At 48.6% G+C, this 72,089-nt stretch overlaps 1 protein-coding gene across 1 annotated transcript; it reads left to right on the top strand.

The window, feature by feature from the left end:
• Positions 1-37,563: 37,563 nt before the first annotated feature.
• TBX15 (T-box transcription factor 15) lies at positions 37,564-64,194 on the top strand. Its single transcript, XM_083170923.1, has 7 exons — positions 37,564-37,756; positions 43,432-43,533; positions 43,863-44,034; positions 44,253-44,420; positions 44,498-44,562; positions 57,056-57,153; positions 60,091-64,194. Exons 1-7 carry the CDS (start codon positions 37,665-37,667, stop codon positions 60,870-60,872), a joined length of 1,479 nt encoding a protein of 492 aa, XP_083027049.1. The 5' UTR covers positions 37,564-37,664; the 3' UTR covers positions 60,873-64,194.
• The last annotated feature ends 7,895 nt before the right edge of the window (positions 64,195-72,089 follow it).

The raw sequence follows: 72,089 nt of genomic DNA, 5'->3' as shown, positions 1-72,089 counted from the left end.
GGGAGCCCTCTGCGGTAGCGTCACACACTGCAGGGAGCCCTCTGCAGTAGCGTCACACACTGCACGGATTATTACTGTACAGAGCAGAAGGGATCCCAGGATGTGTAACACTCAGGGGCTCTGCCGTCCTGCCCACAGGCACATACTATAACACTGCAGGGAGCCCTCTGCGGTAGCGTCACACACTGCAGGGAGCCCTCTGCGGTAGCGTCACACACTGCAGGGAGCCCTCTGCGGTAGCGTCACACACTGCAGGGAGCCCTCTGCGGTAGCGTCACACACTGCAGGGAGCCCTCTGCGGTAGCGTCACACACTGCAGGGAGCCCTCTGCGGTAGCGTCACACACTGCAGGGAGCCCTCTGCAGTAGCGTCACACACTGCACGGATTATTACTGTACAGAGCAGAAGGGATCCCAGGATGTGTAACACTCAGGGGCTCTGCCGTCCTGCCCACATACTGTAACACTGCAGGGAGCCCTCTGCGGTAGCGTCACACACTGCAGGGAGCCCTCTGCAGTAGCGTCACACACTGCACGGATTATTACTGTACAGAGCAGAAGGGATCCCAGGATGTGTAACACTCAGGGGCTCTGCCGTCCTGCCCACATACTGTAACACTGCAGGGAGCCCTCTGCGGTAGCGTCACACACTGCAGGGAGCCCTCTGCAGTAGCGTCACACACTGCACGGATTATTACTGTACAGAGCAGAAGGGATCCCAGGATGTGTAACACTCAGGGGCTCTGCCGTCCTGCCCACATACTGTAACACTGCAGGGAGCCCTCTGCGGTAGCGTCACACACTGCAGGGAGCCCTCTGCAGTAGCGTCACACACTGCACGGATTATTACTGTACAGAGCAGAACGGATCCCAGGATGTGTAACACTCAGGGGCTCTGCCGTCCTGCCCACAGGCACATACTATAACACTGCAGGGAGCCCTCTGCGGTAGCGTCACACACTGCAGGGAGCCCTCTGCGGTAGCGTCACACACTGCAGGGAGCCCTCTGCGGTAGCGTCACACACTGCAGGGAGCCCTCTGCGGTAGCGTCACACACTGCAGGGAGCCCTCTGCGGTAGCGTCACACACTGCAGGGAGCCCTCTGCGGTAGAGTCACACACTGCAGGTAGCCCTCTGCGGTAGAGTCACACACTGCAGGGAGCCCTCTGCGGTAGAGTCACACACTGCAGGGAGCCCTCTGCGGTAGCGTCACACACTGCAGGGAGCCCTCTGCGGTAGCGTCACACACTGCACGGATTATTACTGTACAGAGCAGAACGGATCCCAGGATGTGTAACACTCAGGGGCTCTGCCGTCCTGCCCACAGGCACATACTATAACACTGCAGGGAGCCCTCTGCGGTAGCGTCACACACTGCAGGGAGCCCTCTGCGGTAGCGTCACACACAGCAGGGAGCCCTCTGCGGTAGCGTCACACACTGCAGGGAGCCCTCTGCGGTAGCGTCACACACTGCAGGGAGCCCTCTGCGGTAGCGTCACACACTGCAGGGAGCCCTCTGCGGTAGCGTCACACACTGCAGGGAGCCCTCTGCGGTAGCGTCACACACTGCAGGGAGCCCTCTGCGGTAGCGTCACACACTGCAGGGAGCCCTCTGCGGTAGCGTCACACACTGCAGGGAGCCCTCTGCGGTAGCGTCACACACTGCAGGGATTATTACTGTACGGATGTGTAACACTCGGGGGCTCTGCCGTCCCCGCTCAGACCTGCCCGCTGGGCTGCGTGTGTTCATGCCGCATCACCGAACGCACACCGCCCCTCCCCCGCTATCGGTGACCCTGTGCAGGGCTGCTAAGAGATGTGTATGGTCCCACCATTGGGGGCCGAACTTGAACGCGCAGGTTTGAATTAGGCCCCTATATCTGCGTATAAGGTCATCCACTGAAGGACGAGAGTGAAAAAAGCCGACATGGCGTTAGGTTGACAGGGTCGTTAAGATGACACAAGTATTAGGTTGACATTGGGAAGGTCGACAGTCAAAAGGTTGACATGGGCGTTTCAAGTTTGTATAACCGACATGTGCCGACAGGCGGTATGTCATCCACCTGGGCGCGGAGGGAGAATATAACAGTTTGCCGACTGCAGCGAGCGTGGGAGGGGACGCAATGCACTTTATCAGTGCCCATGTCGACTGTGTCAACACTTGGGACGAAAACGTGAAAAACCCAAGTCGACTGTTTGTTCAGCTTTCCAATGTCGACCTAATGCTTGAGTCGACCTAAATCCATGTCATCCTTTTTCATGTGTCCACTAAAGGTCTGTCGACCTTAGTATGGTGGACCTAATGATCCACACCCTGTTTCATACTGAGCAGACGGGCAGTACCGGCAGTGACCAGCAGAGGGCGAGGATCTCACATGGAAGCAGCAGCAGAGGCAGATTAACCCTCTCAGCTCTGGTTACAGACATTGGCGAGGTGGACAGTCCATGGGTCGACACCAAAAGATCGACATACAGTAATTCAACATGAACTAGGTCAACAGTGACCAAGGGTCGACACAGGCAAAAATTTAACATAGAAAAGTTCAAGAAATAAAAAGGTCAACATGCGTTTTTCTGGTTATTTTGGGTGTCAATGTTGACCTATATAATGTTATTGTCAGTGAGCCAACCAGACGCCATTATTACCACGGTAGGAATGCTGCACTCAGATTGGTGCATAGCTCCAGTCCTCCACCAATCAGCAAGCTGCCAGCCATTCACTGTCCGTCTGCAGGCTAGGAGGCAGGAGGGGAATGCTGCACTCAGATTGGTGCATAGCTCCAGTCATCCACCAATCAGCAAGCTGCCAGCCATTCACTGTCTGTCTGCAGGCTGGGAGGCAGGAGAGGAATGCTGCACTCAGATTGGTGCATAGCTCCAGTCATCCACCAATCAGCAAGCTGCCAGCCATTCACTGTCTGTCTGCAGGCTGGGAGGCAGGAGGGGAATACTGCACTCAGATTGGTGCATAGCTCTAGTCATCCACCAATCAGCAAGCTGCCAGCCATTCACTGTCTGTCTGCAGGCTGGGAGGCAGGAGGGGAATGCTGCACTCAGATTGGTGCATAGCTTCAGTCATCCACCAATCAGCATGCTGACTACCAGTCACTGTCCGTCTGCAGGCTGGGAGGCAGGAGGGGAATGCTGCACTCAGATTGGTGCATAGCTTCAGTCATCCACCAATCAGCATGCTGACTACCAGTCACTGTCCGTCTGCAGGCTGGGAGGCAGGAGGGGAATGCTGCACTCAGATTGGTGCATAGCTACAGTCATCTACCAATCAGCAAGCTGCCAGCCATTCACTGTCTGTCTGCAGGCTGGGAGGCAGGAGGGGAATGCTGCACTCAGATTGGTGCATAGCTCCAGTCATCCACCAATCAGCAAGCTGCCAGCCATTCACTGTCCGTCTGCAGGCTGGGAGGCAGGAGGGGAATGCTGCACTCAGATTGGTGCATAGCTCCAGTCATCCACCAATCAGCAAGCTGCCAGCCATTCACTGTCCGTCTGCAGGCTGGGAGGCAGGAGGGGAATGCTGCACTCAGATTGGTGCATAGCTCCAGTCATCCACCAATCAGCAATCTGCCAACCATTCACTGTCTGTCTGCAGGCTGGGAGGTAGGAGGCGAATGCTGCACTCAGATTGGTGCATAGCTCCAGTCATCCACCAATCAGCATGCTGCCAACCATTCACTGTCTGTCTGCAGGCTGTGAGGCAGGAGGGGAATGCTACACTCAGATTGGTGCATAGCTCAGGACATCCACCAATCAGCAAGCTGCCAGCCATTCACTGTCTGTCTGCAGGCTGGGAGGCAGGTGGTGAATGCTGCACTCAGATTGGTGCATAGCTACAGTCATCCACCAATCAGCAAGCTGCCAGCCATTCACTGTCTGTCTGCAGGCTGGGAGGCAGGTAGGGAATGCTGCACTCAGATTGGTGCATAGCTCCAGTCATCCACCAATCAGCAAGCTGCCAGCCATTCACTGTCCGTCTGCAGGCTGGGAGGCAGGAGGGGAATGCTGCACTCAGATTGGTGCATAGCTACAGTCATCTACCAATCAGCAAGCTGCCAGCCATTCACTGTCCGTCTGCAGGCTGGGAGGCAGGAGGGGAATGCTGCACTCAGATTGGTGCATAGCTACAGTCATCCACCAATCAGCAAGCTGCCAGCCATTCACTGTCCGTCTGCAGGCTGGGAGGCAGGAGGGGAATGCTGCACTCAGATTGGTGCATAGCTCCAGTCATCCACCAATGAGCAAGTTGCCAGCCATTCACTGTCTGTCTGCAGGCTGGGAGGCAGGAGGGGAATGCTGCACTCAGATTGGTGCATAGCTACAGTCATCTACCAATCAGCAAGCTGCCAGCCATTCACTGTCCGTCTGCAGGCTGGGAGGCAGGAGGGGAATGCTGCACTCAGATTGGTGCATAGCTCCAGTCATCCACCAATCAGCAATCTGCCAACCATTCACTGTCCGTCTGCAGGCTGGGAGGCAGGAGGGGAATGCTGCACTCAGATTGGTGCATAGCTCCAGTCCTCCACCAATCAGCAAGCTGCCAACCATTCACTGTCTGTCTGCAGGCTGTGAGGCAGGAGGGGAATGCTACACTCAGATTGGTGCATAGCTCAGGACATCCACCAATCAGCAAGCTGCCAGCCATTCACTGTCCGTCTGCAAGCTGGGAGGCAGGTAGGGAATGCTGCACTCAGATTGGTGCATAGCTACAGTCATCCACCAATCAGCAAGCTTCCAGCCATTCACTGTCCGTCTGCAGGCTGGGAGGCAGGAGGGGAATGCTGCACTCAGATTGGTGTATTGCTCAGGTCATCCACCAATCAGCAAGCTGCCAGCCATTCACTGTCCGTCTGCAAGCTGGGAGGCAGGTAGGGAATGCTGCACTCAGATTGGTGCATAGCTACAGTCATCCACCAATCAGCAAGCTTCCAGCCATTCACTGTCCGTCTGCAGGCTGGGAGGCAGGAGGGGAATGCTGCACTCAGATTGGTGTATTGCTCAGGTCATCCACCAATCAGCAAGTTGCCAGCCATTCACTGTCTGTCTGCAGGCTGGGAGGCAGGAGGGGAATGCTGCACTCAGATTGGTGCATAGCTACAGTCATCCACCAATCAGCAAGCTTCCAGCCATTCACTGTCTGTCTGCAGGCTGGGAGGCAGGTGGTGAATGCTGCACTCAGATTGGTGCATAGCTCCAGTCATCCACCAATCAGCAAGCTGCCAGCCATTCACTGTCTGTCTGCAGGCTGGGAGGCAGGAGGGGAATGCTGCACTCAGATTGGTGCATAGCTTCAGTCATCCACCAATCAGCATGCTGACTACCAGTCACTGTCCGTCTGCAGGCTGGGAGGCAGGAGGGGAATGCTGCACTCAGATTGGTGCATAGCTACAGTCATCTACCAATCAGCAAGCTGCCAGCCATTCACTGTCTGTCTGCAGGCTGGGAGGCAGGAGGGGAATGCTGCACTCAGATTGGTGCATAGCTCCAGTCATCCACCAATCAGCAAGCTGCCAGCCATTCACTGTCCGTCTGCAGGCTGGGAGGCAGGAGGGGAATGCTACACTCAGATTGGTGCATAGCTCCAGTCATTCACCAATCAGCAATCTACCAACCATTCACTGTCTGTCTGCAGGCTGGGAGGTAGGAGGCGAATGCTGCACTCAGATTGGTGCATAGCTCCAGTCCTCCACCAATCAGCAAGCTGCCAACCATTCACTGTCTGTCTGCAGGCTGGGAGGCAGGTGGTGAATGCTGCACTCAGATTGGTGCATATCTACAGTCATCCACCAATCAGCAATCTGCCAACCATTCACTGTCTGTCTGCAGGCTGGGAGGCAGGAGGGGAATGCTGCACTCAGATTGGTGCATAGCTACAGTCATCCACCAATCAGCAAGCTTCCAGCCATTCACTGTCTGTCTGCAGGCTGGGAGGCAGGTAGGGAATGCTGCACTCAGATTGGTGCATAGCTACAGTCATCTACCAATCAGCAAGCTGCCAGCCATTCACTGTCTGTCTGCAGGCTGGGAGGCAGGAGGGGAATGCTGCACTCAGATTGGTGCATAGCTCCAGTCCTCCACCAATCAGCAAGCTGCCAGCCATTCACTGTCTGTCTGCAGGCTGGGAGGCAGGAGGGGAATGCTGCACTCAGATTGGTGCATAGCTCCAGTCATCCACCAATCAGCATGCTGCCAACTATTCACTGTCTGTCTGCAGGCTGGGAGGCAGGTAGGGAATGCTGCACTCACATTGGTGCATTGCTCAGGTCATCCACCAATCAGCAAGCTGCCAGCCATTCACTGTCCATCTGCAACCTGGGAGGCAGGAGGGGAATGCTGCCTCACCACCCGCCCCTGCTCACTATAATTGTGGGTCTCTGGGCAGCTTCCCAGTATGCCTATACATTAAGTTGGCCCTGGTTCCATAAGAACAATGCTACTAGTGGAGGAGACCCCTTGGTTGAATGCCCTTAAATCCAGTCCTGACTCACATATACACAGTAGTAATGGGCAGTGTGCCCGTGTACTCCTCTCATTGGCTGTGCTATATGTCAGTCTCTTGCATTATATCTGTATATATCTGTCACTGATGTGATTGGTTGGAGCTGTATCTCTGATGAAAGTAACAGCTCCCACATACTGTAAGTAACTTCCATTCCCAGGATCTGTGCCTGCAGCCCATAATCTATGGCTCCCTGTCCTGGGACCAGACAGATATGTGGGCAGCGCTACATCCAGAAGCCCACAAAGTGTCCTCAGGGAGATCTCAGACCCGTCGCGGCTGGTAAAGGTTCTGCGAATGAGGCAGGGAATTCAGCGTATAGGAGTTAGGAGGCAGAGCACTGTAATATGGATCCTAAAGGGGTAGAACATACCTGCACACTCTACGGGAATCTCCAGGAGACTTCCAAGTATGGGGGAGAGTCTAATAGTTACAGGAAAATGTGAGAGTCTCCCACATCCAGCAATTTCCAAGTACAGGGGGCCGATAACGCCATTCGCTATGAACCATGATATAGTAACCAGCATCCAGCAGCTATTCCCCTGGATGTGCCGCTTTAATACGGCTATTGTCGGCCAACATCCCGATTCCCATGCAAACTACAGTAAGACCCTGTCACATATACCCCCAGGTCTCACTGTGCTGGGATTCAGTGTCACTCCTGATTGCTACAGCTGCAGTTAGAATCCTGCTTAGGTCTGGGACTGGTGCTGATTCAGCCCTTCTAGGGAGTCTCACAATGTTGCAGGTTGTGATCATTCTGAGTCTGTCCTGTCCTCATACATACATGGATTCACACTCTGAGCTGCTTAGTTCTGGGACTGGTGCTGATTCAGCCCTTCTAGGGAGTCTCACAATGTTGCAGGTTGTGATCATTCTGAGTCTGTCCTGTCCTCATACATACATGGATTCACACTCTGAGCTGCTTAGTTCTGGGACTGGTGCTGATTCAGCCCATCTAGGGAGTCTCACAATGTTGCAGGTTGTGATCATTCTGAGTCTGTCCTGTCCTCATACATACATGGATTCACACTCTGAGCTGCTTAGTTCTGGGACTGGTGCTGATTCAGCCCTTCTAGGGAGTCTCACAATGTTGCAGGTTGTGATCATTCTGAGTCTGTCCTGTCCTCATACATACATGGATTCACACTCTGAGCTGCTTAGTTCTGGGACTGGTGCTGATTCAGCCCTTCAAGGGAGTCTCACAATGTTGCAGGTTGTGATCATTCTGAGTCTGTCCTGTCCTCATACATACATGGATTCACACTCTGAGCTGCTTAGTTCTGGGACTGGTGCTGATTCAGCCCTTCTAGGGAGTCTCACAATGTTGCAGGTTGTGATCATTCTGAGTCTGTCCTGTCCTCATACATACATGGATTCACACTCTGAGCTGCTTAGTTCTGGGACTGGTGCTGATTCAGCCCATCTAGGGAGTCTCACAATGTTGCAGGTTGTGATCATTCTGAGTCTGTCCTGTCCTCATACATACATGGATTCACACTCTGAGCTGCTTAGTTCTGGGACTGGTGCTGATTCAGCCCTTCTAGGGAGTCTCACAATGTTGCAGGTTGTGATCATTCTGAGTCTGTCCTGTCCTCATACATACATGGATTCACACTCTGAGCTGCTTAGTTCTGGGACTGGTGCTGATTCAGCCCTTCTAGGGAGTCTCACAATGTTGCAGGTTGTGATCATTCTGAGTCTGTCCTGTCCTCATACATACATGGATTCACACTCTGAGCTGCTTAGTTCTGGGACTGGTGCTGATTCAGCCCTTCTAGGGAGTCTCACAATGTTGCAGGTTGTGATCATTCTGAGTCTGTCCTGTCCTCATACATACATGGATTCACACTCTGAGCTGCTTAGTTCTGGGACTGGTGCTGATTCAGCCCTTCTAGGGAGTCTCACAATGTTGCAGGTTGTGATCATTCTGAGTCTGTCCAGTCCTCATACATACATACATGGATTCACACTCTGAGCTGCTTAGCAAAGTGCCTCTGCATGTATCATTTGTAAAGTTTGTTACAGTGCTATGTGTGCATATGGAAAAGAACTGTGTGGCATTTTATTATAGTGCTATTAATCTGGAGTATTCTGAAAAACTCACTCGCTTTCTGTTGTGCCTATTACCTTGTATTATGGAAAGAAGCAGGAATGCTGAAAACCTGTTACCACTTATCATTTCATACCTACTGTGAAATCTATTGCAGTATTTATATACAAGGCCTGTACCTATAAATGCAAAAGATTGGTAACTTCTCATCATTCTCTATTGTGGAAAAGACTTGGGAATTGTCCGGCAAAACATTTATTAGTTATTAGTTATTATTACTTACAAAACTGGCAAGCAAACTTTTTAGTAACGATTGCTTGTATTATACTGAAGATCTGGCATGCTGTATTCTGTATAGATTATTAGTGCGGCACCTACATAGTAGCACTGAACAGTAGTAGTTCCTCGGAGGGAATTATATGTGAAGCACTTGGCAAGTGGGTTCTCTCAGCTCAACATCATAGTAGGCACTCGTAACACTGTGCCCTTTCCCCAGTCTGGCTCTGGTGACTCATACTGCCAACCCGGCAATTACCCGGCATTGTTGAGTGCCGGCTCATTTTCCTGGGTGCAGTCTGATCTGAATTCACACCAGAAGCAAATTAACAGTGTAAAGCTTTTCAACCCGGAAATTGGCTGAAAAACCCAGGTTATTCTTCGGTGTGAAAGGGTCAACCTGGGTCTTAAATCTCAGTTCACCGACCCTGGTCAAGAGCAGGGCAGGGTCAGCGACCTGGAATTAAGGCCCGGGTTGACCCTTTCACAACAAAGATAAACCCGGGTTTTCCAGCAAATTCCTGGATTGAAAAGCTTTAACCCGGGAATTCGCTTCTGGTGTGAAAGGGGTATTGGTGGTGATGACAGTACAGGTTAGAGAGGTGGAGTACATGTAGCCCCTGTCTCCTATAGAAACATAGAAACAGAATTTGACGGCAGATAAGAACCACTTGGCCCATCTAGTCTGCCCCTTTTTTAAACATGTTACCTCAAACCATATTTGATCCTTGTTTTTTATGTAAGGTTATCAATATGCCTATCCCAAGCATGTTTACATTGCTCTACTGTATTTGCCTCTACCACCTCTGATGGGAGGCTATTCCACTTATCTACTACTCTTTCTGTGAAGTAATTCTTCCTCAAATTTCCCCTGAATCTTCTTGGGAAAATTTGAGGAAGAATTACTTCACAGAAAGAGTAGTAGTAGATAAGTGGAATAGCCTCCCATCAGAGGTGGTAGAGGCAAATACAGTAGTACAATGCACCTGCTCTCCCCAACAGACACCTGCAGCACTCCCATAGCTTCCCCACAATTGGATATCCCCCAAAGGATGGCCAATGGATAAAGAGTGCACATGCCGGATTGTGTATACAGTGTCATCTTTGAGATGCTACCATCGTTTTGCTATGTGGCCTGGTCATGCACTGTTCTTCCCCTGTGCAAAAACCACGCAGTTTATGTGCAGTTTCAATGCCCCCCCCCCACTTATTTCTTCTATGCTCTCCCCCTCATACTCCATCTTTTCTCCCCCAATTATTTCTCCTCCGCTCTCCCCCTCATACTCCATATCTTCTCCCCCCACTTATTTCTACTCCGCTCTGCCCCTCTTACTCCAGCTCCTCTCCCATCTCGTTCTCTTCACCTAATGGCACTGTGTTCCCCTTGTACTCTCTCTTCCACTATTTACCACCGCTCTCCCCCTCATACTCCAGCTCTTCTCCCCCACTTATTTCTCCTCCGCTCTCCCCCTCATACTCAATCTCTTCTCCCCCACTTATTTCTCCTCCGCTCTCCCCCTCATACTCCATCTATTCTCCCATCTCATTCTCTCCACCTAATGGCACTGTGTTCCCCTTTTTCTCTCTCCTCCACTACTTACCACCGCTCTCCCCCTCATACTCCAGCTCTTCTCCCCACACTTATTTCTCCTCCGCTCTCCCCCTCATACTCCATCTATTCTCCCCCACTTATTTCTCCTCCGCTCTCCCCCTCATACTCCATCTATTCTCCCCCACTTATTTCTCCTCCGCTCTCCCCCTCATACTCCATCTATTCTCCCCACACTTATTTCTCCTCCGCTCTCCCCCTCATACTCCATCTATTCTCCCATCTCGTTCTCTTCACCTAATGGCACTGTGTTCCCCTTGTACTCTCTCCTCCACTACTTACCTCCGCTCTCCCCCTCATACTCCATCTATTCTCCCCACACTTATTTCTCCTCCGCTCTCCTCCTCATACTCCATCTATTCTCCCATCTCGTTCTCTTCACCTAATGGCACTGTGTTCCCCTTGTACTCTCTCCTCCACTACTTACCACCGCTCTCCCCCTCATACTCCAGCTCTTCTCCCCCACTTATTTCTCCTCCGCTCTCCCCCTCATACTCAATCTCTTCTCCCCCACTTATTTCTCCTCCACTCTCCCCCTCATACTCCATCTATTCTCCCATCTCGTTCTCTCCACCTAATGGCACTGTGTTCCCCTTTTTCTCTCTCCTCCACTACTTACCACTGCTCTCCCCCTCATACTCCAGCTCTTCTCCCCCACTTATTTCTCCTCCGCTCTCCCCCTCATACTCCATCTCTTTTCCCCCACTTATTTCTCCTCCGCTCTCCCCCTCATACTCCATCTCTTTTCCCCCACTTATTTCTCCTCCGCTCTCCCCCTCATACTCCATCTATTCTCCCATCTCGTTCTCTCCACCTAATAGAACTGTGTTCCCCTTTTTCTCTCTCCTCCACTACTTACCACCGCTCTCCCCCTCATACTCCAGCTCTTCTCCCCCACTTATTTCTCCTCCGCTCTCCCCCTCATACTCAATCTCTTCTCCCCCACTTATTTCTCCTCCACTCTCCCCCTCATACTCCATCTATTCTCCCATCTCGTTCTCTCCACCTAATGGCACTGTGTTCCCCTTTTTCTCTCTCCTCCACTACTTACCACTGCTCTCCCCCTCATACTCCAGCTCTTCTCCCCCACTTATTTCTCCTCCGCTCTCCCCCTCATACTCCATCTCTTTTCCCCCACTTATTTCTCCTCCACTCTCCCCCTCATACTCCATCTATTCTCCCATCTCGTTCTCTCCACCTAATGGCACTGTGTTCCCCTTTTTCTCTCTCCTTCACTACTTACCACTGCTCTCCCCCTCATACTCCAGCTCTTCTCCCCCACTTATTTCTCCTCCGCTCTCCCCCTCATACTCCATCTATTCTCCCATCTCGTTCTCTCCACCTAATGGCACTGTGTTCCCCTTTTTCTCTCTCCTCCACTACTTACCACTGCTCTCCCCCTCATACTCCAGCTCTTCTCCCCCACTTATTTCTCCTCCGCTCTCCCCCTCATACTCCATCTATTCTCCCATCTCGTTCTCTTCACTTAATGGCACTGTGTTCCCCTTGTACTCTCTCCTCCACTACTTACCTCCGCTCTCCCCCTCATACTCCATCTATTCTCCCATCTCGTTCTCTCCACCTAATAGAACTGTGTTCCCCTTTTTCTCTCTCCTCCACTACTTACCACCGCTCTCCCCCTCATACTCCAGCTCTTCTCCCCCACTTATTTCTCCTCCGCTCTCCCCCTCATACTCAATCTCTTCTCCCCCACTTATTTCTCCTCCACTCTCCCCCTCATACTCCATCTATTCTCCCATCTCGTTCTCTCCACCTAATGGCACTGTGTTCCCCTTTTTCTCTCTCCTCCACTACTTACCACTGCTCTCCCCCTCATACTCCAGCTCTTCTCCCCCACTTATTTCTCCTCCGCTCTCCCCCTCATACTCCATCTCTTTTCCCCCACTTATTTCTCCTCCACTCTCCCCCTCATACTCCATCTATTCTCCCATCTCGTTCTCTCCACCTAATGGCACTGTGTTCCCCTTTTTCTCTCTCCTCCACTACTTACCACTGCTCTCCCCCTCATACTCCAGCTCTTCTCCCCCACTTATTTCTCCTCCACTCTCCCCCTCATACTCAATCTCTGCTCCCCCCACTTATTTCTCCGCCGCTCTCCCCCTCGTACTCCAGCTCCTCTCCCATCTCGTTCTCTCCACCTAATGGCACTGTGTTCCCCCTGTTCTCTCTCTTCCACTACTGACCACCGCTGTCTATACTGTGTTATATATGGGTAATGTATATGCCAGATGTATTATCAGTGATCCCTCTATAGTGTAATATATAGATGACATACTGGGGGGTAGATAACATAATGAGACAGTGGGAGAGATAGACATGCCAATATATACGTATGTAGTATGGCTGCAAATCCGATAAGCTCTGTATAGCATCTGTCAGAATGTTCTAGAACTCTATACAAATAAGATGTATACAGTGCTGTGTAGATGATGGAGGGTACTCGCCCTGCTCTGTAACACTGGCCATGCTGGATGGTTGGTGCACTTCTGTGGTGGCTGTGATCTCAGGGTCATCGTCATGCTCCTCAGACCTAGACTGAGCCATCCTGGCTGTGTGTATGGGCAGTGTCTTCTGGCTCATACAAAGTGTGGACCATGGGAAGCACCTGCAGGAACTGTATCATCAGCAGACTACCTAGATATTGCTGCCCAACCAAGACCATGTTGCACAATTGGAACCGGCATTCTGGACTATGGTTTCCTCGCGGATGGATTGACCCCATGAAGGATTACCTATCAGACGATATGGCGATGTTGCAAGCATCAGATGTCCATTTGGGGTTTTTACTGCGTTTTGGAGTTATGGTCGGTAATCGGTAATTTGGGAATTGCAGCTTTACCATGGATGTTATAAAGCCCTGACTGGACTGTGGGATCTGGGTCTTCAGGTGAGATCTGCGTCACATCTACGTCTTTAGTCCTACGATGCTCACAGACAGTCCTCGTCCATGCTGACATTCGCTGGTTTGTGGCTGCCTTACCTCTCAGCTTATGGGGTCCTCACATGATGTCTTTGTGCCGTATACCATTGGAGCCAGTTACTCTGGATATACCGTGATTGTCACAGAAACGTGCACCTACAATCTCATTCATGGAGAACCTGACAGGTCTCTTATTGCTTCCACACAACCTGCAACTCACCGCAGCCTGTATTATGGTGACACCGGAACTATGCGGCATAAACCACGGAACATCAACATGGTGACGCAAACCACAGAATATCAACAGGGTGACGCAAACCATGGAATATCAACAGGTCGACGCAAACCATGGAATATCAACAAGTCGACGCAAACCACGGAATATCAACAAGTCGGTGACACAAGTGATCCTGACCTGGTACCACACAAACAGAGCATGCACTGTATTGTCCTGGTGCCACCTCAATATACAATATGTAACAAGGGTGATTCATATACAGGACGCAGTGACAGTGATTCCTATACAGTGTGATATATAGATGATGCATATACAGGACGCAGTGACAGTGATTCCTATACAGTGTGATATATAGATGATGTATATACAGGACGCAGTGACAGTAATTTCTATACAGTGTGATATATGGATGATGTATATACAGGACGCAGTGACAGTGATTCCTATACAGTGTGATATATGGATGATGTATACACAGGATGCAGTGACAGTGATTCCTATACAGTGTGATATATGGATGATGTATATACAGGACGCAGTGACAGTGATTCCTATACAGTGTGATATATAGATGATGTATATACAGGACGCAGTGACAGTGATTCCTATACAGCGTGATATATGGATGATGTATACACAGGATGCAGTGACAGTGATTACTATACAGTGTGATATATGGATGATGTATACAATGCAGTGACAGTGATTCCTATACAGTGTGATATATAGATGATGTATATACAGGATGCAGTGACAGTGATTACTATACAGTGTGACATATGGATGATGTATATACAATGCAGTGACAGTGATTCCTATACAGTGTGATATATAGATGATGTATATACAGGATGCAGTGACAGTGATTACTATACAGTGTGATATATGGATGATGTATACACAGGATACAGTGACAGGGATTCCTATACAGTGTGATATATGTATGATGTATATACAGGACGCAGTGACAGTGATTCCTATACAGCATGATATATGGATGATGCATATACAGGACGCAGTGACAGGGATTCCTATACAGTATGATATATGGATGATGTATACACAGGATGCAGTGACAGTGATTACTATACAGTGTGATATATGGATGATGTATACACAGGATACAGTGACAGTGATTACTATACAGTGTGATATATAGATGATGTATATACAATGCAGTGACAGTGATTCCTTTACAGTGTGATATATAGATGATATATAGATGATGTATATACAATGCAGTGACAGTGATTCCTATACAGTGTGATCTATGGATGATGTATATACAGGATGCAGTGACAGTGATTCCTATACAGTGTGATATATAGATGATGTATATACAGGACGCAGTGACAGTGATTCTTATACAGTGTGATATATGGATGATGTATATACAATGCAGTGACAGGATGCAGTGACAGTGATTCCTATACAGTGTGATATATGGATGATGTATATACAATGCAGTGACAGTGATTCCTGTACAGTGTGATATATAGATGATGTATATACAATGCAGTGACAGTGATTCCTTTACAGTGTGATATATAGATGATGTATATACAGGACGTAGTGACAGTGATTCTTATACAGTGTGATATATGGATGATGTATACACAGGACGCAGTGACAGTGATTACTATACAGTGTGATATATGGATGATGTATACACAGGATACAGTGACAGTGATTACTATACAGTGTGATATATAGATGATGTATATACAGGATGCAGTGACAGTGATTACTATACAGTGTGATATATAGATGATGTATATACAATGCAGTGACAGTGATTCCTTTACAGTGTGATATATAGATGATATATAGATGATGTATATACAATCCAGTGACAGTGATTCCTATACAGTGTGATCTATGGATGATGTATACACAGGATGCAGTGACAGTGATTACTATACAGTGTGATATATAGATGATGTATATACAGAACACAGTGACAGTGATTCTTATACAGTGTGATATATGGATGATGTATACACAGGATGCAGTGACAGTGATTACTATACAGTGTGATATATTGATGATGTATACACAGGATGCAGTGACAGTGATTCCTATTCAGTGTGATATATATATGATGTATATACAGGACGCACTGACAGTGATTCCTATACATTGTGATATATAGCTGATGTATATACAGGATGCAGTGACAGTAATTCCTATACAGTGTGATATATAGATGATGTATATACAGGATGCAGTGACAATGATTACTAAACAGCGTGATATATAGCTGATGTATATACAGGATGTAGTGACAGTGATTACAATGTTATATAGGGATGATGTATATACAGGATGCAGTGACAGTAATTCATATACATTGTGATATATGGATGATGTATATACAGGATGCAGTGACAGGGATTACTATACAGCGTGATATATAGATGATGTATATACAGAATGCAGTAACAGTGATTCCTATACAGTGTGATATAAGGGTGATGTATATATAGGATGCAGTGACAGTGATTACTATACAGTGTGATATACAGATGATGTATATACAGGATGCAGTGACAATGATTCATATACAGTGTGATATGAAGATGATGTATATACAGGATGCAGTGACAGTGATTACTATACAGCGTGATATGAAGATGATGTATATACAGGATGCAGTGACAGTGATTACTATACAGTGTGATGTACAGATGATGTATATACAATGCAGTGACAGCGATTCCTGTACAGTGTGATAAGAAGATGATGTATATACAGGATGCAGTGACAGTGATTCCTATACAGTGTTATATGTGGATGATGTATATACAGGATGTAGTGACAGTGATTACTAAACAGCGTTATATAAAGATGATGTATATACAGGATGCAGTGACAGTGATTCCTATACAGTGTGATATAAGGGCGATGTATATATAGGATGCAGTGACAGTGATTTTCCTATACAGTGTGATATATGGATGATGTATATACAGGATGCAGTGACAGTGATTACTAAACAGTGTGATATATAGATGATGTATATACAGGACGCAGTGACAGTGATTCTTATACAGTGTGATATATGGATAATGTATATACAATGCAGTGACAGGATGCAGTGACAGTGATTCCTATACAGTGTGATATATGGATGATGTATATACAATGCAGTGACAGTGATTCCTGTACAGTGTGATATATAGATGATGTATATACAATGCAGTGACAGTGATTCCTTTACAGTGTGATATATAGATGATGTATATACAGGACGTAGTGACAGTGATTCTTATACAGTGTGATATATGGATGATGTATACACAGGACGCAGTGACAGTGATTACTATACAGTGTGATATATGGATGATGTATACACAGGATACAGTGACAGTGATTACTATACAGTGTGATATATAGATGATGTATATACAGGATGCAGTGACAGTGATTACTATACAGTGTGATATATAGATGATGTATATACAATGCAGTGACAGTGATTCCTTTACAGTGTGATATATAGATGATATATAGATGATGTATATACAATCCAGTGACAGTGATTCCTATACAGTGTGATCTATGGATGATGTATACACAGGATGCAGTGACAGTGATTACTATACAGTGTGATATATAGATGATGTATATACAGAACACAGTGACAGTGATTCTTATACAGTGTGATATATGGATGATGTATACACAGGATGCAGTGACAGTGATTACTATACAGTGTGATATATTGATGATGTATACACAGGATGCAGTGACAGTGATTCCTATTCAGTGTGATATATATATATGATGTATATACAGGACGCACTGACAGTGATTCCTATACATTGTGATATATAGCTGATGTATATACAGGACGCAGTGACAGTAATTCCTATACAGTGTGATATATAGATGATGTATATACAGGATGCAGTGACAATGATTACTAAACAGCGTGATATATAGCTGATGTATATACAGGATGTAGTGACAGTGATTACAATGTTATATAGGGATGATGTATATACAGGATGCAGTGACAGTAATTCATATACATTGTGATATATGGATGATGTATATACAGGATGCAGTGACAGGGATTACTATACAGCGTGATATATAGATGATGTATATACAGAATGCAGTAACAGTGATTCCTATACAGTGTGATATAAGGGTGATGTATATATAGGATGCAGTGACAGTGATTACTATACAGTGTGATATACAGATGATGTATATACAGGATGCAGTGACAATGATTCATATACAGTGTGATATGAAGATGATGTATATACAGGATGCAGTGACAGTGATTACTATACAGCGTGATATGAAGATGATGTATATACAGGATGCAGTGACAGTGATTACTATACAGTGTGATATACAGATGATGTATATACAATGCAGTGACAGCGATTCCTGTACAGTGTGATAAGAAGATGATGTATATACAGGATGCAGTGACAGTGATTCCTATACAGTGTTATATGTGGATGATGTATATACAGGATGTAGTGACAGTGATTACTAAACAGCGTGATATAAAGATGATGTATATACAGGATGCAGTGACAGTGATTCCTATACAGTGTGATATAAGGGTGATGTATATATAGGATGCAGTGACAGTGATTTTCCTATACAGTGTGATATATGGATGATGTATATACAGGATGCAGTGACAGTGATTACTAAACAGCGTGATATATAAATGATGTATATACAGGATGCAGTGACAGTGATTACTATACAGCATGATATGAAGATGATGTATATACAGGATGCAGTGACAGTGATTACTAAACAGCGTGATATATAAATGATGTATATACAGGATGCAGTGACAGTGATTACTATACAGTGTGATATGAAGATGATGTATATACAGGATGCAGTGACAATGATTCCTATACAGTGTGATATGAAGATGATGTATATACAGGATGCAGTGACAGTGATTACTATACAGTGTGATATGGAGATGATGTATATACAGGATGCAGTAACAGTGATTACTATACAGTGTGATATACAGATGATGTATATACAATGCAGTGACAGCGATTACTGTACAGTTTGATAAGAAGATGATCTATATACAGGATGCAGTGACAGTGATTCCTATACAGTGTTATATATGGATGATGTATATACAGGATGCAGTGACAATGATTCATATACAGTGTGATATGAAGATGATGTATATACAGGATGCAGTGACAGTGATTACTATACAGTGTGATATGGAGATGATGTATATACAGGATGCAGTGACAGTGATTACTATACAGTGTGATATACAGATGATGTATATACAATGCAGTGACAGTGATTCCTGTACAGTGTGATAAGAAGATGATGTATATACAGGATGCAGTGACAGTGATTCCTATACAGTGTTATATATGGATGATGTATATACAGGATGCAGTGACAGTGATTATTATACAGTGTGATATGAAGATGATGTATATACAGGATGCAGTGACAATGATTCCTATACAGTGTGATATGGAGATGATGTATATACAGGATGCAGAGACAGTGATTACTATACAGTGTGATATACAGATGATGTATATACAATGCAGTAACAGCGATACCTGTACAGTGTGATAAGAAGATGATGTATATACAGGATGCAGTGACAGTGATTACTATACAGTGTTATATATAGATGATGTATATACAGGATACAGTGCCATTGATTCCTATACAGTGTGATATATGGATGATGTATATACAGGATGCAGTGACAATGATTCCTATACAGTGTGATATGAAGATGATGTATATACAGGATGCAGTGACAGTGATTACTATACAGTGTGATATGGAGATGATGTATATACAGGATGCAGTGACAGTGATTACTATACAGTGTGATATACAGATGATGTATATACAATGCAGTGACAGCGATTACTGTACAGTGTGATATATGGATGATGTATATACAGGATGCAGTGACAGTGATTCCTATACAGTGTTATATATGGATGATGTATATACAGGATGCAGTGACAATGATTCATATACAGTGTGATATGAAGATGATGTATATACAGGATGCAGTGACAGTGATTCCTATACAGGGTGATATACAGATGATGTATATACAGGATGCAGTGACAGTGATTATTATACAGTGTGATATGAAGATGATGTATATACAGGATGCAGAGACAGTGATTACTATACAGTGTGATATACAGATGATGTATATACAATGCAGTGACAGTGATTACTATACAGTGTGATATGGAGATGATGTATATACAGGATGAAGTGATAGTGATTACTATACAGTGTGATATACAGATGGTGTATATACAATGCAGTGACAGCGATACCTGTGCAGTGTGATAAGAAGATGATATATATACAGGATGCAGTGACAGTGATTCCTATACAGTGTTATATATAGATGATGTATATACAGGATGCAGTGACATTGATTCTTATACAGTGTGATATATAGATGATGTATGTACTGGATGCAGTGACAGTGATTCCTATACAGTGTGATATATGGATTATGTATATACAGGATGCAGTGACAGTGATTCCTATACAGGGTGATATATGGATGATGTATATACAGGATGCAGTGACAGTGATTCCTATACAGTGTGATATATGGATGATGGATATACAAGATGCAGTGACAGTGAGTCCTATACAGTGTGATATGAAGATCATGTATATACAGGATGCAGTGACAGTGATTCCTATACAGTGTGATATATGGATGATGTATATACAGGATGCAGTGACAATGATTCCTATACAGTGTGATATGAAGATGATGTATATACAAGATGCAGTGACAGTGATTACTATACAGGGTGATATACAGATGATGTATATACAGGATGCAGTGACAGTGATTCCTATACAGTGTGATATATGGATTATGTATATACAGGATGCAGTGACAGTGATTCCTATACAGGGTGATATATGGATGATGTATATACAGGATGCAGTGACAGTGATTACTATACAGTGTGATATACAGATGATGTATATACAGGATGCAGTGACCGTGATTACTATACAGTGTGAAATGAAGATGATGTATATACAGGATGCAGTGACAGTGATTACTATACAGTGTGATATACAGATGATGTACAGTAGGAGCAAATTTCATCATTGCTCCTTTGCCTAGGGCTAGCCATGGCTATTCTATTGTTCTCAGCTGCAATACGTATTGTATTGCAGCTGAGAACAATAGAATAGCCATGGCTAGCCATGGCTAGCCATGGCCAAAGGAGCAAAGATGAAACTTGCTCCTACTGTATATACAGGATGCAGGGACAGTGATTACTATACAGTGTGATATACAGATGATGTATATACAGGATGCAGTGACAGTGATTACTATACAGTGTGATATACAGATGATGTATATACAGGATGCAGTGACAGTGATTCCTATACAGTGTGATATGAAGATGATGTATATACAGGATGCAGTGACAGTGATTCCTATACAGTGTGATATGAAGATGATGTATATACAGGATGCAGAGACAGTGATTACTATACAGTGTGATATACAGATGATGTATATACAATGCAGTGACAGCGATACCTGTACAGTGTAATAAGAAGATGATGTATATACAGGATGCAGTGACAGTGATTACTATACAGCGTTATATATAGATGATGTATATACAGGATACAGTGCCAATTTATTCCTATACAGTGTGATATATGGATAATGTATATACAGGATGCAGTGACAATGATTCCTATACAGTGTGATATGAAGATGATGTATATACAGGATGCAGTGACAATGATTCCTATACAGTGTGATATGAAGATGATGTATATACAGGATGCAGTGACAGTGATTACTATACAGTGTGATATACAGATGATGTATATACAGGATGCAGTGACAATGATTCCTATACAGTGTGATATGAAGATGATGTATATACAGGATGCAGTGACAGTGATTACTATACAGTGTGATATACAGATGATGTATACACAGGATGCAGTGACAGTGATTACTATACAGTGTGATATACAGATGATGTATATACAATGCGGGTGCGGCACAGGGAGGCCGTGTAGGAGAAGACACTGCTGGGCAGCGGTGGGAGCAGAAAAACACTTAAAAAAAAGAAGCCCATAAAAAGGAATAGGTGTTCCTGAAGCACCCCCACTATCCACGCCAGCCTGAAGCGTGGCAAGCGGGCGCGTTACGCGTCCCCCTGACCTGTTCATACCCCCACTATCCACGTCGGTGTGGAATTAATGCTATATAGTGTGGCGAGCGCAAGCCCCGTGAGAGACGTGGATTACTTTACATGTATTCCGTGTCCCCTCACGGGGCCCGCTGCGCTCACCACACTTCGGGCTAAGTGGCTCGCTGCGCTCACCACACTTTTTAAGATTAACGACACCAACGTAGATAGTGGTGGTATGAACAGGTCGGGGGGACACATAGCTGGCGTGGATAGTGGGGGTATGAACAGGTCGGGGGGATGCGTAGCGCATGCACTCATCACGTTTCGGGCTGGCGTGGATAGTGGGGGTTTGAAAAGGAGGCATTTGCCAGTATGTAACATGGAGCACTGGCAAATGCCTCCTTTATTGTGCATAAGACGCACTTGCTCCCACATACCCCTTTTGTGCACGAGACGCATGTGTTACCGGACCCCCTAACCCCGTCTCCCTGAAGCGGGCACGGGCAGGGTTAACGTACCCCAGAGTAGACATACGTTTTGCGTCCCAATGCAGAGTGGCCAGCATTGGAACAACCCAGTTTTCTCGCAGTGAACTAGCTATTTGCTTCCCATCCTCACGACGTGTTCTATCTGCTGTGGAGTATGATGCTGGCACCTTTTTGATATCACCTCCTGCTTCCCCTATCACAGCTTTTGTAAAGATTGTCTGCTGGGCTGGAGTCCTCTTTAGACGAGTTGCTAATGGACCAAGTTTTGGGCTCTTGTCTATATCATGTGGAATAAAAGCTTTACTTCCAGTGCGTGCAGTGCGATGAGGCTTCCTGCTGTTCCCTTTCTTTGTGATGTTCTTAAATCCCTGTTAAGACACGCGTTCATGGCACACATACAATAGTTGGCTTCATTTTGCAAAAGTTAGTTGTTTTGTATAATACAATACACGTGCTTTAGTACCAAGGTACAGACAATTTTGGGGTGTGGCGGTGGACCACCTAAGTCAAATCGTACATCAAAAAAAATTTGCACAGTTGTTTCTATGCTAAAAAGGAACATTTTAAGAATAGGGACAGCAAGCATTCCGAATGTTGGGGCGTTTGATGCACCCTAATACACACTGAGCGTTTTTCGCCCACTCGCACGCAGGATACATTAGATCTCCAGAAATCGGCCACATTCAAGCCTGAGCGTTGCCATTGTGATCTCATCACTGTAACAGTACATGTACTGTCAGTAAGTCTGGGGAAGAGGGCCCTGAGTGCGGGGGTCCGCATGCTGTACTGTAATAGGACACGTACTGTCAGTAAGTCTGGGGAAGAGGGCCCTGAGTGCGGGGGTCCGCATGCTGTACTGTAATAGGACACGTACTGTCAGTAAGTCTGGGGAAGAGGGCCCTGAGTGCGGGGGTCCGCATGCTGTACTGTAATAGGACACGTACTGTCAGTAAGTCTGGGGAAGAGGGCCCTGAGTGCGGGGGTCCGCATGCTGTACTGTAATAGGACATGTACTGTCAGTAAGTCTGGGGAAGAGGGCCCTAAGTGCAAGGGTCCGCATGCTGTACTGTAATAGGACATGTACTGTCAGTAAGTCAGTGGAAGAGGGCTCTGAGTGCGGGGGTCCGCACGCTGTACTGTAATAGGACATGTACTGTCAGTAAGTCAGTGGAAGAGGGCTCTGAGTGCGGGGGTCCGCACACTGTACTGTAATAGGACATGTACTGTCAGTAAGTCAGTGGAAGAGGGCCCTGAGTGCGTGGGTCTGCATGCTGTACTGTAATAGGACATGTACTGTCAATAAGTCAGTGGAAGAGGGCCCTGAGTGAGGGGGTCTGCATGCTGTACTGTAATAGGACATGTACTGTCAGTAAGTCAGTGGAAGAGGGCCCTGAGTGCGTGGGTCTGCATGCTGTACTGTAATAGGACATGTACTGTCAGTAAGTCTGGGGAAGAGGGCTCTGAGTGTGGGGGTCCACATGCTGTACTGTAATAGGACATGTACTGTCAGTAAGTCAGTGGAAGAGGGCTCTGAGTGCGTGGGTCTGCATGCTGTACTGTAATAGGACATGTACTGTCAGTAAGTCAGTGGAAGAGGGCTCTGATTGCGGGGGTCTGCACACTGTATTGTAATAGGACATGCCCTGTCAGTAAGTCAGTGGAAGAGGGCTCTGAGTGCGTGGGTCTGCATGCTGTACTGTAATAGGACATGTACTGTCAGTAAGTCAGTGGAAGAGGGCCCTGAGTGCAGGGGTCCGCATGCTGTACTGTAATAGGACATGTACTGTCAGTAAGTCAGTGGAAGAGGGCCCTGAGTGCGGGGGTCCGCACGCTGTACTGTAATAGGACATGTACTGTCAGTAAGTCTGGGGAAGAGGGCCGTGAGTGCGGGGGTCCACACGCTGTACTGTAATAGGACATGTACTGTCAGTAAGTCAGTGGAAGAGGGCCCTGAGTGTGGGGGTCCGCACGCTGTACTGTAATAGGACATGTACTGTCAGTAAGTCTGGGGAAGAGGGCCCTGAGTGCGGGGGTCCGCATGCTGTACTGTAATAGTACATGTACTGTCAGTAAGTCAGTGGAAGAGGGCTCTGAGTGCGGGGGTCCGCATGCTGTACTGTAATAGGACATGTACTGTCAGTAAGTCTGGGGAAGAGGGCTCTGAGTGCGGGGGTCCGCACGCTGTACTGTAATAGGACATGTACTGTCAGTAAGTCAGTGGAAGAGGGCTCTGAGTGTGGGGGTCCACACGCTGTACTGTAATAGGACATGTACTGTCAGTAAGTCAGTGGAAGAGGGCTCTGAGTGCGGGGGTCCGCACGCTGTACTGTAATAGGACATGTACTGTCAGTAAGTCTGGGGAAGAGTGCTCTGAGTGCGGAGGTCCGCATGCTGTACTGTAATAGGATATGTACTGTCAGTAAGTCTGGGGAAGAGGGCTCTGAGTGCGGGGTCTGCACACTGTACTGTAATAGGACATGCACTGTAAGTAAGTCAGTGGAAGAGGGCTCTGAGTGCGTGGGTCTGCATGCTGTACTGTAATAGGACATGTACTGTCAGTAAGTCAGTGGAAGAGGGCTCTGAGTGTGGGGGTCCACACGCTGTACTGTAATAGGACATGTACTGTCAGTAAGTCAGTGGAAGAGGGCTCTGAGTGCGGGGGTCCGCACGCTGTACTGTAATAGGACATGTACTGTCAGTAAGTCTGGGGAAGAGTGCTCTGAGTGCGGAGGTCCGCATGCTGTACTGTAATAGGATATGTACTGTCAGTAAGTCTGGGGAAGAGGGCTCTGAGTGCGGGGTCTGCACACTGTACTGTAATAGGACATGCACTGTAAGTAAGTCAGTGGAAGAGGGCTCTGAGTGCGTGGGTCTGCATGCTGTACTGTAATAGGACATGTACTGTCAGTAAGTCAGTGGAAGAGGTCCCTGAGTGAGGGGGTCCGCATGCTGTACTGTAATAGGACATGTACTGTCAGTAAGTCAGTGGAAGAGGGACCTGAGTGCGGGGGTCCGCACACTGTACTGTAATAAGACATGCACTGTCAGTAAGTTGGTGGAAGAGTGCTCTGTTTGAGGGGGTCCGCACGCTGTACTGTAATAGGACATGCACCATCAGTAAGTTAGTGTAAGAGGGCCTTGAGTGCGGGGGTCCGCACACTGTACTGTAATAGGACATGTACTGTCAATAAGTCAGTGGAAGAGGGCTCTGAGTGCGTGGGTCTGCATGCTGTACTGTAATAGGACATGTACTGTCAGTAAGTCAGTGGAAGAGTGCTCTGAGTGCGGGGGTTCGCACGCTGTACTGTAATAGGACATGCACTGTCAGTAAGTCAGTGGAAGAGGGCCCTGAGTGAGGGGGTCCGCACACTGTACTGTAATAAGACATGCACTGTCAGTAAGTCAGTGGAAGAGGGCCCTGAGTGAGGGGGTCCGCACGCTGTACTGTAATAGGACATGTACCGTCAGTAAGTCAGTTGAAGAGGTCCCTGAGTGAGGGGGTCCGCACGCTGTACTGTATTAATAGAGCTGAGGCTCATTACTGCTCTCACCAGCAGAGTTAATGGCTCTGACCTCTGTACTCAGGGCATGATGAGTGATTTATAGGGAGGATATATTCAATTAGTGATAAGAGGGCCATTTAGAGCTGCCTAGCTGCCTTTAGAGACCCCTGTGTGTTCCTGCGTGGAGTCCCTATGTTATACATTGCAGATACTACCAGCATAGACCCTGCCGAGGGGACACTCACATTATAATGTGCAGCCGGCTGACTGTACAATAACACTAAATACCCACAAATACATCACTCAGAGGCTCTTCCTGTGTAAGAAGAACTACAGCCTTACCGGGTGTGCTATAGGGGTCCGACTGGCCGGATCCAGACAGCATGGTGAGTGCAACAAAGGTGGCTCGCCACACTGCGAGCCACCTATTCTATTCTCCCTCTATGGGGGTCGTGGACCGCCACGAGGGAAAATAGCCGACGGCCATTGGGAACCCTGCTGTCCGTGTTTTGATAGTCGGGATCCCGTTGTCGGGTAAATGCCTGTCGGGACCCCGACTGTCAGGACCCCGTCCTGCACCCGCTGTACCCGTATAAATTGTTATCAAAGACATAACTCCCAACTGTCCCGTTTTCCAAGGGAGCGTCATGTTTTTTGTGTCCCGCGGCGGGAGAGGGGGGTGCAGTTGGGATTCCCTCTGTCACCCACTGTGCAGAGGTGAATAGACGCTGCAGTGAGTCGTGCCGCGCCAACCCATGTGCAGAAATGCGCTTGCAAAAAACATCGCTCCCCTGTTTAAACCACAATAAGGCCAATACACCGCAGAGCTGTACAGAGAATAGTTGAAAAGTCACATGTACTGTACACGTACGCGCAGACATTCTAGGGTTCATTTTGTTGGAAGCCAATTAACCTACCAGTACATGTTTGGATTGTGGGAGGAAACCGGAGTACCCGGAGGAAACACATGCATGCACGGTTATAGCCATGCACAGTTATAGCCATGGTGGGGATAGAACCCATGACCTCAGCGCTGTGAGGCAGTAATGTAACCATTACACCATCCGTACTGCCCCGTATATATAACACATGGTGGGGATAGAACCCATGACCTCAGTGCTGTGAGGCAGTAATGCTAACCATTACACCATCCGTACTGCCCTGTATATATAACACATGGTGGGGATAGAACCCATGACCTCAGCGCTGTGAGGCAGTAATGTAACCATTACACCATCCGTACTGCCCCATATATATAACACATGGTGGGTATAGAACCCATGACCTCAGTGCTGTGAGGCAGTTATGCTAACCATTACACCATCCGTACTGCCCTGTATATATAACACATGGTGGGGATAGAACCCATGACCTCAGCGCTGTGAGGCAGTAATGTAACCATTACACCATCCGTACTGCCCCATATATATAACACATGGTGGGTATAGAACCCATGACCTCAGCGCTGGGAGGCAGTAATGTAACCATTACACCATCTGTACTGCCCGTATATATAACACATGGTGGGGATAGAACCCATGACCTCAGTGATGTGAGGCAGTAATGTAACCATTACACCATCTGTACTGCCCGTATATATAACACATGGTGTGGATAGAACCCATGACCTCAGTGCTGTGAGGCAGTAATGTAACCATTACACCATCCGTACTGCCCTGTATATATAACACATGGTGGGAATAGAACCCATGACCTCAGTGCTGTGAGGCAGTAATGTAACCATTACACCATCCGTACTGCCCCGTATGTTTAACACATGGTGGGGATAGAACCCATGACCTCAGCGCTGTGAGGCAGTAATGTAACCATTACACCGTCCGTACTGCCCCGTATATATAACACATGGTGGGGATAGAACCCATGACATCAGTGCTGTGAGGCAGTAATGCTAACCATTACACCATCCGTACTGCCCTGTATATATAACACATGGTGGGGATAGAACCCATGACCTCAGTGCTGTGAGGCAGTAATGTAACCATTACACCGTCCGTACTGCCCCGTATATATAACACATGGTGGGGATAGAACCCATGACCTCAGTGCTGATCCGTACTGGCCAGTGTAACTGTATGTAGGACGGGGGTAAAGTGCAGCCCTGGGATGTAGAGAATATCTCCTGGCCGGTGTCACACGTGGAGCGCTGGGATGTAGAGAATACCTCCTGGCCGGTGTCACACGTGGAGCGCTGGGATGTAGAGAATACCTCCTGGCCGGTGTCACACGTGGAGCGCTGGGATGTAGAGAATACCTCCTGGCCGGTGTCACACGTGGAGCGATGGGATGTAGAGAATACCTCCTGGCTGGTGTCACACGTGGAGCGCTGGGATGTAGAGAATACCTCCTGGCCGGTGTCACACGTGGAGCGCTGGGATGTAGAGAATACCTCCTGGCCGGTGTCACACGTGGAGCGCTGGGATGTAGAGAATACCTCCTGGCCGGTGTCACACGTGGAGCGCTGGGATGTGGAGAATACCTCCTGGCCGGTGTCACACGTGGAGCGCTGGGATGTAGAGAATACCTCCTGGCCGGTGTCACACGTGGAGCGCTGGGATGTAGAGAATACCTCCTGGCCGGTGTCACACGTGGAGCGCTGGGATGTAGAGAATACCTCCTGGCCGGTGTCACACGTTGAGCGCTGGGATGTAGAAAAAACCTCCTGGCCGGTGTCACACGTGGAGCGCTGGGATGTAGAGAATACCTAATGGCCGGTGTCACACGTGGAGCGCTGGGATGTAGAGAATACCTCCTGGCCGGTGTCACACGTGGAGCGCTGGGATGTAGAGAATACCTCCTGGCCGGTGTCACACGTGGAGCGCTGGGATGTAGTGAATACCTCCTGGGCGGTGTCACACGTGGAGCGCTGGGATGTAGAGAATACCTCCTGGCCGGTGTCACACGTGGAGCGCAGGGATGTAGAGAATACCTCCTGGCCGGTGTCACACGTGGAGCGCAGGGATGTAGAGAATACCTCCTGGCCGGTGTCACACGTGGAGCGCTGGGATGTAGAGAATATCTCCTGGCCGGTGTCACACGTGGAGCCCTGGGATGTAGAGAATATCTCCTGGCCGGTGTCACACGTGGAGCGCTGGGATGTAGAGAATACCTCCTGGCTGGTGTCACACGTGGAGCGCTGGGATGTAGAGAATACCTCCTGGCTGGTGTCACACGTGGATCGCTGGGATGTAGAGAATACCTACTGGCTGGTGTCACACGTGGAGCGCTGGGATGTAGAGAATACCCCCTGGCCGGTGTCACACGTGGAGCGCTGGAATGTAGAGAATATCTCCTGGCTGGTGTCACACGTGGAGCGCTGGGATGTAGAGAATACCTCCTGGCCGGTGTCACACGTGGAGCGCTGGGATGTAGAGAATACCTCCTGGCCGGTGTCACACGTGGAGCGCTGGGATGTAGAGAATATCTCCTGGCCGGTGTCACACGTGGAGCGATGGGATGTAGAGAATACCTCCTGGCTGGTGTCACACGTGGAGCGCTGGGATGTAGAGAATACCTCCTGGCCGGTGTCACACGTGGAGCGCTGGGATGTAGAGAATACCTCCTGGCCGGTGTCACACGTGGAGCGCTGGGATGTAGAGAATACCTCCTGGCCGGTGTCACACGTGGAGCGCTGGGATGTGGAGAATACCTCCTGGCCGGTGTCACACGTGGAGCGCTGGGATGTAGAGAATACCTCCTGGCCGGTGTCAAACGTGGAGCGCTGGGATGTAGAGAATACCTCCTGGCCGGTGTCACACGTGGAGCGCTGGGATGTAGAGAATACCTCCTGGCCGGTGTCACACGTTGAGCGCTGGGATGTAGAGAATACCTCCTGGCCGGTGTCACACGTGGAGCGCTGGGATGTAGAGAATACCTCCTGGCCGGTGTCACACGTTGAGCGCTGGGATGTAGAAAATACCTCCTGGCCGGTGTCACACGTTGAGCGCTGGGATGTAGAAAATACCTCCTGGCCGGTGTCACACGTGGAGCGCTGGGATGTAGAGAATACCTAATGGCCGGTGTCACACGTGGAGCGCTGGGATGTAGAGAATACCTCCTGGCCGGTGTCACACGTGGAGCGCTGGGATGTAGAGAATACCTCCTGGCCGGTGTCACACGTGGAGTGCTGGGATGTAGTGAATACCTCCTGGCCGGTGTCACACGTGGAGCGCTGGGATGTAGAGAATACCTCCTGGCCGGTGTCACACGTGGAGCGCTGGGATGTAGAGAATACCTCCTGGCTGGTGTCACACGTGGAGCGCTGGGATGTAGAGAATACCCCCTGGCCGGTGTCACACGTGGAGCGCTGGAATGTAGAGAATATCTCCTGGCTGGTGTCACACGTGGAGCGCTGGGATGTAGAGAATACCTCCTGGCCGGTGTCACACGTGGAGCGCTGGGATGTAGAGAATACCTCCTGGCTGGTGTCACACGTGGAGCGCTGGGATGTAGAGAATACCTCCTGGCTGGTTTCACACGTGGAGCGCTGGGATGTAGAGAATACCTCCTCGCCGGTGTCACACGTGGAGCGCTGGGATGTAGAGAATACCTCCTCGCCGGTGTCACACGTGGAGCGCTGGGATGTAGAGAATACCTCCTGGCCGGTGTCACACGTGGAGCGCTGGGATGTAGAGAATACCTCCTGGCCGGTGTCACACGTGGAGCGCTGGGATGTAGAGAATACCTCCTGGCCGGTGTCACACGTGGAGCGCTGGGATGTAGAGAATACCTCCTGGCCGGTGTCACACGTGGATCGCTGGGATGTAGAGAATACCTCCTGGCTGGTGTCACACGTGGAGCGCTGGGATGTAGAGAATACCTCCTGGCCGGTGTCACACGTGGAGCGCTGGGATGTAGAGAATACCTCCTGGCTGGTGTCACACGTGGAGCGCTGGGATGTAGAGAATACCCCCTGGCCGGTGTCACACGTGGAGCGCTGGAATGTAGAGAATATCTCCTGGCTGGTGTCACACGTGGAGCGCTGGGATGTAGAGAATACCTCCTGGCCGGTGTCACACGTGGAGCGCTGGGATGTAGAGAATACCTCCTGGCTGGTGTCACACGTGGAGCGCTGGGATGTAGAGAATACCTCCTGGCTGGTTTCACACGTGGAGCGCTGGGATGTAGAGAATACCTCCTGGCCGGTGTCACACGTGGAGCACTGGGATGTAGAGAATACCTCCTGGCCGGTGTCACACGTGGAGCGCTGGGATGTAGAGAATACCTCCTGGCCGGTGTCACACGTGGAGCGCTGGGATGTAGAGACTACCTCCTGGCCGGTGTCACACGTGGAGCGCTGGGATGTAGAGAATACCTCCTGGCTGGTGTCACACGTGTAGCTCTGGGATGTAGAGAATATCTCCTGGCCGGTGTCACACGTGGAGCGCTGGGATGTAGAGAATACCTCCTGGCCGGTGTCACAATTGGAGCGCTGGGATGTAGAGAATACCTCCTGGCCGGTGTCACACGTTGAGCGCTGGGATGTAGAGAATACCTCCTGGCTGGTGTCACACGTGGAGCGCTGGGATGTAGAGAATACCTCCTGGCCGGTGTCACACGTGGAGCGCTGGGATGTAGAGAATACCTCCTGGCCGGTGTCACACGTGGAGCGCTGTGATGTAGAGAATACCTCCTGGCTGGTGTCACACGTGGAGCGCTGGGATGTAGAGAATATCTCCTGGCCGGTGTCACACGTGGAGCGCTGGGATGTAGAGAATACCTCCTGGCCGGTGTCACAATTGGAGCGCTGGGATGTAGAGAATACCTCCTGGCCGGTGTCACACGTTGAGCGCTGGGATGTAGAGAATACCTCCTGGCTGGTGTCACACGTGGAGCGCTGGGATGTAGAGAATACCTCCTGGCCGGTGTCACACGTGGAGCACTGGGATGTAGAGAATACCTCCTGGCCGATGTCACACGTGGAGCGCTGGGATGTAGAGAATACCTCCTGGCCGGTGTCACACGTGGAGCGCTGTGATGTAGAGAATACCTCCTGGCCGGTGTCACACGTGGAGCGCTGGGATGTAGAGAATACCTCCTGGCCGGTGTCACACGTGGAGTGCTGGGATGTAGAGAATACTTCCTGGTCAGTGTCACACATGGAGTGCTGGGATGTAGAGAATACCTCCTGGCTTCTGTCACACGTGGAGTGCTGGGATGTAGAGAATATCTCCTGGCCGGTGTCACACGTGGAGCGCTGGGATGTAGAGAATACCTCCTGGCCGGTGTCACACGTTGAGCGCTGTGATGTAGAGAATACCTCCTGGCCGGTGTCACACGTGGAGCGCTGGGATGTAGAGAATACCTCCTGGCTGGTGTCACACGTGGAGCGCTGGGATGTAGAGAATACCCCCTGGCCGGTGTCACACGTGGAGCGCTGGAATGTAGAGAATATCTCCTGGCTGGTGTCACACGTGGAGCGCTGGGATGTAGAGAATACCTCCTGGCCGGTGTCACACGTGGAGCGCTGGGATGTAGAGAATACCTCCTGGCTGGTGTCACACGTGGAGCGCTGGGATGTAGAGAATACCTCCTGGCTGGTTTCACACGTGGAGCGCAGGGATGTAGAGAATACCTCCTGGCCGGTGTCACACGTGGAGCACTGGGATGTAGAGAATACCTCCTGGCCGGTGTCACACGTGGAGCGCTGGGATGTAGAGAATACCTCCTGGCCGGTGTCACACGTGGAGCGCTGGGATGTAGAGAATACCTCCTGGCCGGTGTCACACGTGGAGCGCTGGGATGTAGAGAATACCTCCTGGCTGGTGTCACACGTGGAGCGCTGGGATGTAGAGAATATCTCCTGGCCGGTGTCACACGTGGAGCGCTGGGATGTAGAGAATACCTCCTGGCCGGTGTCACAATTGGAGCGCTGGGATGTAGAGAATACCTCCTGGCCGGTGTCACACGTTGAGCGCTGGGATGTAGAGAATACCTCCTGGCTGGTGTCACACGTGGAGCGCTGGGATGTAGAGAATACCTCCTGGCCGGTGTCACACGTGGAGCACGGGGATGTAGAGAATACCTCCTGGCCGGTGTCACACGTGGAGCGCTGGGATGTAGAGAATACCTCCTGGCCGGTGTCACACGTGGAGCGCTGTGATGTAGAGAATACCTCCTGGCCGGTGTCACACGTGGAGCGCTGGGATGTAGAGAATACCTCCTGGCCGGTGTCACACGTGGAGTGCTGGGATGTAGAGAATACTTCCTGGTCAGTGTCACACGTGGAGTGCTGGGATGTAGAGAATACCTCCTGGCTTCTGTCACACGTGGAGTGCTGGGATGTAGAGAATATCTCCTGGCCGGTGTCACACGTGGAGCGCTGGGATGTAGAGAATACCTCCTGGCCGGTGTCACACGTTGAGCGCTGTGATGTAGAGAATACCTCCTGGCCGGTGTCACACGTGGAGCGCTGGGATGTAGAGAATACCTCCTGGCTGGTGTCACACGTGGAGCGCTGGGATGTAGAGAATATCTCCTGGCTGGTGTCACACGTGGAGCGCTGGGATGTAGAGAATACCTCCTGGCCGGTGTCACACGTGGAGCGCTGGGATGTAGAGAATACCTCCTGGCCGGTGTCACACGTGGAGTGCTGGGATGTAGAGAATACTTCCTGGTCAGTGTCACACGTGGAGTGCTGGGATGTAGAGAATACCTCCTGGCCGGTGTCACAAGTGGAGCGCTGGGATGTAGAGAATACCTCCTGGCCGGTGTCACACGTTGAGCGCTGTGATGTAGAGAATACCTCCTGGCCGGTGTCACACGTGGAGCGCTGGGATGTAGAGAATACCTCCTGGCCGGTGTCACACGTGGAGTGCTGGGATGTAGAGAATATCTCCTGGCCGGTGTCACACGTGGAGCGCTGGGATTTAGAGAATACCTCCTGGCCGGTGTCACACGTGGAGCGCTGGGATGTAGAGAATACCTCCTGGCCGGTGTCACACGTGGAGCGCTGGGATGTAGAGAATACCTCCTGGCCGGTGTCACACGTGGAGCGCTGGGATGTAGAGAATACCTCCTGGCCGGTGTCACACGTGGAGTGCTGGGATGTAGAGAATACTTCCTGGTCAGTGTCACACGTGGAGCGCTGGGATGTAGAGAATACCTCCTGGCCGGTGTCACACGTGGAGCGCTGGGATGTAGAGAATACCTCCTGGCCGGTGTCACACGTGGAGTGCTGGGATGTAGAGAATACCTCCTGGCCGGTGTCACACGTGGAGCGCTGGGATGTAGAGAATACCTCCTGGCCGGTGTCACACGTGGAGCGCTGGGATGTAGAGAATACTTCCTGGTCAGTGTCACACGTGGAGTGCTGGGATGTAGAGAATACCTCCTGGCCGGTGTCACACGTGGAGCGCTGGGATGTAGAGAATATCTCCTGGCCGGTGTCACACGTTTAGTGCTGGGATGTAGAGAATACCTCCTGGCCGGTGTCACACGTGGAGTGCTGGGAGGTAGAGAATACCTCCTGGCCGGTGTCACACGTGGAGCGCTGGGATGTAGAGAATACCTCCTGGCCGGTGTCACACGTGGAGCGCTGGGATGTAGAGAATACCTCCTGGCCGGTGTCACACGTGGAGTGCTGGGATGTAGAGAATACTTCCTGGTCAGTGTCACACGTGGAGTGCTGGGATGTAGAGAATACCTCCTGGCCGGTGTCACACGTGGAGCGCTGGGATGTAGAGAATACCTCCTGGCCGGTGTCACACGTGGAGTGCTGGGATGTAGAGAATACTTCCTGGTCAGTGTCACACGTGGAGTGCTGGGATGTAGAGAATATCTCCTGGCCGGTGTCACACGTGGAGCGCTGGGATGTAGAGAATATCTCCTGGCCGGTGTCACATGTGGAGCGCTGGGATGTAGAGAATACCTCCTGGCTGGTGTCACACGTGGAGCGCTGGGATGTAGAGAATACTTCCTGGTCAGTGTCACACGTGGAGCGCTGGGATGTAGAGAATACCTCCTGGCCGGTGTCACACGTGGAGCGCTGTGATGTAGAGAATACCTCCTGGCCGGTGTCACACGTGGAGCGCTGGGATGTAGAGAATACCTCCTGGCCGGTGTCACACGTGGAGTGCTGGGATGTAGAGAATACTTCCTGGTCAGTGTCACACGTGGAGTGCTGGGATGTAGAGAATATCTCCTGGCCGGTGTCACACGTGGAGCGCTGGGATGTAGAGAATATCTCCTGGCCGGTGTCACACGTGGAGCGCTGGGATGTAGAGAATACTTCCTGGTCAGTGTCACACGTGGAGCGCTGGGATGTAGAGAATACCTCCTGGCCGGTGTCACACGTGGAGCGCTGTGATGTAGAGAATACCTCCTGGCCGGTGTCACACGTGGAGCGCTGGGATGTAGAGAATACCTCCTGGCCGGTGTCACACGTGGAGTGCTGGGATGTAGAGAATACTTCCTGGTCAGTGTCACACGTGGAGTGCTGGGATGTAGAGAATATCTCCTGGCCGGTGTCACACGTGGAGCGCTGGGATGTAGAGAATATCTCCTGGCCGGTGTCACACGTGGAGCGCTGGGATGTAGAGAATACTTCCTGGTCAGTGTCACACGTGGAGCGCTGGGATGTAGAGAATACCTCCTGGCCGGTGTCACACGTGGAGCGCTGTGATGTAGAGAATACCTCCTGGCCGGTGTCACACGTGGAGCGCTGGGATGTAGAGAATACCTCCTGGCTTGCTGTGTAGAAGGAGTTATATTAGTATCTGATTGGAAACAACATACAACATTTCATATTTTGCTTTTTATGGACTCAGACTTTGGAAATGAGAAGCAGAAAATAAGGAAGAATTTCCTAGAAATGTAAATTGTGGACTTGAGCTGAAGCAAATGAAACTATAATCGGAGTCAGATGTGAGGAATTATTTAATAATTCAGCAAGTTTCAGCGCTCACCGCATCTGCATCTCTGCATTTCTAGACAAATTATCGCCGTCTGATAGTTAATATACCTTCCAAACGTCCTGAGGACACAAGGCCTCCGATCGATCCCACTCAGACGTTCCTGGTTACTGTATGATTATCACTATGTATTCATGATAACAAATTGTGGGTTAGTGGGTGGAGGAAATGGGGCTAAAAGATGGTTTGCAGGACGGTGCACCTGTCTGACATTCGGACACGTCCTAGGTGTGTGTGTATAATCCACACTGCGCCCGCTCCTGACTATGTACCAGCTCTGGGTAATGGTTTGTAGGAGCGAGGCCTGTGAGCGCTTCCAGATGTCACACACACACACACACACACACACACACACACACACACTGTATGCTGTTTGTAGCTTGGAGTAAGCTTAGGGAGGTAATTGCTTCATGTACTAAACAAAGGAATTCTAGGGCAGGGCTGTTTTGTGCGGGATTAGACCTCTCTGTCTGTGGGAGACAAGTTCTCCGGACCATAAATCACTTCAGCCATCGTTACCATCACTGACACAGAGAGTAGCGAGGACACAGCCTCCCCATTCCTCTATAGCTGCTTCTGATTTTCATGGACACGCCTTCAGTGCTGCGAGCGATGTGGTGCAGCAGTATTCAGTGTAACCAGGGCCGGCTCTACCACTAGGCAGCTGCCTAGGGCGCCAGGATCTAGGGGGGTGCCACCAAGTCAGCCCATCAAAAAATAAAGGATGTCTGTGAGGATCCTTGTTGTACTTAATGCAGGCGGTTGCTGTGGAACCTCTACGACCTCACCCCCATACTTTCCCTTGAGGCATACTTCCCTATTTTGCTTCCCTCTCTTCCTGTACTCTGTTGTGGGTAGAAAGGGGAGGGCGCTGGGGGCCTCCAGAGAAAACAGTCTTGCCCACCTACCTGGGTGGCTGGGAGGACCACTCAATTTTGGGCGGCTCCCTGCTATTCCAGAATGTTAATCAAGTATGCATTAATGGGTTGGAAAATGGTTATTGGTGGCAGTTGGGGGGGGCAGTAGGCTGGAGTTTTGCCTAGGGTGCTGAGAAGCCTTACACCGGCCCTGAGTGTAACAAGTTCCAAACGAGCGTTATAATATAATACATACGCGTCTATATGATATGGGAATATATAATAGTTCATGTGGGGATACTCGGTTCTAGATCACCCAGGCAATGCGGTACATGACCGAACCGGTTAATTTGTAGCCATTTTCAGTAGCCGAGCGAAACTGATCCGTATCGAGGCATCCAGGGAAAGAACTCTGGGGCCAAAAGTCAGTTTTTAACTTCGATTTTTAAACAAACTGACAATGTACAATTCTAAAGTAACAATCCCTCAGAAGGAGGGAACATTATCTGTAAAATGGTACCGATTTTGGGATGAAGGGAGAAGGGTTATTCACCAAAAATCAGCTTCTAGAAATAATATATATGATACCAGTCCGCAATGTAACCATGGCTGAAAATGACCTCAGCCTATGGTGTGTGCCCCAGCCCCCCTTTATCACACTCCACATCCCCCCAAGTGATGCAGCTGTCCTTCCCACATAACCGTCACTTTTTGAGTACAGCCTGTCCTAGACAACTCATAACTGATTCATAATCAATTTCTATACAGTGTGCTTGAAATGTCGTCTGGATTGGCCTTTGAAATCATCTTATATCCTTCCTTTACTGGTATAAACTTGTCTTGGATTTGTTCTTCAGTCTTCACGATGAAGCTCTTGTTTCCATGGGCCCTCTCACACTGTATCTCACCATCTCCTGTCCCTTCCCTCTCCCTGCAGATTCTGAGCACAGCACCAGCTCGGACACAGAGGTCTTGCCTGAGAGAACGTCCTGCTCTTATGAATCATGCCCGGACTTGGCACCGTCTCGAGTCCCAGACCCACAGCCTCTGTCTGTATCTTCTATGGATGAGATCCAAGTGGAGCTGCAGTGTGCGGACCTCTGGAAGAGATTCCATGACATCGGGACAGAGATGATCATCACCAAGGCAGGCAGGTGAGCAGAATGGGGGGCAACAGGTGGAGCAGACTTTGGTGAATACTGACTGTGATCATCTCAGTCACCCTCAACAATTATACCAGGTTCATGGTGGTATCCAACAGCCTTCTAATATATTGCATGGTGCACTAGACCGCGGACGGTAACTGTCTCAGAGATGGTGGAGGGAAGTCACGCTGGTCCTGTGGCCCCACATGGCTGTCCGGGGAAGGCCATTGGCCGTCATACTGTATCGAACAAGCCCAGAAGTAATCCCACATAACAGTTTTTATAGTTACATGTGATGTTTACAATGGCTATATCTGTGCACTGAGACCATCATTATCTATGGTAGCATCATCCCATGATGGGGAAATAAAGATTCTACTGATAACAAAAATGCATCCGCCATACCGCTGCAATCTCATCTTCACAGGAGGAGGAGCTTAGCCCTCCCCTATGTAAATGAGATGCAACGTGTTGTAGCACTATGGCTACGTGTCTTGTTGCCTTTAGTGCCATATTGGAATGTACAGGGATAATTGCAGGTGAGGATACACCAAAGTCTGCTGCCTCTGTATATAGGAGACCTCATCTATTATATCCACGCAGATTTGCTACAATGACTGACAGCTTATGTATGTACTGGGGACACTCTGACACAAAAAATTTGGAGCTACGGTCTATTGTCCAGTTGTTGTAATGGTTGTGGTAGGCTCCTCCTCTCCGAGGCCACACCCACCCTGCCAAGGTAAAGCATTGTGGGTCCGGGACGGGTGCTAGATCTACAATACAATGTCTAGACAAACAGTCAATGGGTCCACATGTTGACATGAAATAGGTCACATGACAAGGTCGACATGAGTTTTTCCTGTTTCTGGAGTACAAGTTGTCAGTACTTGTAGGATTTGGCAGCCCTGGAGCCAGTCACAAGGCCCACAACATCCCAGACACCGCTCCTGTGTCACATCGCCGTTATAACACATTTACGGATTAGTAATAGTTTATAAAATGTTTGCATTGATTTACGCGAAGCTCTATAAATGTGGCGGGCTGTCACTGGGGTCGGCAGGGGAAGCGGTAAAGGGGATACCCTCAGCTAATTGCAGAGAGGTGATAATCTGCATGTCTGGAAGAAAACACCAATTAGGCCACATTTGGTGCCTGGCTGCTTAACGATCTGTCTGGGTCAGAGGTCATGAAACAAGAGAGAAAATAAAACAATGTTTGTTTAACTGCATGAGCTGAGTGTGGATGTGATGTGCGCAGCGCTGAGCTCTGGATCGCAGACCCACTGGCTCCAACGTGAGCCCTGCAGGATACAGTATAGGCGCAGTTACCCAGGAGATTCCATCCACGCAAGCCCAATATCACAGGAAGGGTCTGATTCAGACTTGGACGCTAATAAAACAGATGGAATTTTCCTGGCGTCCCAATAGGAGTAAGTATACTAAGTTTCACAACAGAGGCAGAACCCTGGGAGGCAATAGAGTCATCTGCCGCCGGGCTCCTGCTCCCAAGGGGCACCTCTCCTCCCCTGTGAGTTTGAATTAGCTAATTGAAAGCCGTTGATTTGACTTCTGTGGCTAATTTCTTCTCCTAGCACACGGGTGTCAAACACAAGGCCCGCGGGCCAAATCCGGCCCGCCAGACCTCGTCATGTGGCCCGCGCGAGGAGATAGCACGCAGGGGCAGTGTGTCTAAAACAGGAGTGCTGCGGGCTGCGTCCACGTCCGCCTTACTTGTTCCTTCTGGTCGGCGGCCATGTTCCTGTAGGCACATATGTATGAGGCTACAGAAACATGGCCGCCGGCCTCCACAGCTACGTGGAGGAGGGCCCGTCCGCCTGTTCCCTCTGATGCCCGGCAGTGACAGACAGTGGGTGGGGACGTCATGACGATGACGCCGCCCGCCCATGCGTCTGTAGAGAAGTAGGAGCAGGCAGGGAAGCTGGACCGGGAGTTGGGGACAGTGTGGCCGCAGCAAGCAGTGAAGAAAAGCTGGAAGCCGCAGCAGCTGCAGGACAGACGGAGAAACAGTAAGTGAGGATGAGGATCACACTCACAATAAAAATATATATATATATCTGCTGTTTCCTGAGGTGTCCCCGTGTATAATAATAATAATGCCATGACACCACAGGCTGCTCCTCCTGTATAATCATTTATGTGTCATGGCATTACTTTTATTATATTATACAGGGGGAGCAGTCTGTGGTGTCATGGCATTATTATTATACAGGGGGAGCAGCCTGTGGTGTCATGGCATTCATTTTATATTATACAGGGGGAGCAGCCTGTGGTGTCATGGCATTATTATTATACAGGGGGAGCAGCCTGTGGTTTCATGGCATTCATTTTATATTATACAGGGGGAGCAGCCTGTGGTGTCATGGCATTATAATTATACAGGGGGACCTACAGATACAACCGGCCCTTTGAGGGTGACCAAACTGCTGATGCGGCCCCCGATGAATTTGAGTTTGACACCCCTGTCCTAGCAGGACCATAGATGTCACACTCTTTAGTCTTAACATAATATCCATAACATACATACACGCATACATACATACATACATATATTTATATAAGGTGGTGTGTATGTGTGTGTTGGGGGGGGCACCAATATTTATCTTGCCTCTGGGCAACTGGGACGAACTTACGCCACTGGTCCACAACGACGGGTTTAAAAACAAAACAAAAACCACCCCTCCGGTTTTGTTATTATGCTGTGACTAAGCCTATTATAAGGGAATCTACCAGGTATTATTCCTCATTCTTGTTGCTTGTGGTCTTCATATGAGTGTGGTGAACCAATGCAGCAAATTCACACAAAGAGATAGAGATAGCCGGTGGGAGGGAGGGTGAAAAAGATCAGGGAGGTGCTCAATCTGCCTAGCATCAAATGGATTTCACAAACTCCTCCCTCCCCCAAGCCTTGAGCAAATCACAAGTAACATTATCAGTCTTAAGCTGGTTACACAGTGGATGACATTATAAATGATTTTGCCAAATCTGGAGGGTCAGGATGACATCATCAGTATATTGTCCAGTGTGTACATGCTCCCACTCATCATCAGTGACATCCTCTATCATCTGCGCATGCGGACAACAGAGGATATCGCTAGCGGGATGTCCCCTGCTCCCCCCCACACGGTCACTCATCGCGGTCGGCATCGGCAAGTATGTAAGCACTTGAATCAGCATGGGGCCCTGTGGCGTATGATGTCACTGGGTACTTATATTGCTAAGTTTGTACCCAGCTTTCTAATACATAGCAATATTTCATAGTATTAATATAAAAAGCCGGGTCCATTTTTGTCAGTAAAACATAAATAGAAAAAAACCCTTTAAAGAATGCTGGTTATTAAAGTTGTCATTGGGAAGATGGGATTGAGACTGGAGCAGCTCCGCCCACTTATCTCCCCAGAGGTAGGTGGACTGCACAATGTGCTAATTGGCTCTTCCTACTTCAGATAAATAGCCCCTCCCTCTCCTCAGAACACACCCCTCCTGCTCCTAAGAACACACCCCTCCCACTCCTCATAACACACCCCTCCCACTCCTCAGAACAGGCCACTCCCTTTCCTCAGAACACACCGCTCCCACTCCTCAGAACACGCCACTCCCACTCCTCAGAACATGCCACTCCCATTCCTCAGAACACACCCTCCAGCTCCTCAGAACACGCCCATCCCGCTCCTCAGAACCTGCTCCTCCCGGTCCTCAGAACAGACCACTCCCACTCCTTCTGCTTATTGCACATGCAGCCCAGATATGCTGCACTGATACCACAGTTCTCATTAATGAATTAGAGGGGCATGTGCCCCCTGAATCCTCCTTTATCTGGCTGTGGTCCTCATGGTACAAAGAGTGCCCCACGTGTGTATACTTCTGTAATCTGCTTTCGATGTTACTTAGGGTATATGTACTCTGGCATGTAGCTGTTTCTTCCTTTCCCTCTTTGGTGATTGCATGTTGGACATCTGTTTGAGGTTTTGTGTAGATATTTATGTCCATATGAAGTCCAATTTTGTGTAAAAAAAAACACCTTTCTGTGCTGCGCGTGTACATCACAAATGCAGATAAGTGAGGGCTGATTACTGTCTTATAGTAATTGGCACTATGGGGGAAATTTACTAAAGAAAATTTGTAAAAAATAGGTTTATTTGTATCCAGAAATACACTTATTTTTTAATTTACTATCCCGAAAATGCGGCAATTCGTATTCGTATTGATAGCACATCAATACAAATACGAATTGCCGTATTTTCGGGATAGTAAATGTCAAAAATAAGTGTATTTCTGGATACAAATAAACCTATTTTTTTACAAATTTAATTTAGTAAATTTCCCCTTATATGTCTAATACTGTACATGCTTCAATGCTTAACAGCAGGGTCAGAAAGAGCCTGCAAAACAGTTACATTTCCCCCATAGAGGTGAGGAGTTGCATTGTCCTATTATCATATAGGATGTATTTTGATTTTAGTAAAACTTTCCTAGCATGTTTCCATTCAGATTTCTTTAAAATGACTAAGAACATAAAATCATATAATATGGGCCTGTTTTCAAAACCAATTAATTTTTTTTCCAGTGAGTTTTGACCTCCTCACAGCTCACAATATTGTTCACCAACACTGGCCAAAAGCTGGCTGACTACACTAAGCAACAGAGCAGCAGCACAAACACACGGCAGTTATATCTGATGAAAGCATTGCAAATTACTAATGTATTAGAGCAATAAACAATAAAAATATCTATGCAAAAAAAGATCCTCACTGTCTGCTCCCCCCTCCAGTAGGGAAAATAAAAGTGTTGCAAGATGTAATTGCCTTTTGGACATCCCACATGCTTTTATGTTCTATAGCAGGCATGTCCAACGTTGGCCCTCCAGATGTTTTGAAACTAAACATCCCAGCATGCTTTGCAATAGTTTTAGCATTCTCTAATAGCAAAACTGTGGCAAAGCATGCTGGGATGTGTAGTTTCACAACATCTGGAGGGCCAACGTTGGACATGCCTGTTCTATAGTAAAAGGACATACACAGTTTATTAAACCAAGCACTTCAGTAACAGGGGCTGCCACTTTTGTGGCTGAAGTGCTTGGTTTGTTTGGGCCAGTGCTACAGCCCACAGACCCACACCCTAACCCTCCAGCAACCCTAACCCTTCAGCTTCCTGTGTGAAATGGCACCTGAATCCCCAAGGGAGGGACTTTTATAGATTCCAAGACACACAAGATCCAACACCAGGAAAACAATGAAATCTGAGGCCTGGCAGGGAAATCCAAGTCCGGGATCGGAGCTACTCGGAAATGGCAAATTTGGATGGGTTCCATTTTCTGAAAATCTTTATGTATAAGGCATCACAAGGTTTCCATAGTGCTGCACAGAGATGAAACTGACAACAATATACATAGGTACAGGCTGATTCAGGAAGTATAAAAGGTCACAAAGATACATAATTACAGTGACCATTTGGCATAATTCCATAGAGAAGATAAAGATGTAGAAAATGTAGGTCTACCCAGCACCAATCTCTAGCAGTGTAGTGCCTACACATCTACTACTATTACATACTGCATGGTTATATATCAGTGCCATATACTGTAACCATGTGTCCCCTGCTCCCGTAAGTACTGGCAGTTCCGTGGTGTACCCTCATTTCTAACCACCCTCCTGTTGGTTCCAGGCGAATGTTCCCGGCTATGCGAGTTAAGATCTCCGGGCTGGACCCTCATCAGCAGTATTATATTGCAATGGACATCGTACCTGTGGACAACAAGAGATACAGGTAAGGAGCCACCCTATGCAGCATGGGAGTTATAGACCTGGAAGGCCGGGGAATAGAGGCAGGATACGTTTCCATGTCTTGTGGTTGTGCGCAGGTTACATAGACTGACTCTGTTCTGGGACGTTTGTTACTCATAGTCCCATGTGCAAGTGTTGGTGGTGATGGTGATTCCACAGAGCAGGTTACCGGGGATCAGACTGACCTGGGCCATTACTTGGCCATTGGCTGCATAGATGATGACCACCGTGGTCATTACTCATCGATATGCTGAGAGCTACATGTCATCCATTGGAAGATCTGAGAGTTACAAGTTGTCTGCTCTGTTCTAGGTACGTCTACCACAGCTCCAAATGGATGGTGGCCGGAAATGCTGACTCCCCAGTTCCTCCGCGAGTCTATGTCCATCCAGACTCTCTGGCCTCTGGGGACACATGGATGAGGCAGGTGGTCAGTTTTGACAAACTGAAACTCACCAACAATGAGCTGGATGACCAGGGACATGTAAGTCCTACTTGGTGCTTCGATTGGCTGGGAATGAGTGAGGTGGGGGCTGGTTGACCATGGACATGTAAGTCCTGCTTGGTGGTGTGGCTGGCTGAGAATAAATATGATGGGGCATTATATATACACGGTTGGGTCCTGGGGTAATATGTATGCACTGGCGGGTCCTGGGGTAATATATATGCACTGGTGGGAATGACCCGTGTATGTGGTTACAGATAATCCTGCACTCCATGCACAAGTACCAGCCTCGTGTCCACGTCATCCGGAAGGACTTCAGCAGCGAGCTCTCCCCCACCAAGCCGGTCCCAGTGGGAGACGGTGTGAAGACTTTTAACTTCCCAGAAACCGTCTTCACCACCGTGACCGCCTATCAGAACCAGCAGGTGAGGACCCGCCCCCACGGGGATGTGGTTATGGTTATGTCCATGGCGATCCTGAATGCATTTGTGTTTCCATCTAGATTACAAGGCTAAAGATTGACCGAAACCCCTTTGCCAAAGGATTCCGAGACTCCGGAAGAAACCGGTATGTCTGATGATGAGATGATGGCTTATGGTACTATTGGTGCAATATGTTCACAATGTTGACATATGAATTGCCGACAGTTTTCAGGACCTTGAGAGTTAGGGGTGACACACAGCAGGTTCCTGGGGCCTCTATGAAACGAATGATTTTGTTCCCAGATTTAAAATTCTGCATCCAAAACATAATATTTCCACTGTGTACCGAACATCTTCTGTGCTTCCCCCCTGTTATAGTCTACAAAGAAACGTGTCCAATCTGTAAAATGACTTCCTGACACTGAACCACGGAACTATGCCACTGAACCACGGAACTATGCCTTATTATGTGCTTTTTTTTGACCCGTTACAGTTTAGCGTAGCCCCCTACCATATTTTGGTTTCATAAATACAAGGGGATAAGAAGAGGTTAAAGAGAACTTGTCACGTTACATTTCTCCTTCACGTATGAGATGGGATCCAGAGTACGCGGACCAGGACGGACACTCTATAAAAATACCCTTTTAATTGCATGCAGCGCTCTTAAAATAACTGAAAGTATCTGTAGTGGGAGAGTCGTCTGGTATATAATACAGGCACAGTGATTGCTGGGTGAAACGGATGCTAATAAATGTGAAACGTTCCTGGGTATTTCCCCGATAGGTCGGTCAGCTCTATCATACAGTACTGTATACGTCTTAATGATGGAGGTTAAGAAACCATGGGCCTGCAGCAATATACTGTAATGTAAATGTGCAGCGTCCAGATAATAGAAAAAGGTCTAAAGCTGTGTACACACGGTGCAATATCTCTCTGGCCGCTGCTCCCGTGTTCAGCCCCCTAATGGTCGCTGGTCGCAGGGACTTGCTGAGCAATATATTACACCTTGTGTACACAACTTAAGGCTACTATACGGAGGCATCATATACAAGTCATCATATTTTGTAAATGCAAGAGGGCAATAAAATTATCATTAAACTTTTAGAGGCTTTTGGACAAGAGGAACAACTGTGATGGTGACTTTTTCCCATAATGTGAGGACACCATAAGAACAAACAGGTTGGGTTCAAAACAGGTTTCACTGTAACTGCCCACCTCCCTGATCTCCTAACTGACCACATACTGATCTCCTAACTGCCCACCTCCCTGATTTCCTAACTAACCACATACTGATCTCCTATCGGATCACCTCCCTTTTCTACTCTAAAGTAACTACCATCTTGATCTCCTAATTGACCACCTTGCTGATCTCCTAACTGCCACCTCCCTGATCTCCTTACTGACTACATACTAATCTCATAACTGATCACCTTCTTGATCTACTCTAAACTAACCACCATCCTGATATCTTAACTGACCACCTCCCTGACCTCCTAACTGACCATATACTGATCTCCTAACTGACCACATACTGATTTCCTATCTGATGGCCTTCCTGATCTACTCTAAACTCACCACCATCCTGATCACCTAACTGACCACATACTGATTTCCTATCTGATGGCCTTCCTGATCTACTCTAAACTCACCACCATCCTGATCACCTAACTGACCATATACTGATCTCCAATCTGATCACCTTCCCGATCTACTCTAAACTCTCCACCATCCTGATCACCTAACTGACCACATACTGATTTCCTATCTGATGGCCTTCCTGATCTACTCTAAACTCACCACCATCCTGATCACCTAACTGACCATATACTGATCTCCAATCTGATCACCTTCCCGATCTACTCTAAACTAACCACCATCCTGATCTCCTAACTGACCACATACTGATCTCCTAACTGATCACCTTCCTGATCTACTCTAAACTCACCACCATCTTGATCTCCTAATTGATCACCTTGCTGATCTCCTAACTGACCACATACTAATGTTCTATCTGATCACCTCCCTGATTTACTCTAAACTAACCACCTCCTTGATCTCCTAAATAATGACATCGTGATCTCCTGATAACCTTCTTGATCTACTCTAAACAAACCACCACCCTGATCTCTTAATTGCCCACCTTCCTGATCACATACTTATCTTCTAACTGACCACATACTGATCTCCTAACTGATGACATACTGATCTCCTGACTGACCACATTCTGATTTCCTAACTGATCACCCTCCTGATATTGTGACTGATCGCCAACCTGATTTCCTAACTGAACATCTTCAGGATATCATGACTGATCATCATCCTGATCTCATAACTGGCCTACTTTCTGATCTCCTGACTTATCACCATCCTGATCTCCTGATTGACCACCACTCTGATCGCCTGACATCACCAACCTGATCTCTTGATTGACCACTACCCTGATCTCCTGATTTATCACCATCCAGATCTCCTGATTGACCACTATCCTGATCTCGTGACTTATCACCATTCTGATCTCCTGATTGACCACCACTCCTGCATTCTTCCTAAAATTGTTGTTGTCCAGCTCTGCTCCTAAACAACATCACATTATTCTCCTTTCCTAACTGACCTGTAGCCTGCTCTCTTCTGTTTTACTTCTGAGTTTATGCTGTTTATACGCCTGAGCTTCAACTGACTTTACCGCTAACTGATGATTATCTGGCTCTGCGACCCAGCTAACTGAGCTTCATCTTGCTCTACTCCAAACTTTCCGTCAACCTCCCTAATGGTCGTTATCCATATATTACCCTTAGCTGAACTTTTGATGACATTTCTGTTTACTAAAAATCATCCTAATCTACCCATATCTGAACTTTCACTGGCTTTACACATAACTGACCATCATCGGGCTCCATTCCAAAATGGCCGTCATCCGGCTCCATACCTACACCACTTTTTTTGGGCTCTAGCCTGACATTACTTTCTTCTGGCTCTAGTCTGTCACTTGGCTCTAATCCTTCCTATTGGAATGTAATGTTTTGTTGAGTCTGCAACACTTCCAGTACTTCTTCACTTAATGATTATCTATCCTGGTCCCTGCTGGCTGTAGCGATATCTGTTCAGCTTTTGGCTATCCGCACTTACTAGATGTGCCTTATTCTGCTTTTCTTTGCCTCTGATCTGCTACAGACTGTTAATGCAATCCTTTGCTTTTCTTCTGACCCTTCCTCCTGATACTTCTCCATATCCTTTACTCCTAATGGGTCCTGACTTACCTATTGCCACCCAGTCCTCCAGATGGTCAGCTTGGCTGTGGCCACTGAAGCCCCCCCTTATTCCTAGTTTCTTCTGAGCTTCCTTATAAATGTTTCTATTTGTTCTCTTTTGGATATGTAGCTTTACATATCTCCCTGAAGTTATGCTATTGATCCAGAATTTATGGATGTAGAGTTCTCTGAAGGAAGTTTAAATCCCTACTTTTACGCCCTACTGTAGCTTTCATATCATACCTAAGAAATGGCTAAGAAATAATTGTTGGGTTCTCTCCAAAAATGCAGCTTAGTTTAGCCCCAATTATCATTATATTATATGTGGCAGCTTTCTGCGTGCAGGGAGTTTTATCACACTGGCTAACGTGCAACACAGGAGGTGCCAACATTTCTCATCAAGCGCTTAAGACAATAACACTTTAAGTTCTTGAAAAAGTGCCCTGCGCTCCTTATCCTATTACTATAGAATCACTCCTATCACCTTCAATTAGCCCCAACTCACTGGCTGAAGCCCAACACTATATTCAACACTAATAACATCTGACATGATCTGAGAACTGCATGTGCTCTATGTCTCTGGTATCAGATCATCCTAATTATCCATCTCTAAATCTGTCTATCATCTGTTCTTCCGTCTATCCATCATCTGGTCATCATAAATCTGTCTATCATCTGCTCCTACATACATCCATCATCTGGTCATCATAAATCTATTATCTGCTCCTACATCCATCCATCGTCTGGTCATCATATATCTGTCAATCATCTGTTCCTACATCCATCCATCATCTGTTCATCATAAATCAGTCTATCATCTGTTCCTCCATCTCTTCATCATCTGGTCATCATATATCTGTCTATCATCTGTTCCCCCATCTATCCATCATCTGGTCATCATAAATCTATTATCTGCTCCTACATCCAACCATCATCTGGTCATCCTATATCTGGCTATCATCTGCTCCTACATCCATCCATCATCTGGTCATCATAAATCTATCATCTGCTCCTACATCCATCCATCATCTGGTCATCATAAATCTGTCTGTCATCTGTTCCTCCATCTATCCATCATCTGGTCATCATAAATCCATTATCTGCTCCTACATCCATCCATCATCTGGTCATCATAAATCTGTCTATCATCTGCTCCTACATACATCCATCATCTGGTCATTATAAATCTATTATCTGCTCCTACATCCATCCATCCATCATCTGGTCATCATATATCTGTCTATCATCTGTTCCTCCATCTATCCATCATCTGGTCATCATAAATCTGTCTATCATCTGCTCCTACATACATCCATCATCTGGTCATCATAAATCTATTATCTGCTCCTACATCCATCCATCGTCTGGTCATCATATATCTGTCTATCATCTGTTCCTTCAACTATCCATCATCTGTTCATCATATATCTGTCTATCATCTGCTACTCTGTCTATCCATCATCTGGTCATCATATATCTGTCTATCATCTGTTCCTCTGTCTATCCATCATCTGGTCATCATAAATCTGTCTATCATCTGTTCCCCTGTCTATCCATCATCTGGTCATCATAAATCTGTCTATCATCTGCTCCTACATCCATCCATCATCTGGTCATCATAAATCTGTCTATCATCTGTTCCTCCATCTATCCATCATCTAGTCATCATATATCTGTCTATCATCTGTTCCTCTGTCTATCCATCATCTGGTCATCATAAATCTGTCTATCATCTGTTCCTCTGTCTATCCATCATCTGGTCATCATAAATCTGTCTATCATCTGCTCCTACATCCATCCATCATCTGGTCATCATAAATCTGTCTATCATCTGTTCCTCCGTCTATCCATCATCTGGTCATCATAAATCTATTATCTGCTTGTACATCCATCCATCATCTGGTCATAAATCTATCATCTGCTTATGAATCATAATCCTATATGTGTTTATTTTCTGTTTATTTCCTGTTTTTAACTTATTATTATTATTATATTTTGATTTATAAGGCGCCACAAGTGGTACGCAGCGCCGTACATATAAAAGACATAACAGTGACAGAAAAACAAAAACAGAGCACAATTCTTTGTACACAATACAGCTGTGATATAGGGAGGTGAACTCTGTCTATTATCGAATTGTACATTTAGCAGCTGCTCATACAGGGGCGTAACTATAGCACCGCAGCCCCCGCCACCGCGGGGGGGGGCGCTGTGCATGTGGGGGCGCCGGGGGCTGCTGTGCTATAGTTAAACCCCCCCTCAATCCCCCACAGACTTACCTATCGCGCTGGTCCCGGCGGCTCCGTTCTTCTGCTGAGGACCACCAGAAAATGGCCGCCCCCATATAGCAGACAGTTCTCTGAAACTGTCTGCTGTATGGGGGCGGCCATTTTCTGGTGGTCCTCAGCAGAAGAACGGAGCCGCCGGGACCAGCGCGATAGGTAAGGCTGTGGGGGATTGAGGGGGGGTTTGCATGGGCGGCGGGGTAGGGGTGCTCGGCAGGGCGGCGGGGTAGGGGTGCTCAGCGGGGGGGGCGCCCAAAAACGTAGCTACGCCACTGTGCTCATACATCCTATATTTGTCCGCCATTTATTGCAAAATCTTTATTTAACCTACTCTTATATCTATCTGTCATCTACAAATATCTGTCCGTCATTTACTCCTGATCTGTCCATCACCTAGTCTTTGGTCTGTCCGCCATTTACTCGTAATCTGTCCATCACCTAGTTTTTGGTCTGTCCGCCATTTACTCCTAATCTGTCCATCATCTATTCTTTGGTCAATCCGTCATTTTCTCCTAATCTGTCCATCACTTAGTGTTAGGTCTGTCCATCATTTACCCCTAATCTGTCCATCACCTATTCTTCTGTCTCTCCGTCATTTACCACAAATCTGTCCATCATTTAGTGTTAGGGCTGTCCCTTATTTACCCCTAATCTGTCAATCACCTACTCTTCTATCTGTCCGTCATTTACCACTAATCTGTCCATCATCTAGTCTTCTGTCTGTCCATCATTTACCCCATATCTGTCTATCATCTAGTCTTCATTCTGTCCTTCATTGACCCCTAATCTGTCCATCACCTAGTCTTCTGTATGTCCATCATTTACCCCATATCTGTCCATCATCTAGTCTTCATTCTGTCCTTCATATACCCCTTATATGTCAATCACCTAGTCTTCTGTCTGTCCATCATTTACCACTAATCTGTCCATCATCTAGTTTTCTGTCTGTCCATCATTTACCCCTAATCTGTCCATCATCTAGTCTTCTGTCCTTACGTCATTTACTCCTAATCTGTCCATCACCTAGTCTTCTGTCTGTCCATCATTTACCCCTAATTTGTCAATCACCTAGTCTTCTGTCTGTACATCATTTACCCCCAATCTGTCCATCACCTAGTCTTCTGTCCTTACGTCATTTACTCCTAATCTGTCCATCACCTAGTCTTCTGTCTGTCCGTCATTAACTTCTAATCTGTCCATCACCTGGGGCCTTATTCTGGTCTGTGCGGCCAAAGCCGAATATGCGGCCAGGACCGTGCATCCTAAACCCCGCCTTCCGTACGGATCACTCACTCCGTCCGAATGCGGTAAGCCGCTGACCGTACGGAGCACGAGTGGATTTCTCATGTATACACCTCCTCCATCTCTGGGAACCTCCCCCATCATTCGATGGTCGCATTCGAATGCAGGACCGAGTGGTCAGGCAGCTCCCGCGAGCTCAGACCACTCGGGCATTTCTCCGTGCAAAAGCAGGGATCTGGGCGGGCAGCTGACATCCGGCAATGTCATATGTCCGCCCCCTACATGTGCGTCACGGCCGCATTACCATACGTACGCCCAGCGTTTTCATGGGAACGCCCATGAAACACAGGGCGTATGCATATGTTAATGAGGCCAAACAGCCCTTCACGCCCCTCTCCTTCCCCTGTTCGTAGTGTAAACAATTCATGCGGAATTTGGACGTATGTCCCTTTCGCACATGCGCAGATACGCCTCTGCACATGCGCAAACACAAAACATCGGCGGAACGAACGCACGTGTACATATCCGCACCAACCAGAATAAGGGCCCTAGTCTTCTGTCTGTCCGTCATTTACTCCTAATCTGTCCATCATCTAGTCTTTTGTCTGTCCATCATTTACCCCTAATCTGTCCATTATCTAGTCTTCTGTCTGTCCGTCATTTACCCCATATCTGTCCATCATCTAGTCTTCATTCTGTCCTTCATTTACCCCTAATATGTCAATCACCTACTCTTCTATCTGTCCGTCATTTACCACTAATCTGTCCATCACCTAGTCTTCTGTCTGTCCATCATTTACCCCTAATCTGTCCATCACCTAGTCTTCTGTCTGTTCATCATTTACCCCTAATTTGTCAATCACCTAGTCTTCTGTCCTTACGTCATTTGCTCCTAATCTGTCCATCACCTAGTCTTCTGTCTGTCCATCATTTACCCCTAATTTGTCAATCACCTAGTCTTCTGTCTGTACATCATTTACCCCCAATCTGTCCATCACCTAGTCTTCTGTCCTTACGTCATTTACTCCTAATTTGTCCATCACCTAGTCTTCTGTCTGTCCGTCATTTACTTCTAATCTGTCCATCACCTGGTCTTCTGTCTGTCCGCCATTTACTCCTAATCTGTCCATCATCTAGTCTTTTCTCTGTCCATCATTTACCCCTAATCTGTCAATCACCTAGTCTTCTGTCTGTCCATCATTTACGCCTAATCTGTCCATCATCTAGTCTTCTGTCTGTCCATCATTTACCCCTAATTTGTCAATCACCTAGTCTTCTGTCTTTACGTCATTTACTCCTAATCTGTCCATCACCTAGTCTTCTGTCTGTCCATCATTTACCCCCAATCTGTCCATCACCTAGTCTTCTGTCCTTACGTCATTTACTCCTAATTTGTCCATCACCTAGTCTTCTGTCTGTCCGTCATTTACTCCTAATATGTCCATCATCTAGTCTTTTCTCTGTCCATCATTTACCCCTAATCTGTCAATCACCTAGTCTTCTGTCTGTCCATCATTTACGCCTGATCTGTCCATCACCTAGTCTTCTGTCTGTCCATCATTTACCCCTAATCTGTCCATCATCTAGTCTTCTGTCTGTCCATCATTTACCCCTAATTTGTCAATCACCTAGTCTTCTGTCCTTACGTCATTTACTCCTAATCTGTCCATCACCTAGTCTTCTGTCTGTCCGTCATTTACCCCTAATCTGTCCATCACCTAGTCTTCTGTCTGTCCGTCATTTACCCCACATCTGTCCATCACCTAGTCTTCTGTCTGTCCGTCATTTACCCCTAATCTGTCCATCACCTAGTCTTCTGTCTGTCCATCATTTACCCCTAATCTGTCCATCACCTAGTCTTCTGTCTGTCCATCATTTACCCCTAATCTTTCCATCACCTAGTCTTCTGTCTGTCCATCATTTACCCCTAATCTGTCCATCACCTAGTCTTCTGTCTGTCCATCATTTACCCCTAATCTTTCCATCACCTAGTCTTCTGTCTGTCCGTCATTTACCCCTAATCTGTCCATCACCTAGTCTTCTGTCTGTCCATCATTTACCCCTAATCTGTCCATCACCTAGTCTTCTGTCTGTCCATCATTTACCCCTAATCTTTCCATCACCTAGGCCCTTATTCTGATTCGGTCGGTACGGCCCGCGTGCGGCCGTACCGCCGATGTTTTTGTTCTGCACATGCGCAGAGGTCATTCTGCGCATGTGCAGCCCCCTTCGCCGCAGACGGATTTTGTCCGCCGCAAAGGGGGCGTATAGGGGCGTGAGGGGCTTCAGCCCCTCATTTCCCTATGTGTACGCCCCGCGTTTCATGGGCGTTCCCATGCAAACGCGGGGCGTATGCATGGTAATGAGGGCATGACGCCCTCATTACCATGACATGGGGGCGGAAAGCTGACGTCGGCGGATGTCAGCTTTCAGCCCCCTTTCAAGCTCCCACACGGACGATTGTCCGTGTGGTCTGAGCTTGCGGGAGCTGCCGCGGCGTGCGGGCCTGCCTTCGATGGTCGTCGACCATCGAAGGCAGGGGGCAGCTCCCACCATGGTGGAGGCGTAGCCTCCACCATTTTTGTACGGATCGCCAGCCGTCCGTGTACGGACGGCCGTGGCGATCCGTCGGGTGGGCGGGGACTGGTTTGTGCGGTCAGAGCCCCGTGTGCGGCTCTGACCGCACCAACCAGAATAAGGGCCCTAGTCTTCTGTCTGTCCGTCATTTACCCCTAATCCTTCCATCACCTAGTCTTCTGTCTGTCCATCATTTACCCCTAATCTTTCCATCACCTAGTCTTCTGTCTGTCCATCATTTACCCCTAATCTGTCCATCACCTAGTCTTCTGTCTGTCCATCATTTACCCCTAATCTTTCCATCACCTAGTCTTCTGTATGTCCGTCATTTACCCCTAATCTGTCCATCACCTAGTCTTCTGTCTGTCCATCATTTACCCCACATCTGTCCATCACCTAGTCTTCTGTCTGTCCGTCATTTACCCCTAATCTGTCCATCACCTAGTCTTCTGTCTGTCCGACATTTACCCCTAATCTGTCCATCACCTAGTCTTCTGTCTGTCCATCATTTACCCCTAATCTGTCCATCTCCTAGTCTTCTGTCTGTCCATCATTTACCCCTAATCTGTCCATCACCTAGTCGTCTGTCTGTCCGTCATTTACCCCTAATCTGTCCATCACCTAGTCTTCTGTCTGTCCGTCATTTACCCCACATCTGTCTATCACCTAGTCTTCTGTCTGTCCATCATTTACCCCTAATCTGTCCATCACCTAGTCTTCTGTCTGTCCATCATTTACCCCCAATCTGTCCATCACCTAGTCTTCTGTCTGTACATCATTTACCCCTCACCTGTCCATCACTTCAGTAGTCTTCGGTCTTTCTGTCATTTACCCCTAACCTGTCCATTACCTAGTGTTAGGTCTGTCCATCATTTACCCCTAATCTGTCCATCACCTACAGTAGTCTTCGGTTTTTCTCTCATTTACCCCTGATCTGTCCATCATCTAGTCTTCTGTCTGTCCATCATTTACCCCTAATCTGTCCATCACCTAGCCTTCTGTCTGTCCATCATTTACATCTAACCTGTCCATTATGTAGTGTTAGGTCTAGGGTTGTTGCTCTCATCCTCACTGATGACAGTGACTGGCTTGCACATATCAGGTGATAAGAGACGAGTTCAGTGATGCCTCCTATTACTACTGGCCGTCACCATGAGCAACCTGCGTGATTGCCAGCTCCCACAAATTCTGATGGGAAATAAAGTGTTACTGTCCCCGGCATAAATATGGATGCCTACTCTGCCTCTCACCTGTCTCCAGCCGCCCCCTCCTTCATGTACCCGGTACTATTCCTGCTACTCCTAGGTGTTGTGCAGGCCCCGGGCACCTTGGTGAGTCTGGGTGTCCTCCTGTCTATTCCTCCATGTCACTCTCACCACTATACCTGTAGCTGTCCTGAGGTTCTCCTGGCCGTCCCTTCCCTCCGCATTCTACTCTATGTCCTGCTGCCCCCGACACCCTGTGTACCAGCCGTCCCTCACCTGGTCTCCTATCTTACTCTGGGCTCTGCAATGGTGACATGTCTGACAGGGCAGGAACACATGGGTTCCATTACACAGATATGCAGGACATCTTGTTCCATTTTCCATATAATGCAGCAGTTTGATTTATTGCCCGATATTAAAAATGTGGAGTCCTAAGACAAGGGAGAGAAAGATGAAAAGATACATCAGATTTTTCATACCTATTAAAAGTACAAAACTCTGTTTAAGCAGATCCAAATGTAGCAGGGAGCGGAGTGCTGGTTCTTGTTTAGTATGTGAGGTTGGTCCTCTGCTGAGAGGGGGTCTCCAGTCCTCCCAAATACAGCTGGGGGCACCAAGTCCGACTGCTGCCCTGTGCCTCGTGCAGCTGTATACAGTATTATGCTGTACTAGGGGACGGAAAAGAGACTAAGGGGGAGATGTATCAATGCTTGGAGCCAATCAGATTGTCCTGTCTGAGATCTGAGATGAAGTCGGAATATTCCCAATCGTCCTGTAAATCATTCACAAGCTTCGTCCAAGAGAAAGTAAAATATAGCGACTCTGATGAGCTCTAACAAAGGTGAAACAGTCTGTCTGGAAGTAGATCACTCATGATCCCTCTGAAGATTTAAGAGCACTGAATTGATGACATCAGGGGGGTGATTGTAGTTCCCTCGCTATATAGCCCTGTCCTGATGTTTAGGGGGCTGTGCACGGTGTATTAGGGGCATGTACAGCCCCCCTTTGAGAATGGCTTCAGAGACTGAGTGGCCGAGTCATTCGCATGCTAATGGGGGGGGGGGGTACGTTGGTGGGAATGGGGCTGGCCCATGGGAACGACCAGTGTTTTATGGAGGTCCCCATGTCCCCCTGAGTGTTACCAGTAGTACGCAGGCAGGCGAAGGCAGGAGAACTTATTAGATGGTTGGGGACTGTTGCATCATCTTCCCTGCTAATGGCTCATGCCAGGGGATGTGTTCTTGTACATATTTCCGAGGGGAATCGGCAGCGGGGGCGGGCATTCAAATGGGCGGCGTCTCTGGTGCTCGGTAAGCTGTGATGTACGCAATTTACTGAGCCAACCTGAATCGGCCCCCAGAACTCACTAATTATAGACATTGCAACTTACTATCTGTGCAGCTTGTGCAATATCCAGGCGCAGAACAGTGCCTGCTGGGGCCCCTGCGATAAAGGGCCCCTCCATGTGTGAGCTTGGCATGGCATCATTGTGAGAGCAGAGCGGCCCGGTAACCTGGCATGGCAGCCACCCATTGCCTCGGCAGTGTAATGTGGGGTACTTGTGTATTATAGCGGCGCCCATCGCATCGCATACCATAAGGCATGCGATGGTATGCGATGTGACGTGGATAGTGGGGGTGTGAAAAGGTCGTAGGACGCGTACCGCCGCCGCTCGCCACGCTTCGGGTTCACTTTTATAGTGGGGGGTGGCGTGGGGGTGCATTTTACATTGTAAGCACCCATTAGGGTGCTTATACAATTTTTAATCGAATAGTCATGTAAAATCGCATCGCGTCGCATCGTATGGCATCGGTTGTATGGCATACGATGCGATGCGATAAAAACATAGCACGACCAACATCGGGGGCGCCGCTATACTACACAAGTACCTAATGTGGTATATGGATGACCTCCTATTGCTAGGGGGAATGTTTCCCTGCAGGTCCTGGACAGATGGGCCGTATAAGGAAACGCGCAGGTCTCATTCACAGTGTGTCAGGGGAGACCTGCTGCGCACTTTTATTGAGTGTTACATAAATAGACCCTCTCTCCCATTTATCTAATCTTCCTCTTGTTCCCAGCACGGGCCTGGAGGCCATAATGGAGACGTACGCATTCTGGAGACCACCGGTCCGCACTCTTACCTTTGAAGATTTTACAACCATGCAGAAGCAGCAAGGTGAGTGCAGCCCTAACCAGAGCCTGGTAATTGCACTTGTTGGGAGAGGTTCCATGTGTTGTGCAGCTGAGGTTCCCGGCCACTGGTTTCACTTACACCAATACCAGCCGGAGGAACGAGCCGCACGGGCGATGACAACGGCTGCTCGCTCTGTGATGATCCCTGGCTGGGGAGCAGGATAAGAAACATGGGGCTGAGCATGACTGGCGCTGCTGTATGGGGCTCATGTATTGTCCGACGCAAGTTACGTAAATGGCAGAAATTGTGTCTGAAAAAAACATAACACTTTTTGCGGTGTCCAAAGGCGCAAGTATCACCCAACTCACAGTATGCGGAGGTGCAGGTATCACCTAACTCACAGTATGCGGAGGCGCAGGTATCACCCAACTCACAGTATGCGGAGGTATCACCTAACTCACAGTATGCGGAAGTGCAGGTATCACCCAACTCACAGTATGCGGAGATGCAGGTATCGCCCAACTCACAGTATGCAGAGGCGCAGGTATCGCCCAACTCACAGTATGCAGAGGCGCAGGTATCGCCCAACTCACAGTATGCAGAGGCGCAGGTATCGCCCAACTCACAGTATGCGGAGGTGCAGGTATCACCTAACTCACAGTATGCGGAGGCGCAGGTATCACCTAACTCACAGTATGCGGAGGTGCAGGCATCGCCCAACTCACTGTATGCGGAGGCGCAGGTATCATCCAACTCACAGTATGCAGAGGCGCAGGCATCACCCAACTCACAGTATGCGGAGGTGCAGGTATCACCTAACTCACAGTATGCGGAGGCGCAGGTATCGCCAAATTCACAGTATGCGGAGGCGCAGGTATCACCCAACTCACAGTATGCGGAGGCGCAGGTATCACCTTACTCACAGTATGCGGAGGCGCAGGTATCGCCTAACTCACAGTATGCGGAGGTGCAGGTATCGCCTAACTCACAGTATGCGGAGGCGCAGGTATCACCCAACTCACAGTATGCGGAGGTGCAGGTATCACCTAACTCACAGTATGCGGAGGTGCAGGCATCGCCCAACTCACAGTATGCGGAGGTGCAGGTATCGCCCAACTCACAGTATGCGGAGGTGCAGGTATCACCTAACTCACAGTATGCGGAGGCGCAGGTATCACCCAACTCACAGTATGCAGAGGCGCAGGTATCACCCAACTCACAGTATGCGGAGGCGCAGATATCGCCTAACTCACAGTATGCGGAGGTGCAGGTATCACCTTACTCACAGTATGCGGAGGTGCAGGTATCACCTAACTCACAGTATGCGGAGGCGCAGGTATCACCTAACTCACAGTATGCGGAGGCGCAGGTATCGCCCAACTCACAGTATGTGGAGGTGCAGGTATCGCCCAACTCACAGTATGCGGAGGTGCAGGCATCGCCCAACTCACAGTATGCGGAGGCGCAGGTATCACCTAACTCACAGTATGCCGAGGTGCAGGTATCGCCCAACTCACAGTATGCGGAGGCGCAGGTATCACCCAACTCACAGTATGCGGAGGCGCAGGCATCACCCAACTCACAGTATGCGGAGGCGCTCCCACCGGTCCCTTCCAACCACCCAGCCTACACCCACCGTTCCCTTCCAACCACCCAGCCTACACCCACCGGTCCCTTCCAACCACCCAGCCTACACCCACCGGTCCCTTCCAACTACCCAGCCTACACCCACAGGTCCCTACCAACCACCCAGCTTACACCCACCGGCAGGGGAGCCGAGAGAGGGGGGGAGCAGGTACTAATTACCCGGGCCCAGGCTTGCTGAAGGGGCCCCGCAGGGGCCCTGGTTCGACCCTCCCTCCCCCCTCCGTCCCTCCCGGGTATCACCAGTAGCACACACTTCTACAGCATGTGCTGTTCTGACAGCAGGCTCAGCATGAGTGTCTCACTGACAGCGTGAGAGGTCATGCTGAGCCTGCTATCAGCACAGCACATGCTGTAGGTGTGTGCTGCGTCTGAGATTACAGTTTTTATAGTTTTCTTTTACCCACCTCTAAACATTTTGGGGGTGTGGCCTAAGTGTGGGAGGTGCCCACACCACACACACTTAGGCCACACCCCCAAATTTTACCGGGGCCCGGCATTCCTCTCGGCTGCCCTGCCCACCGGTCCCTTCCCACTGCCCAGCAATGAATATGTGTATATGCACATGTGTGTGTGTGTGTGTGTGTGTGTGTGTCAGCGTTAAGCTGCTCTTCCATCGGGGGACCCCCTGCAGCTACCCTCCGGGCTGCTGACCTTTCTGCTTAGCCGGATGTCATTAATTCAATATTCAGGAGATAGTAAGCGGCTGAGTATCACATATTCCCACACCTTTCAGCCTGGTGTCAGTCACAGGCACAGCAGCGGGCGCAGCTGGTGAATTACATATAGTAATACATCTATCTACTATCTGTGTGTAACTAAGGGATGATTTATCGAATTCTGGAGAGAGATAAAGTGGGGAAGTTGTAGTTTATCTCGCCAATCCTTGATCTCCTTGTCAGTCAGTAGGTAGGACTATGGATGAGGGATGGGCAGTGTTCCATGGGGCTGTTGGGAGGAGGAAAATGAGGCACAGCAGGAGAGATAACTGTGCCTCGGCAAGGGCTGGATTAAGCCTTTGGGGTGCACTTCAGACAGTAGGTAATAAAGCCTGCTACACCTGCGTGCACTGCATCTTGTCCTGCTGACATTCTGGCTGGCTGGATCTGCTGGTGCACAATAGGGAGTACTAATGATGTAATTGTGTTCCAGCCAAGGGGCCCCTAACAGAGAAGGGCCCGTGTTACAGTATCCCCTGCGTTCCCCCCTGTAATCTTGCTATGGTCTTGGCAGGTGTCTGATTGCTATGTTATTTGCAATGTCCGCCTTTGGGCCCCTGTGATTTCTGCCTGTTTCTTGATGCTAGAGTACTAACCTTCTTCTCTGTGTCCACAGGAGGCAGCACGGGGACATCGCCTACAACCTCCAGCACCGGGACACCGTCGCCTTCAGCCTCCTCCCACCTGCTCTCGCCATCTTGCTCTCCTCCCACCTTCCATCTGGCCCCCAACTCTTTTAACGTTGGCTGCCGGGAAAATCAGCTGTGCAACCTCAATCTATCAGAGTACCCAGCCTGCGCCAGGAGCAACATGTCCACCCTCCAGAACTACCCAGGTCTCAGCGACAATGGATACAACAGGCTACAAGGGGGAAACTCCGCCGGTACCCAACCACCCGACACTTTTATGCCCCAGAGGACTTCATCCTTAATTTCTGGGATGCCAACCCCTTCATCTCTGCCAAGCAACAGCAAGATGGATGCATACAGCGGGCAGCTGGGCTCCTACCCCACCTCCCAGTTCCAGTACATGATGCAGGCGGGAAACCCTTCCTCCAACTCGTCCTCCTCACACATGTTTGGAAGCGGTCACATGCAACAGGGTTCTTACAACGCCTTCTCCATTCACAACCCTTACAACCTCTATGGATACAACTTCCCGGGCTCTAGCCGCCTGGCAGCGAGCCCCGAGAAACTGACTGCACCCCAAGGCACTTTACTCTGCTCCTCTCCATCCAATGTCGCATTCAGCGACAGGCAATACCTGTCCTCTGGCATGGAAGCCATGCACATGATTGGTGGCCCATCAGCCAATCAGCAGGCGGCAAACGCTTGTGACAGCAGACAATATGGCGCTGTCCCAGGGTCTTCCTCACAAATGTCAGTGCACATGGTTTAAAGAAAGTCTATGTCTTCATTGGTTGGACAGTAGAAACCTCAGTGCCTTACGTAATTCATGGAGACGCGACCCTAACTGTCATCTCCTGGGACAATCATGTAGCAGATATACAATGCAAATATCATGGATGTATTTTTCAGCATAAATTGCCACTTGTAGAACCCTCTTTCCTAAATGGAGCCCTGGAGATGGAACCCCATGTCGCAGCCTGGAGGGTTTCCCGTGTGGGATCATTTATTAAAGTCTACTGAACCCAAAAATGTAAAGGTTGTGATTGACAGACTTTGCTAAATGTTGCCCTTTGGAATGGTTTTGACCGGAAACCCCTGGATGCTGGGAGGACCGAGTGGTGATTGGTACCCTATGGTAGCTGACCTTGCACGTTGTGGACAGTGCTGAGAAATGTTGTTCTACAAGACCTCCGTTGGCTGTCTACAGTATGTATGAGCTTTGTTCCTAGGTGGGGTTCAACTTGTGACTCCACGTGGCAGGGCAACTGCCATAAATCAGCGGATAAAGTGGAATTGCTATTGGCAAACGAGAGGGAAATACCCCTTTGAACCGCTCATGGAAAGTAAAGTATAAAGTGCGTTTAGACAGAGACACATTTTTTCTCTGTGATTCTGTTCTAGCAGGAAGTGTCACCACCTTGAGAAAATGGCCGAGGTTGTGCTCATGCCAATAAGGAGTTCCGCCACCAAATTGTTACCTAGTTTGAGAATAACACCCTTCTTTTACTTGTGATTCTCCAAGGAATAGTTAAATTGTCCCAAATAACTGATTGGATATGAAACTGGAATGTCTTATTACCCTTGTGGCAATAATGAGCCTGCCCATTACTTCTGTTCCTTCCATTGATGGAATCAATATGATTATAGAAATCTTCCTATATAGAGATTATAATGGATCTACAAACATGTCCACATGAAAGCCATCCATGGTCCTTCTGTCTACCACCGGGAGACATCAGCCATACCTGTGGGGTGACAGAGGAACGCAGGAGAACATCTAAAGGACTTTATCACTTCAGTGCCTTCAGCTTGTGCTCTGACACAGTTCAATTTGCCTTTAATAGAAATTGTATTTTTAGGGGAAGCTTTGTAGGAAGCAACATGGCAGGTGGGGTATAAACCCCGACCGTTGGTTTTAATCCAGAAAAATGGGATGAAACCCCCCAACTGAATGAAAAACCCTTCCGAAAACAATATGGCTTCCAGACGCAATGCCAGAGGTGCCTTCTAGTTGTTGCTGGGTGTATGGGAGTATGCACTAAGCTTGTGTGATTATATGTATAACCGCTGGTCTTATGAAGGAGAGATTTCATTGGTACAAGAAGAAATAAACAAAGTTACAGGGTAATGTCACATGAAGGGAAAGTTATGGTGGAACCGGACATTCTCTCAGGTGCCAATATCCACTGGTACAGTCTTCCGGGTCAATGTTAACCCACCAAGTGCCTATTCCACCGCTCTCTATGTACATTTACATTGTGTGGTCTACAAACGAAGATGGGGAAATGACCATCTGTCTGCTCCGATGTATAGTGCATAAGGGAGTTGTGACGGCCAACCGGGAAGGGTAACGCGGCCAAATATTCTGCAGAACAGTTCTGACTACAGGGGAGTTGTGTCTGTCCCCATCTGTTATTTACACTTCTAGCGCAGAGACCACACCGGCGTCACCGGCAGAATCCGATAAATCCCATTCTAAGCGCCTGATTCAGACCCGATCGCACAGCTGCGAATTCACACAGTGGGCGATTATCGATACATGCGTATGGTTCAAAGTACACAGGTGCAAGGCCGTCCTGCAGCTAGAGGTGCCCGCTTGTCGTTCGCAGCAGGCTGGATATGCCCGTATTCAGCGCAGCCACCCAGTAAGTCCTGGGCTATGCGGCATTCGTTGGTGAGCCGGTAACGATGGGTGTTTGATATTTTCGCTTGGGTGGGAACAGATATGTAGCTGGTATTGATGGATCCATGGTGTCTAGAGTGTCTGTGTTATGGTGGACCACGCTTAGTCGTACGCGTCTAGTTAGACGCTGAAAGGTAGTCGATGGCGTCTAGAGCGACAGTAACTATAGTTAGACACAAGCGTTAAGTCACAATATCGACATGAGTGTTTCATGGTTTTTGGTGCAGGTAGACTTGGTTCTTACCACCAAGTGGACATAGTGGACATGGTCCAAGTGGACCTAGAGTTAAACTATAACTGTGCTGAGTGTGGCACCGTTCCCCAAGCGAGGGGACAGTTTGCACTTATACAGTGTCCACTTTAACCTATGTCGACATAGCCCCAAAAAACGTGACAAACTCGTGTCCACGTTGTGATTATCGCCCACGTTCCGTTGACCTAAAGCTTGCGTTACAGTGAAACTGCGCTTCCATTACTGTAGATCTAGAGGCCGCCACTAAATATCGACCATAATGTGGTGAAGCTAGACACTGTCGATCCATTATACCAGATCCATGCGGGATTTTACTGGAGCTGGGCGGAGCCTCATCTGGTCGCTGGCCGAGCGAATTCCTGCCTGTGCGATCCGGTCTGAATCCCCATTCAGTGAGGGAGGATAAATGTGATACTTTTGCACGTAACTGGAACGTCCGAGGTAACCTGTAATATACCCTCCGTCAGATAATATCCAGCACCCGTTTATAGGTTGTGTCCATGCATATAAATTACACATTTAGGGTGAAGTTATTACAACCAGCGCGGTGAGTAGCTATGTAATAATATTATCACGTTTTGAACAAACCGCTGTGTTATAAAGTTCAGCTTTCCTATGGGCGCAGGTGTGTGAGGTGAGCGCGTTTCGCCACAGGAGCTGGATCCCGGATCAGTGAGGCTGCCAATCAACAAATTTATATGTATATTTAAATGACAATCATAGCTATTGGTTCAAGTGTAATTAGTAATATACTGTACACACATGTAAAAAGGACTTGCCGGAAGATATGTTACAGCGTGTTCTGGAAGCAGCCGCTCAACGCGCTTCTGGTTTTACATCACAGGAAGTCCGTCCTAACGCTCCTTATTACAGGACAGGGACGATCACATGGAATTACTTTATGCTCCGCCCATATAGCCAGACTGACATATGTATTTATCAATGGGAAAATAGCAACGCTTGCATAGGGTTACATTATGCTATGGTAACTACAGTACATGGGAAGGTTGTTTCTGACTTTCCTCACTCTCTCTTCCTCTGAGCACACACTCACTCCCCCTGAGCGCACACTCACTCCCCCTGAGTGCACACACACTCACTTCCTCTGAGCACACACTCACTTCCCCTGAGCGCACACACTCACTTCCTCTGAGCACACACTCACTCCCCCTGAGCGCACACACTCACTTCCTCTGAGCACACACTCACTCCCCCTGAGCGCGCACACTCACTCCTCCTGAGCACACACACTCACTCCCCCTGAGCACACACTCACTCCCCCTGAGCACACACTAACACACAACCGTCAGCTTCTGTTGCTGCTCTGTGAATGTGTCCCACATGGCGCTCATGGAATACTGTACATACAGATGATCGGTGGACGTAGTCAGTATATAGATGCCGGGATCCCAATGGAGGGTATTAGGGATCCCCTAACCCCCACTTTCCTTGCTAGTGTCTAACTCTCCACCCTCCCCATTAGTGCCTAACCCCACCCTCCCCACTAGAGCCTAACCCCATCCTCCCCACTAGTGCCTAACCCCACCCTCCCCACTAGTGCCTAACCCCACCCTCCCCACTAGTGCCTAACCCCACCCTCCCCGCTAGTGCATAACCCCACCCTCCCCACTAGTGCCTAACCCCACCCTCCCCGCTAGTGCATAACCCCACCCTCCCCGCTAGTGCATAACCCCATCCTCCCCACTAGTGCCTAACCCCATCCTCCCCGCTAGTGCCTAACCCCATCCTCCCCGCTAGTGCCTAACCCCACCCTCCCCGCTAGTGCCTAACCCCATCCTCCCCGCTAGTGCCTAACCCCACCCTCCCCGCTAGTGCCTAACCCCATCCTCCCCGCTAGTGCCTAACCCCATCCTCCCCGCTAGTGCCTAACCCCACCCTCCCCGCTAGTGCCTAACCCCACCCTCCCCGCTAGTGCCTAACCCCATCCTCCCCGCTAGTGCCTAACCCCATCCTCCCCGCTAGTGCCTAACCCCACCCTCCCCGCTAGTGCCTAACCCCACCCTCCCCGCTAGTGCATAACCCCACCCTCCCCGCTAGTGCCTAACCCCATCCTCCCCGCTAGTGCCTAACCCCACCCTCCCCGCTAGTGCCTAACCCCACCCTCCCCGCTAGTGCCTAACCCCACCCTCCCCACTAGAGCCTAACCCCACCCTCCCCGCTAGAGCCTAACCCCATCCTCCCCGCTAGTGCCTAACCCCACCCTCCCCGCTAGTGCCTAACCCCACCCTCCCCGCTAGTGCCTAACCCCACCCTCCCCGCTAGTGCATAACCCCACCCTCCCCGCTAGTGCCTAACCCCATCCTCCCCGCTAGTGCCTAACCCCACCCTCCCCGCTAGTGCCTAACCCCACCCTCCCCACTAGAGCCTAACCCCACCCTCCCCACTAGAGCCTAACCCCATCCTCCCCGCTAGTGCCTAACCCCACCCTCCCCGCTAGTGCCTAACCCCACCCTCCCCGCTAGTGCCTAACCCCACCCTCCCCGCTAGTGCATAACCCCACCCTCCCCGCTAGTGCCTAACCCCACCCTCCCCACTAGAGCCTAACCCCACCCTCCCCGCTAGTGCCTAACCCCACCCTCCCCGCTAGTTCCTAACCCCACCCTCCCCGCTAGTGCCTAACCCCACCCTCCCTGCTAGTGCCTAACCCCACCCTCCCCGCTAGTGCCTAACCCCACCCTCCCCGCTAGTGCCTAACCCCATCCTCCCCACTAGTGCCTAACCCCACCCTCCACAGTTAAGTTGCAAGGACATTTATAAAAATAAGGTAGATGGAGGTACATTTACTAGGGAGAAAGTCCTAACAGAACTTTCAAGACTGAAAGTGGATAAATCAATGGGGCCAGACGGAGTGCATCCAAGGATACTAAAAGAACTAAAAGATGTGTTGGTAGCGCCATTAACAGATTTATTCAACCAGTCACTAGATACAGGTGCAGTTCCAGAGGACTGGAGAAAAGCAAATGTAGTTCCACTGCACAAAAGCGGAAGCAAAGAAGAAGCAAGTAACTACAGACCAGTGAGCCTTACATCAGTAGTAGGGAAAATAATGGAAACACTATTAAAAGAAAGAATAGTGGAATATCTTAAATTAAACAACTTACAGGATCCAAAACAGCATGGTTTTACTGCAGGGAGATCATGCCAAACAAGTCTCATTGACTTTTTTGACTCCGTGACCAAAATACTAGATGAAGGGGGGGCTGTAGATGTGGCATATCTAGACTTTAGTAAGGCATTTGACACTGTCCCACATCGCAGGCTGCTAAATAAACTTGAAAGTGTGGGATTGGATTATAAAACAATTAAATGGATAAGAACCTGGTTGCAGGATAGGAAACAGACAGTTGTCGTAAATGGAGTGCATTCTATGGAGGGACATGTTACCAGTGGAGTACCCCAGGGATCTGTACTTGGACCAGTGCTCTTTAATATCTTTGTCAGTGACATTGCAAATGGTATTGAAGGGAAAGTATGCCTTTTTGCAGATGATACAAAGATATGCAACAGAGTAGACACACCAGGAGGGGTAAATCAAATGACTGATGATCTAAGTAAACTTGAGAATTGGTCAAGAGAATGGCAACTACAGTTTAATGCTAAAAAATGCAAAATTATGCACTTGGGACTCAAAAACCCAAAGGCTCAATATAGTATCAAGGGTACTATAATGGAAACTACTGAGGAGGAAAGAGATCTAGGAGTCACTATTTCAAGTGACTTAAAGGCAGGGAGGCAATGTAACAAAGCAATGAGGAAGGCTAGTCAGATGCTTGGTTGCATAGGGAGAGGAATCAGTAGCAGAAAAAAAGATGTAATAATGCCACTTTATAGGTCATTGGTACGACCTCATCTGGAATACTGTGTCCAGTTCTGGAGGCCATATCTTCAGAAGGATATAAATACATTGGAGAGTGTACAAAGAAGGGCAACTAAAATGGTTCATGGCCTACATCACAAAACTTACCTGGATAGACTAAAAGATCTTAACATGTATAGTTTGGAGCAGAGAAGGGAAAGGGGGGACATGATAGAAATCTTCAAATATATCAAGGGTTTTAACATAGTACAGGTGGGAAATTTTCTTCAAAGGAAAACAAGTAATAAAACACGAGGACATGCACTGAAACTGGAGGGAGGTAGGTTCAGGGGAAATGTTAGAAAGAATTACTTCACAGAAAGGGTAGTGGATAAGTGGAATAGCCTCCCATCAGAGGTGGTAGAGGCTAAGACAGTAGAACAATTTAAACATGCTTGGGATAGGCATATGAATATCCTTACAAAGAAATAAGGATTAAAAAGGGTTGAGTTTACCTGAAGGGTAAAAAAGGGGCAGACTAGATGGGCCAAATGGTTCTTATCTGCCGTCAAATTCTATGTTTCTATGTTTCTATGTTTCCCTGCTAGTGCCTAACCCCACCCTCCCCGCTAGTGCCTAACCCCACCCTCCCCACTAGTGCCTAACCACCGCAGCTTAACCCTAGCCCCGCATTCTAAGTGCTTAACCTTCAGTCCAGGATACCGGCATCTGCATCCTCTCTAATAGCGGCATTCCAGCGCCGCTCTTCTGGACGCTAGTGGAGATGGCGGCGTCCATAATCTGTCTGACGGAATCCCACCCTCATCCCCCGCTCACAGTACACGGCTGTTGTGTCAGAGGACACTTAGGGGCTTATTTATTAATCAGTTTTATCATAAATGGTGACTTTTAAAACTTGTTACATTAGGAGCTAATCAGCTGCTAACGGTCAAGTGTTTGACAATTGGCAGTTGGGAGCTGATTGGCTGAAGCGCTGTTTATCATGATAAAACTCAGCCCCTTAGCACTTATGTTTTCAGTTCTCTTCTCCTTGTTTACATACATACAACCGGACAATCTAGCAGCTGGCGCCAGTGACGCTACTCGCTGCGCCGCCCTGCGCCGCCCTGCGCCTCACACCTCAGCCAGACTCCTATTTATAGTGTCATTATTGGACTGCTTTGTGAATTTGGTTATATAGCTTTTCTTTGTGTCTTGTCAGTTCATAAAAGCAGCAGGACCGGCCGACCGTCAGCTCCCAGCCCTGTGGGAGACGGATTAGGGTCAGCCGGGGTATAACCGTGGGGGCTGCTGCTCTCATGAAGCATTGGACTTGCAGTTGTGTGATAATACATACTATAACATAATCAGATTTCTGTTTGAACGTGTTGTAGATAATGGTATTTATGTGTCTGGAGAGCGGTGATCAGCTATGTAACAAATACTGTGTATAATAATAATACTGCACTCTGTGTATAATAATACTGCACTCTGTGTATAATAATACTGCACTCTGTGTATAAGTGCCTGGCACACAGAACCCCAATAAATATCATTGCTCTCTCTCTCTCTTCTCGCTCACTCATTTCTGCCTCTTCCTCGGTCTTACATTTAGTTGGTTTCCTATCATCACTTAGTGAGTGGTCACCTTCCCTCTCGCATCGTGCTGGAGACTCCGATTTCAGCCATAAATCTCCAGCTGCTCTGCAGTGTATTTCTAATCTCCTGGATTCTTCAGATTCTACCAGGGGTGCCACTATAAGGAGTGTCATTACAAGGACAGTGATTTGCTGTAGCGGCTAAGGAGTCTCTGCTGACAACTCTCATTACCCCCCCTTGTGAGAACCCCTGACAGGAGAGAGACACAGAGGCACATGATCACTCAGGGACTCCTTATCTGTGCTGGTGTGCACTCATCCATAGCCTGCTGCTGCTGCTTCGGTAACAAGTTTTGTTAACAAGAGACACTTGTTTAATTAGAGTATTTGGCTAATGCTATAATTTTGTGGAAACAGCGCATCCAATAGGTAGTGCTTCCAAGTGTTCACAATAAAATAGCACCTAACACACGATAACACTTATATGCTGAGGGATGAATTCACATAAGGTCAAAGGTCAAATTGCATTTGGAATTTATTGCATAAGCACCACATTAATCATGTATACTGTGCTGAGTGAGAATGAAGAAAATATCAGAGTGATTATATAGCTGCAATATATATATATAGCAAGAAACCCCATATTACAGACAGCAATGTCAGTATCAATATTTGCTAAACTTCCCTAATATCGTGTTCTGAATATTATATAGAAATGTCTTGCAACAAAAAGCATTTAAGCATAGACACGCCCATACGTGGAGCTAGACACGCCCTGGAGAGTCCCTTCCCCCCCCGCCCCACGATGGCGCATCCTGCTGTAATCTCCCTGATTCTAGTTTTCAGTAGTAGTAAGTATGCGAATAGCGCTGGGTGCACAGGCGCAGAATAACGGGAAGATCATGTATAACACGTACTGATACACAGGCCAGGATGGCGCAGAGGGTAGACCGTCCACCTGGCGCACATCACAGACCATGCTTGGTACATAGGCTACCAATGAGTGCCCTACAGAATGGATGACAGGGGAGTGTATAATAGATTCCACATGAGTAATAGTATCAGGCCTATATAACAAAGGCTGGAAGCAGGAGACATTGGAGATTAGTACCGCAGAACCCACAATGCTCTGCAGGGTCCTCACCAGCTGATCAGCAATCACCATTACCGCTTATATGGCCTGGCGGACAGAATTGCAGGGCCGGATTAACAATGGGCCGGATGGAGCTGCAGCTCCAGGTCCCCCATTGAAAATAGGCCTTACAAGACCTGGAGCAAGCCGCCCATAGTTCCGACCACCCCACTGAAAACTCTGCTGGCTTAGCGGTAGTGTCTAGATCCCCTTCAGTTTTGACAATTTTCCCATGATGCCCTGGGTCCACGTATACCCAGGGTTGCCGACTTTCTTCTTCTCCTCTCCGGGAGAAGCCCGGAGAGGAGAGATTCAGTAGCCGCTCAGGGGGCGGGGCTTAAGCGTGACATCACTAAGCCCCGCCCCCATGCTGTTAAACTAGCTAATTAGGTGATCTCCGTGGAGGGGGCGGGGCTAAAATGACGCGATTGTGTCATTTTAGCTCCGCCCCCTCCTCTGAGACCCGAGGATTGCGGCATTTTAATGCCGCGATCCGGGGGACAGCGGGGGTCCCCCCTGAATCCGGGAGGGTTGCCCACCCTTCCGGGGGGCCGGGAGGGAGCCCCGATTTTCGGGAGACTCACGGAAATTCCGGGAGGGTCGGCAACCCTGCGTATACCTGGAGGGGGAATACAAATCTGTGGCGAGCGAAGCGAGACACCGTGCCCGAAGCGTGCGAGCGTAGCGAGCTCGCGAGGGTACAATGCTGCAAAAATAAAACAAAATAACCGACACCTGCCTGAATTACAGATAAAATAAAAAACGTTGTGAGGGCATCTAACAACTTCCGCCCTCACTGAACAGCACATCCTGTAATCAAAACTGAAGGGGATCTAGTCTCTACCCTGGTTTAGCGGCCATGGTTATGTCTGAGGCTCCGCCCCCTGTATTCTCCAACTTTATTGCTTGCCTTATTGAAGTCTGCCTAGTAAATGCACGGTGCCCCATCTTGCAATGTAACTCCGCCCACTGCCATCGGCAGGGTCTGCTGGTGAATGGTCCAGAACTTCAGCTGCTGCTGTGCATGCTGAGGAGAACCCTGATCAGTGCAGGACCTCCTCAGCTGTGTGTGCTGTGCTCTGATTGGCTGAGTGACACATCTCACCCAGTCAATCAGCCTGTGAGCCAATCGGAGTACCCCACTGTGACCACACAGAGATAGATTGCCCAGGCTGCAGGTAAGACTCAGGAGACTGCTGGATGAGATGTAACAGGCAGAACTACTTCAGCATGAACACAGGTTGGGTATAGAGTCACGCACTACACGTGTGTGGGTACTTGTTTCCTAGCGCGGCGCCCAATTAGCATACGTACGGTAGCGTAGTGAAATCGCATCACATCGCATGGCCCTTTCTTGTGGCATGCGATGCAGTGTGCGATGCAATCTCAGTAGTTAATATGGTAAAACACCTAAAACACCACCACTATCCACGTCACCCCGAAGCGTGGCGAGCACACTGACCCCCGCGAGGGTACGCGTTGCGCGTCCTCCCGGCCCTTTCTTAACCCCACAATCCACAGTTGATTTTATATAGTGTGGTGAGCGCAGCGCGCCCCGCAATGGGACGCGTAATACATGTAACATAATACGCGTCCCTTCGCTACGCTCGCCACGCTTCGGGGTGACGTGAATAGTGGTGGTGTTTTAGCATATTAACTACTGAGATCGCATCGCACGCATTGTAAGGCACAAAAAGCCATGCGATGCGATGTGATTTCAGTACGCAGAATAGCCCACTAAGCAAATAACTATATATATGGGATAAATCACTTTTATTATCACCCTCTAACCTGCATGGGGTTTATCACTATCCTGTGGATGTAGCAGCCCCTCCCTGCCAACTGCCTTATCGACAGTATGTCTGTCATACTCGCCTACCTGCTCCTGTTACCATACCTCCCAGCATGCCCCTCTCCAGGAGGACACAATGCTCTGCTCCTGGGCTTCCCTGGTAATGTAGGATTGCCAGCACCTGTGGTGACACCTTTCTTATCAGTTACCTAGCTCCCCACAGGTGCTGGCAATCCTACATTATCCATACCTCCCAGCATGCCCCTCTCCAGGAGGACACAGTGCTCTGCTCCTGGGCTTCCCTGGTAATGTAGGATTGCCAGCACCTGTGGTGACACCTTTCTTATCAGTTACCTAGCTCCCCACAGGTGCTGGCAATCCTACATTATCCATACCTCCCAGCATGCCCCTCTCCAGGAGGACACAATGCTCTGCTCCTGGGCTTCCCTGGTAATGTATGATTGCCATCACCTGTGGTGACATCTTTCTTATCAGTTACATAGCTCCCCACAGGTGCTGGCAATACTACATTATCCATACCTCCCAGCATGCCCCTCTCCAGGAGGACACAATGCTCTGTTCCTGGGTTTCCCTGGTAATGTATGATTGCCAGCACCTGTGGTGACACCTTTCTTATCAGTTACCTAGCTCCACACAGGTGCTGGCAATCATACATTATCAATACCTCCCAGCATGCCCCTCTCCAGGAGA

This window comes from Crinia signifera, chromosome 2 (assembly GCF_055691185.1).
Source record: "Crinia signifera chromosome 2, ASM5569118v1, whole genome shotgun sequence".
In the NCBI taxonomy this organism is placed as follows: domain Eukaryota; kingdom Metazoa; phylum Chordata; class Amphibia; order Anura; family Myobatrachidae; genus Crinia; species Crinia signifera.
The sequence above is the reverse complement of the archived record's forward strand: the minus strand, read 5'-3'. Positions and strand labels throughout refer to the sequence as shown.

Bases quoted from the DNA above. Each gene is read 5' to 3' on its own strand.
- TBX15 (XM_083170923.1), top strand. From the start codon at position 37,665: ATGGATGAGATCCAAGTGGAGCTGCAGTGTGCGGACCTCTGGAAGAGA. The intron at 43,534-43,862 runs GTAAGGAGCCAC...GCTCTGTTCTAG, and splicing joins GTGGACAACAAGAGATACAG to GTACGTCTACCACAGCTCCA. The intron at 44,035-44,252 runs GTAAGTCCTACT...ATGTGGTTACAG, and splicing joins AGCTGGATGACCAGGGACAT to ATAATCCTGCACTCCATGCA.